At 38.3% G+C, this 72,089-nt stretch overlaps 2 protein-coding genes across 4 annotated transcripts in view; one reads left to right on the top strand and one right to left on the bottom strand.

The window, feature by feature from the left end:
- Positions 1-4,720, bottom strand: part of Coa7 (Cytochrome c oxidase assembly factor 7) — a 12,560-nt gene extending 7,840 nt beyond the window's left edge. The window contains exon 1 of the mRNA XM_083132081.1: positions 4,446-4,720. Within this exon, the coding sequence (XP_082988207.1) occupies positions 4,446-4,548 (103 nt within the window). The 5' untranslated portion in view covers positions 4,549-4,720. The remainder of the gene's footprint in view (positions 1-4,445) is intronic.
- A 7,921-nt stretch (positions 4,721-12,641) lies between these two features.
- Positions 12,642-71,800, top strand: mus304 (mutagen-sensitive 304). 3 transcript variants are annotated; one of them, XM_083132078.1, is made up of 12 exons: positions 12,642-12,791; positions 33,488-34,241; positions 36,173-36,318; positions 38,529-38,641; positions 41,007-41,526; positions 54,523-55,198; positions 57,895-57,983; positions 59,146-59,282; positions 62,291-62,341; positions 66,487-66,744; positions 67,945-68,139; positions 71,614-71,800. In XM_083132078.1, the coding sequence occupies exons 2-12, from the start codon at positions 33,507-33,509 to the stop codon at positions 71,724-71,726; spliced, it is 3,033 nt and encodes a 1,010-aa protein (XP_082988204.1). In that variant the 5' UTR covers positions 12,642-12,791; positions 33,488-33,506; the 3' UTR covers positions 71,727-71,800. The 3 variants fall into 3 exon arrangements, with proteins under 3 accessions (XP_082988204.1, XP_082988205.1, XP_082988206.1); XM_083132079.1 differs by lacking the exon at positions 12,642-12,791 and adding an exon at positions 28,204-28,267; XM_083132080.1 differs by lacking the exon at positions 12,642-12,791 and adding an exon at positions 28,751-28,833.
- Positions 71,801-72,089: the final 289 nt, after the last annotated feature.

The raw sequence follows: 72,089 nt of genomic DNA, 5'->3' as shown, positions 1-72,089 counted from the left end.
ACAGCAGCTATAATTCTTTGTAGCTAGGTTAGGATTGTTAGATTTGGTAGGGCCTACTGATAGTGATTTTCGACGTGTTCTTTTGCTATTTTGGAGCAATTGCAGAATACCGGAAGTATCTCAGATTACTTTCAAATTCGGCATCCTAATCACAAATCTGCAGTTAAAAATTGGCGGTCACGTCTAGAAAATACGAAATAAGTAGAAATAAGGGTGTCCGTGAATGAAGTGAACATCGGTGATTTATGAAGATAACAACAATTTTTTGCAATGATTAGCGTTCAAAAACTATGTTTATGAATACCCTCAATTTTAACTATGCTTACCTAACCTAACCTAACATGTATGGTTCGTGGGGCAAGTATGTTTTCGACATTTACTTAAGATGCCATATTGTCACATGTAAAACAATGCTCCATGGAATGGACAGCAGGTAATGTATGCACGGTATTTCACATTTTGTAGACGTGAACGCCAATTTTTAACTGCAGATTCGTAATTTTGAGGTCAAAATTAGTGAGTATACCAAATTTGAAAGCAATGAGAGATACTCCCGGTATTCTGTAATTATACCGCTACTATTTTAGTGTACATACAAACAGTTTTTACTAACAAAAAAGTGGCGAAAGTACTCAGAAATTGTAGGTTTCAACTTACGTGGGCTATTCTTTGGGATCAAATATCTCAGTTATATGTGCCTTCCTAACGCTGGAATCACTTTTACATTACGTAAGACAATGAAATCTGGTGATTAAAAAAAAAATCGATGTAATTCTCGAGAGGGTACAGTAGGTAAACGGCACCTCTGTGTGTGCATACAAACTGTTTTTGGTAACAGTTGTTGATCGGAATAACGGATTTCTTCATTTTTACACAAGAAAGTACTTACTGGAATGAGTTCTTTTAGCATTTGGATACTTCCTAGAGGTATTTTCTGTCATCGTAGAATCTACTGGAGCCGAAAATCTTGTGTTTTTCACGAAAAATATTTCTCCGACGCACAAATGCAGTTCCTGTTCCTCGCTTGCTAAACGTAAACCGGATGTTGATGACGTAACGTCCTCTCAGTGTTTTCAACAACACACTTGTTTTCCAAGATGATGATAAAATGAAATATACATTCCCGATATTACTACGACCCCAAATTTTAACTATGTTTGCCTAATCTAACCAAACCTAACATTACCGTGAATAGTTTGTGGAGCTATCAGGGAATGGTTTTTGGGGCTATCCGTGAATGGTTCGTGGGGCATTTTTCGGTTAAGAAGGTTTACAACCTTCTGTATACACACTAATCATCGATGGTACTGTAGCTGTACCCACATATTGTGTCTTAAGCAAGCGAAAGAAGGACGATCGGTAAATGTTTACTATCCTTCGGACACCTATAACTTCTGAGTTTCGTCAATTATTGACATTTCTACTTACCTGTCTGCTTCGCGGATCATTTTTTAACGTGTATTCTAGTTTTTTTTTATCATTTTTATTTTTTTTAAAGTGTTTTTGTAACTGAAGGATGTAAGTTTCCGCAAATGGTTTGTGGGGCTATGAGAGTATGGTGTGTGGGGCTACGCATATTTTTTTCGAAACCAATTTTTAACTATTGTAACCTATTGTGACCCTACCTAACCTAACCTTACTGGAAATGGTTCGTGGGGCTATGCGTCAATGGTTGAATTTCCACTATGAAACATTCCCACATCACACAAAACACCTTCCAGATGTTAGACATTACTACAGGAACTTATTATGGTAAGTAGTTTCTTCTGTAGAAATGAAGAAATCTGTCCGAAGGATAGTAAACTAGTACCATATGTTCCTGTAGTATTGTCTAATATCTGGAAGGTGTTTTGTGTGATGTGGGAATCTTTCATAGCGGAAATTCAACCATTGACGCATTGCCCCACGAACCATTCATACATAGCTCCACGAACCATTTCCAGTAAGGTTAGGTTAGGTAGGGTCACAATAGGTTACAATAGTTAAAAATTGGTTTCGAAAAAAATATGCGTAGCCCCACACACCATACTCTCATAGCCCCACAAACCATTTGCGGAAACTTACATCCTTCAGTTACAAAAACACTTTAAAAAAAATAAAAATGATAAAAAAAAACTAGAATACACGTTAAAAAATGATCCGCGAAGCAGACAGGTAAGTAGAAATGTCAATAATTGACGAAACTCAGAAGTTATAGGTGTCCGAAGGATAGTAAACATTTACCCTTTGCGAATTGTAACGCTTCTTTTGTTTTCGAATATCAATGTTTCCAACTCTATTGTGCATGAAAGTTGTAAAAAACCGGGGATCAAAAACCATGCACGGGTAGCCCCACAAACCATTGACGCTAGCCCCAAAAACCATTGACGTTAGCCCCAAAAACCATCCACGGATAGCCCCACAAACCATTCACGTTAGCCCCAAAAACCATTGACGTTAGCCCCAAAAACCATCCACGGGTAGCCCCACGAACCATTCACACAAGGTTAGGTTAGGCCTGTTAGGTTAGGTTCCATTAGCACCCATTTCACCCCTAAATTCATCGAAAAACCATTTTCCTTTCTCGACAAAAAACCGCGCGTTTCTCGAAGAAAAAAAATCGCGTTTCTCGAAAAAAATCACGTGTTTGGAAACCCTGATTCCACTAGCGAGATCGCGTGACTTCCGACGCTAGAGCCATCTGCAGGTACATCTTGGAAACAACGGCATGATGATGTCGATTTTCACAAAATGCGCAATATTATTACATGAAAAGTGATTATTTATTGTTCTGCTGCATTGTAGGATGAAGTTTTAGGAAGAATATATATCGACGGAGGTTGTAAACCTTGGAGAAACTCATTTCCGTAAGTAGTTTCTTGTGTAAAATTGAAGAAATGTGTCTCCGATGCATGAAACTGTTACCCGAATCTGTTGAAAAAAACCGGGGGTTACGTATGAAAATTTGAAAAAAAGCCGATTGAATTTTTTATATATATAGGTGTATATGCGTAGTTTTACGAACAAAAATGTAATCTCCTGTCATTGTGTCCAACCACGCCGTTGTTTTACAAGAAAATGATTTATGATCAATTCTAGTACGATCCCTATATTTTCGATGAATTTAGGGGTGAAATGAGTGCTAATGGAACCTAACCTAATAGGCCTAACCTAACCTCGTGTGAATGGTTTGTGGGGCTACCCGTGGATGGTTTTTGGGGCTAACGTCAGTGGTTTGTGGGGCTACCCGTGGATGTTTTTTGGCGCTAACAAACAATTTTTCATCAAAAGGTACAATTTCCAGACGTGACCCCCGGTTTTTTACAACAGATTCGTGATTAGGAGGCCAAAATTAGTTAATATACCGAAAATAGTATACCGAAAATTAACGAAATTGGAGACTTTCTCTATTGTAAATTCTTACCGTTTACTATCCTTCGAACACCTATAACTTCTGAGTTTCGTCAATTTTTGACATTTGTTCTTACCTATCTGCTTCGCGGATCATTTTTAACATGTATTCAAGTTTTTTTGATCATTTTTTTTTTTTTTTAAAAAGTGTTTTTGTAACTGAAGAACGTACGTTTCCGCAAATGGTTTGTGAGGCTATGTGTCAATGGTTCGTGGGGCTATGCGAGAATGGTGTGTGGGGCTATGCATATTTTTTTCGAAACCAATTTTTAACTATTGTATCCTATTGTGACCCTACCTAACCTAACCTTACCGGAAATGGTTCGTGGGGCTATGCGTCAATGGTTGAATTTCCACTATGAAACATTCCCACATCACACAAAACACCTTCCAGATGTTAGACATTACTACAGGAACTTATTATGGTAAGTAGTTTCTTCTGTAGAAATGAAGAAATCTGTCCGAAGGATAGTAAACTAGTACCTCGCAAAGCAAGCGATATCGCACCGTGACGTGCTTTCCGTAGCATTAAGGAAAATGGTTTATTTTAGCAGAAAAAGTGTTTGTTTTCGTGCAAAAAGCATATTGACACCTTCCACTATGTTCCGCAATACATAATTGGTAAGTACAAACCACGAGAAAGACAAAATATCAGATTTAAATGTGTCTCCGATGCATGAAACTGTTACCCAGATTCGTGATTAGGAGGTCAAAATTAGTTAGTATACCGAAAATTAACAAAATTGGAGACTTTCTCTATATTGTAAATTCGCTCCTAGTAAACATTTACCCATGTAAACATCGAAATCTGTCGATTAATAAAAAAAATCAATTTTCGAGGGGTACAGTGGGGCAACGGCCCTTAAATTAATTGTTTATGATTTGTATTGGTAACCTTTACTACAGACTAAGGAACAAAAATCTCAATATTTTCAGACCTCTCAAAAACTTCTGTTATAGGTCCCGCACCTACCTAGGGCTCGCCCTGTCCTTGGGCAGGGTCTATAACCAAACAAGATACATTTCAAGTAATATATAGACATTAAAATACTGACCTTCTGCTTTCTTTTCACTGTAACATCCAAATCTATATTCGATTGCTAGATTTTCTAAGAACTGTTTGACTTCTTCCTCGTTCTTCAAATCATACCCAGCCATTTTTACGATAAGTTCACTAAAATTTAATATCACGATTCATAACATTAATTCATACGGACTTGAAATTCAAATCTAACCCTAATCCTCAATCAAAGTCTTGCGCCATTGACAAACATCATTATTTGCACGTAGGCCAGACGACACAATCGATGTACGACCATTATGTGGAATGAAATACGATTTCTCGAACCTTCAAAATCTTATCGATTGTTATCGGTACGCGACATGGTAAAACCATGGTGGACTTTGTTAAGTTCGGTATTGGTGGTAAAAAGAGTTGCAGCAGCAATCACTAATCACTAATCATCAAAAATTCATGATACAGAACCTTTTTGGTATGATTTTACAACACCGGCCCCTTCTCCAATTTCGTCCATATTTCGCATACTCACTAACTTAGGGCTCCTAATCACGAATGAAGTTAAAATTTGGCGCTCACGTGTGGAATTTCCAAAAAAAAAGCGGGTCCGTGACAATTCACGATTGCTCATTATTTACTGACATTTTTTTACGGTGCCCCACAAACCATTCACGCATAGCCCCACAAACCATTCACGGTGAGGTTAGGTTAGTTTAGGTCAGATTAGGTAAACAGTTAAAATAAGGTGCGTTGCAAAATGATAAGAACGGTAGGGAATTTGAACATATCGTGGGAACGAAAAGGAAACAGGAAACGAAAGTGATGCAAACCGACAGAGAGAGGAATGCATGTTATGGTTGGTTGGTTGGTTGATTTAGTGTTTTGAGTCCACTTTATGCACAGTAAGGCTAATCGGGACTGGACCTACAGTGTAAAGTGAGATCCGAACCACTATATGCCTCCACCGGGTATCGAACCTGGGACCCCTTGATTACAAGGCGAGAAAAAAAGCATGTTATGAGAAAGAGGTACTGTTCAGGGAGACGTGTATGTGTAACAGCAGGCAAGGTCGAAGTCAAAAGAGCGTTGCAAAATGATAAGAACGGAGTGCGGTTACCTGAGTAGATGTCGCTGCCAGTGGCTACAGATGGATGGCGTTGTTGCAGCTAGCGTGCAGATCGCGAGGTATTCATGCCCTGTTGAGGAGTACGACAGCATTGATGAAGGTGCAGAATGGGCCATCGAGCAGGATTGTCGGAAATTGAAAAGGGGCAGATTTTGGCATATAAGGAAGAGTGAGTGTCTTCGAACGAGATTGCACGCCGAATTTGTCGCAGCGCCTGTGTGGTGAACAATTTCCTAAAACTTGGAGACAGGCATGGAATGAAAGCGCCGGGAAGGCCGCGGAAATTGACTCCCCGACAGGAACGTGACGTCCTGAGGAAGCTGGCTGCTGGTGAAACATCCCTCAGACAGTTGGCTCGTGATCCTCATATGTATGTGCATCAATCAACGCTATCACGGGCTGTGAAACGCAGCAATCGTATCCGATATCGCAAGGCCAAACGACAGCCACAACTCACAGTACAACACAAGGAGCGTCGCGTGTGCTGGGTCAAGATGCACATGGCGTGGAAGGAGGAATGGCGGCGGGTAATTTTCAGTGATGAAAAGAAATTCAATTTGGATGGTCCCGATGGCTGGAGATACCATTGGCATGATCTCCGCAAAGAGGAAAAGGCCATCTCCAAGAGACAACAAGGAGGACAGTCTGTAATGGTGTGGGGTGGGTTTGGTTATCATGGGAAAACAAATCTCGCGTTTCCCACAGGCCGTATGAATGCGCTCGGATACCAAAATGTCCTAACGGACAATCTATTGCCATTTGCCAATAGCATTGGTGGCGATCAGTGGCGTTTTCAGCAAGACAACGCCACTATACACACTGCTGAGTCCAGTATGTTCTGGTTTCTGGACATGAATGTGCATGTCATTGATTGGTCTGCGATTTCCCCTGACATTAACCCCATGGAAAACCTGTGGAGACTTCTGTGCCGTTCAGTGTACGCCAATGGAACCCAGTACAACAACGTTCATGACCTGAGGAATGCTATCGTTGCTGCATGGGATGCCCTGATGCTAATCTATTGAAAACGCTGGTGGACAGCATGTGTGATCTGGTCTTCAAAATGGTGTACTGCCATGGTTTGTGTATTGGCTATTAAAGCAGGTCTGGGATGCCGTTCTTATCATATTGCAACAGTAAACATGGTCACTTTTAAGGTTCGTTGTTTTTTATCTTCTCCTTGCCTGCACATGACTTCTGGTCAACACGTTTTCTCTTTCTGTACATTAGATGAGCATTGTAATGAGCTGTGTACCTGTACCTATAACTTAGTAAACGTGTCACACCAGCGGCGTATACTCTGGGTCACCTAGGTAATCGGAGATGACCCGACTATAATTTTAAAAAAAGTTTTTTTTTATTTCTTCGCAATATTCTTCCGAACCAATCTTTGATTCGCATATTTCTTTACTTCCAGCGCGCGAATGTTTTTTCAAACGTTTGCCGCTGAATGTCCGAGAGGCTTTCAGCCACTTTCTCTATCTGGTGGAATCTGGTGACTTCAGGCTGAGATTCCACCGGCTCCCTTTAAATCCCTTGACGGGAGGGGAAGGAATCACTGCTTCTCAGGCGCGGTTATTCCGTGGCAAGGGTAAGCTCCTTCTAGAGAGAGTCCATCGGTCGCACTCTCCACCCCAGAGCCTTTGCCGTGGACTGTGTGCAAGCCATAATTTAAGATCAATAAATTACACCGACCTCTGTGGCGGAGTAGTTGCCACAGCTCCCTACGACGTCAGAGCTCCAGGGTTCGAATACCGGGCTGGGCATGGGTGCTCTTTGTAAATGTCCCTTCATCAATTTCATATCATCACTCGCAGTGATTAGCCAAAAGTGGCAGAAAAGCGACGTCAAATAACAATTTAATTAATCGATTAATGAAGTAATTAAACTATTTATATGCTTACTTTTATTCATTTTTGTATTTTAAAATGCGTGATTACTTTCTATGTAGCCCAGAGGCGTGGCGTGCATGTAGCCGCTGTTACCGCAGGTAACACCAAAATATAAAGAATTGAAGAACCTGTCTTAAAATATTATTACGTACATAAACTGGTAATATTGTCGTAAAGTAAACATTGCAGACTGACATTTTTTCTGACACCGGCAAAAGCGAAGAGGACGACTGATCCGGTACGCTCCACAGGCAACATGAGGAAAGGCCCCTGAGCCCACGCAAGGAAGACTTCGCGTAGCGGTAAAGACTGTTATGGCGGGAGGAGGAGGCGGGCTGTTTAGCCGGCGCAGTTGCCGGTGATCCTTACAGGAAAAATACCAGTGTTGCCATATTCAATTGACAGAAAAGAGCTAAGTCGCCTAATCGGGTCTATCTTACTCTGAAGGTGTCCAGTCACACTGGGGAACGATGGCGCAGTGTTAGTAGCGTCGCCGCCGTATAATCAAGGGATTCCGGGTTCGATACCCGGTGGAGGCACAAGTGGTTCGGATCCAACTTTAAACTGTCCCGATTAGCATTACTGTTCATGAAGTGGACTTAAATCGCCAAATCAAAATTTTAAAAAATCAAATCACACTGGGGCAAAAGAAAACTACCAAGTGATATTTTGTATTTACACTAAATATCAGCGATTATGAAAGTCCTCTTTGTCCTTCTTCGACATCATAGGCGAGAAGGAGAGGAGAGGGATGGGTATGGTCAAGGCGTCCGCTGTCCTTCTAAAAATGTCAACCTAAAATTCTATATTTCACAGATATAATATTATTTCGGTTACAGGAATTTGTGATAATTGTTGATAATACAGATTGACATTGACATACGTTGTCGCAGGAATGCAATAATTTCGGATTGAAGCAATGTTTTTGAGGTGGTAGAACTGTTTTTGAGTGAAAACAATACTTACAAGCATAATTTCCCGATTGTTATCTTAGCACGCTCTGAAGTGTCAGGTGTCGCAGGTTCGAATCCTCAGCAAGAAAAAGTTATTTCAATGTTAGTTGTTATTATTTTACTTACATAATTATAAAAATTAATAATTACATACACAAAGAAATAATAATGTTATTTCAATAATTCACCACGCATCGTCATCGTCACGATTAGACTATAAAGCGAAAGCCTTAAAGGTAGCAAAGGACGTAAAATATACGAAATAGTAGTGGTGTCAGAAATGAGATTTCAGTGGATTTAGCGAAACATGGGAGTGGGAGTAGTTAGGAAACAGATGAAGACTACATCTATTCTACATACGTCTTATTTGAAACGAAAATGTTTCGCGATTTGGACAAATCTGGTTTCAAAAGAACCAAGATGGCAACATTAGTAGAACTGGACTTCTTGCAGGTTCCGAAGGAAATATTGGGGAAGGGCCGATGCTGAGAGGGGAGGGGGCAAGGAGGGTGCTTCACGTGTCACAAAAGTAAACAACGGTTTGTGGGAGGGACTGTGCAGTGGGAGTTTTGTGAGTGATGTCTTTCGTCTTTATGTTGTTTTCGGGCATTGTCAATTAATTTATGAAGCTTGCTCCGAGTTCCGAGGTGGCGGGTTCATCCTATCTGGACAGTGTGTGTAATCGTGCGATAGAAGATATTTTGAAGCAATCTTTCGGTTCGTTATTTTGCAGAAAAAATCGAAATTGTGGCGAAAGGGAGGCCAAAGCCTATTTTGAACGATTTAAAAACCAAGTCGTCTGCTGGATATGACCGACATTTCAATGTTTCATGGTATAACGACTATCCGTGGTTATGTTGATGTGTGCAGTTGTCGAAACTCTTTTGTTGGCCATGTACTCTATTTTCGGGTGAAAAAAAAAAGGTGTCGAATTCAGATGTGGATAACATGGACCATGACCATGACGCACCCAAAAATTCAAATTGAAATGAAAAACTTCTCTTTATGACAGCATCATAGAAGTTTTTTGATTTGATTTGATTGATTTTGCTTCGCTTGTGCCACTTTTGGCTAATTTGCGAAGATGGGGATGAGTGATGATATGATTAAATTGATGAATAGACATCACAAACGCCCATGCCCAAGCTAGGTTTCGAACCCGGGATCCCAGCATCATATAACTATTTTCAAACTCGGATTGATCTGCTCCATAAGTAGCCTTCGATGTTTCTGTAAGTATCAAATTACGTATTATTGTGTCAACAACCAATGTTTGCGATTTCACTTTAGTCCTTATGTCAACATTTTTTTTCTGATTAATAACTTTACCAAAATCTAGTATTGAATTGCATACGTACCAGATTAATATTATATGAACTACTTGGAAGACATTGGGGGGGGGGGGCATGAGGTGGGGAGGCGCCCAAGTCTCCCTTAAATGTCCTACTGATAACCGGTAACACTTTTAAAAATCCACGCCACGCCACTGATGTAGCCTTCAAAACAAGTGAGAGTATTTCTTTCACAGAAATGAATAATTTTTAAAAGGTTGGTTGGTTGGTTGATTTGGTGTTTTAAGTCCACTTTATGCACAGTAAGGCTAATCGGGACTGGACCTACAGTTTAAAGTGGGATCCGAACCACTTGTGCCTCCGCCGGGTATCGAACCCGGGACCCCTTGATTAATTTTTAAAAGGGAAAGCTATCAGAAATAAATTATATATATTCGTACACATATATTAGGTAATTTTATTTGCTTCTACCCCCTCTCTATATTAATTATGATCATAATAATAAAAGATGTTTGAATGTAAAATATATAAACAGAAAACGCAATGATTCCAACTTATAGAACCTCGGGCATCGCAGGGAATATGAAGTCTGTGTCAAGCAGTAAGGAACCACAATAGAAGATTGGCGCAGGGAATTGAATGCGTGTTGTAGCGATTCGAGAATTTAATATTTGTTTAGCTGTTAGTGGTTTAGTATTCGTGCTAGTGCTGTCATAGTGCTGTGTTTAAAGTTAAAGGCAATGGATATAATATAATATTTTCGTGTGAAAATATTTGGAACGGGATCTTTTCCGGAGAAATTGCAAATAGTTAATGTAGGTAGGCCAGTAGAATCTCTTGTACAGTGGGATCCATGAGTATTATCGTGCAAATTGTCCATCACCATGTTTGTGCACTTTATTTGACCCAATAAGAGCTTCAAGAATTAAAAGAAAACTCAAAACAAGCTGTTGACAACTTCTGCACCAACATAAATAAAAATCCATCGCTTAAAAACACACAGGATGTAAGAAAAAAATTAATGAAAATAGTCATGGACAATTTGCACGATAATACTCATGGATCCCACTGTACCACAGGCAGTGATGTGCCGTAGACTCAGTGATGTGCGTCTACGTGTAAACAACGATAGTCTACATTCCAGATGTAGACTATTTTATACACGTAGTTTACGTAATCTGTGTAAACAACATGGCGAAAGTTGACAACTTAGCAAAGGGCGCCGTGGAATTAGAATAAAATTATACTGCGTATCAGTTGCTGATGTTTGAAAAGAACTTTTCATACTCTTTCTTCCAAATTCGAACAATTTCTCACCTAGGAAGAGACCTAATATAGGCAATATTCTAGTGTTTTATGGGGAAAATACCACTCTTGCCTCACGACTGCCATCTGTTGTTGTTTTTTGCATACTATTTATCTACTTCCATAGTTGATGATAGAAGAGAAGAGAAATTTTGTTGTAAATAGGTTTCTTTTCATTTCGTTAGGAACCAATATACTTGAAAATGTCACTTTCCTTTCATGAAACCCTTGAAAATTAATTTTAATGCACTTTTGATTGTCTACATAGTCTATGTAAACTACAACCCAATGTAATCTACGCGTAGATTACGTGTAGACAACGCATGTAGACGTAAACTTATAGTCTACGGCACATCACTGCGTAGACTATAAGTTTACGTCTACATGCGTTGTCTACACGTAATCTACGCGTAGATTACATAGGGTTGTAGTTTACATAGACTACGTATACAATCCAAAGTGCACTAAAATTAATTTTCAAGGCTTTCTAGAAAGGAAAGTGACAATGTCAACTATATTGGTTCCTAACGAAATGAAAATAACTCTATTTAAAGCAAAATTTCTCTTCTCTTCTATTACCAACTTTGGAAGAAGATAAATAGTATGCAAAAAACAACAACAGATGGCAGTCGTGAGGCAAGAGTGATTTGTTCCCCATAAAACACTAGAATATTTCCTATATTACGTTTCTTTTTAGGTGAGAAATTGTTCGAATTTGGAAGAAATAGTATAAAAAGTTCACCTTACACATATGCAACTGATACGCAGTATAATATTTTTTTAATTCCACTGCGCCCTTTACTAAGTTATCAACTTTCGCCATGTTGTTGACATAGATTACGTAATCTACGTGTATAAAATAGTCTACGTGTAGAATGTAGACTATCGTTGGTTACGCGTAGACGCACATCACTGACCACAGGTCTTGAACTCAAACTTCCGTGTATAAAAACAAAAATCAGGAATGCACGAGTAACTGGGTACTGGGGTAACTTGAATTTTACACTTCAATTAATATTGAGGGTTTTTATTTCACTACCGAATTCCTTTCATATTCTTTGTTACAGGTTTTTTCTTATAGAGTTATTATATTATCTTGTTTTATTGTTTGAAATTCTAAACGTAGATGAACTGCAAGTGCAATCACAACAATTATTCGACAGTGGTCGCAACAATAAGGTAACATTTTTCACACATACATTCGTACATCCTGTATGAAGGTTGAGGTAAATTTGCAGGGAGACTTCAGGAGTGGGTGGATGAATCAAGTGTCTGAGATTACCCACTAGTTAAAACCAGCATACGCCACTGTGTCACACTTACTTTTGCGATCACGGACCCCCTTTTTTTGAAAATTCAACACGTGAGCGCCAAATTTTAACTTCAGATTTGTGATTAGGAGCCCTAAATTAGTGAGCATGCGAAATATGAACGAAATTAGAGAAGGATTGTTTTGTATACGTTATGATCGTTAGGACTTCTTCATTGATATAAAATTAGATATAATTCATCAAATTGAGTTAGTCTTATCCATGCGCTTGATAACTGTGAAGATAACCTCTAATTGATTTCTTTATTGGTAAATGATTTCACTGCATGTTCTATTTTTAAGAGATGTGTGTTTTTGACAGTCGTGCTGTATAAAAACAATGAGAACACTAACAATAATCTGCGGGAGAATAAGAAGCAAGCAAGGAAGAACAGAAAACGAATAAATAATAATATGGAGTTTTTTTCTCAATTAGACATTATATCAACATTGTACTCAAGCTGAGAGTATTCGTCTATCTTTCGGATAAACATATTCTTGTTCAGGTAAATGTATTAGTTAGTTGTGGTTGTTAAAAGTCTGTCAGGAAGTAGCTGTTCGAATTCAATATCAAATCTGTCGTGGTGTCTAGTAATATTGTTTGTTTTTACGTCCACTGTATGCTCACATACGCTAATCAGTTTAAAGTGGAATCCAAAGCACTGTGCAAGGTGTCTCCACCGGGCTTGAATCCAGGACCTCTTGATTACAAGGCGAAAGCACTGATTATCATTACGCCATCGGTGCTGCGTGTCCCATATTTGGTTAATTCGCGAAGTTGATGAGCAGTTACGTTATCTTCTCTCTGAACGTTAATATTTCCAATTTCGCCGTGCCGACCTCCGTACTGGAATGGTTAACGTCTGTGAAGTTCCCCACATTTTCTTCAGCCACAAATACAAGCCACGCCCACAATACCACAAGCCACATCCACAAGAGCAGGGTTGCAAGCCGCGAATATCACGAATTTCAGTGTATGGTATAACGCACGTTTTCACGCAAAATAAGCTAAGTAAACTATGATTATACACATACGTAATGCTTAAATACATCATTCTATTAAAAATATGGTATATGAAATAAAGAAATTACTGTCACACCCCAAAAATAATACATATACATGCCCTAGAAGAAAGACGTGTTTCTCGCATAATGATACCGGCCGCGATCCAGCCACGAATTTTAACACGAGCCACAAATGATAATTCTAAAGCAGAGACCTAATAGAAATTGGATATTATGAATTTAAAATAAAGAAAAAACATTAACGAACAGTATGAAATAAAAAAATTACTGTCACACCCCACAAATAATAAAGATACATGCCCTAGAAGATAGACGTGTTTCTCGCATAATGATACCAGCCGCGATCCAGCCACGAATTTCAACCCGAGCCACAAATGACAATTCCAAAGGAGAGATCTAATAGAAATTGGATTTTATGAATTCAAAATAAAGAAAAAACATCAGCGAACAATATGAAATAAAAAAATTACTGTCACACCCCGCAAATAAAACATATACATGCCCTAGAAGATAGCCGTGTTTCTCGCATAATGGTACCGGCCGCGATCCAGCCACGAATTTTAACACTAGCCACAAATGATAATTCTGAAGCAGAGACCTAATAGAAATGGGATATTATGAATTTAAAATAAAGAAAAAACATTAACGAACAGTATGAAATAAAAAAATTACTGTCACACCCCACAAATAATAAAGATACATGCCCTAGAAGATAGACGTGTTTCTCGCATAATGATACCAGCCGCGATCCAGCCACGAATTTCAATCCGAGCCACAAATGACAATTCCAAAGGAGAGATCTAATAGAAATTGGATTTTATGAATTCAAAATAAAGAAAAAACATCAGCGAACAATATGAAATAAAAAAATTACTGTCACACCCCGCAAATAATACATATACATGCCCTAGAAGATAGCCGTGTTTCTCGCATAATGGTACCGGCCGCGATCCAGCCACGAATTTTAACACGAGCCACAAATGATAATTCTAAAGCAGAGACCTAATAGAAATGGGATATTATGAATTTAAAATAAAGAAAAAACATTAACGAACAATATGAAATAAAAAAATTACTGTCACACCCCGCAAATAATACATATACATGCCCTAGAAGATAGCCGTGTTTCTCGCATAATGGTACCGGCCGCGATCCAGCCACGAATTTTAACACGAGCCACAAATGATAATTCTAAAGCAGAGACCTAATAGAAATGGGATATTAGGAATTTAAAATAAAGAAAAAACATTAACGAACAGTATGAAATAAAAAAAATACTGTCACACCCCACAAATAATAAAGATACATGCCCTAGAAGATAGACGTGTTTCTCGCATAATGATATCGGCCGCGATCCAGCCACGAATTTTAACAAGAGCCACAAATGGCAATTATAGGAAAGAGACCTAATAGAAATTGGATTTTATGACTTCAAAATAAAGAAAAAACATTAACGTACCATACATAATAAGAAAAATTACATTCACATGCCCTTGAGGAAATACTTTATTTACGTTTTATCGTACCGCCCGCGATCTAACGTTTGCTACCTTTTACTTCGCTTTTCGATTGTGCCATGTCTGACTAATTTGCGAATATGTGGATGAGTGAAGACATGATGAACTTGATGAATGCACACTCACATACATCCATGTTCAGCCGCGATTCGAACCCCGGCTTCGGGGCGCGATATGCTAACCACTCCGCCATGGGGGGCGGCTACGTGCCACGACTGACAATACTAGCAAAGCGACTTAATATAAATTGGATTTAATGACTTTAATATGAAGAAAAAACATACATGAATTATGCAAAATTGGATTCAAATAAGTTGTTAATGTGTTCCCTTTCAGTGTTTTAGCAGCCACCTTTGATATAGGGCGGAGGATGAGCAACTTCCGTGCTCTCTTATCTGGAGGCCACCTGCAGGTGGAATTCCCTAAGGCTGGTTTCTTGCCATGCAGGTGTTTGTCTCCAATACCAGAAAGTGTTTATAGACTGGAGTTTCTTGATGTAACAGCCAACAAATATCAAAGATACATGCCCTCAAAGAAATAAATGTTTCTCGCTTTATATTACCGGCCACGATCCAGCCACAAATGTGAACACGGGCCAGGAATGAAAATATTAGCAAACCGTCTTAACATAAACTGGATTTCATTTTATTTCTTATTTTGATTTGATTTATGTGACTTCGCTTCTTGTGCCACTTTTGGCTAATTTGCGAAGATGGGGATGAATGATGAAATTGATGAATAGACATCACAAACGTCCAAGCCCAAGCCAGGATTTGAACCCGGGACTCAGGGCGTCGCAGCGCGATGTGCTAACCACTCCACGACGGGTGCCGGCTAACTTGGATTTTATGACTTTAAAATAAAGAAAACACATTAAAGAACTATACAAAATAAAAAAATAATAAAATTACTGTCACACCCCACCAATAATAAAGATACATGCCCTAGAAGATAGACGTGTTTCTCGCATAATTATACCAGCCGCGATCCAGCCACGAATTTCAACCCGAGCCACAAATGACAATTCCAAAGGAGAGATCTTATATAAATTGGATTTTATGAATTCAAAATAAAGAAAAAACATTACCGAACAATATGAAATAAAAAAAATACTGTCACACCCCACAAATAATAAAGATACATGCCCTAGAAGATAGACGTGTTTCTCGCATAATGATATCGGCCGCGATCCAGCCACGAATTTTAACAAGAGCCACAAATGGCAATTATAGGAAAGAGACCTAATAGAAATTGGATTTTATGACTTCAAAATAAAGAAAAAACATTAACGTACCATACATAATAAGAAAAATTACATTCACATGCCCTTGAGGAAATACTTTATTTACGTTTTATCGTACCGCCCGCGATCTAACGTTTGCTACCTTTTACTTCGCTTTTCGATTGTGCCATGTCTGACTAATTTGCGAATATGTGGATGAGTGAAGACATGATGAACTTGATGAATGCACACTCACATACATCCATGTTCAGCCGCGATTCGAACCCCGGCTTCGGGGCGCGATATGCTAACCACTCCGCCATGGGGGGCGGCTACGTGCCACGACTGACAATACTAGCAAAGCGACTTAATATAAATTGGATTTAATGACTTTAATATGAAGAAAAAACATACATGAATTATGCAAAATTGGATTCAAATAAGTTGTTAATGTGTTCCCTTTCAGTGTTTTAGCAGCCACCTTTGATATAGGGCGGAGGATGAGCAACTTCCGTGCTCTCTTATCTGGAGGCCACCTGCAGGTGGATTGACCTTGTGGAATTCCCTAAGGCTGGTTTCTTGCCATGCAGGTGTTTGTCTCCAATACCAGAAGATAGACGTGTTTCTCGCATCAAGATACCGGCCGCGATCCAGCCACGAATTTTAACATGAGCCAGAAATGACAATATTATCAAACGGTCCTAACATAATGTGGATTTTATGACTTGAAAATAAAGAAAATACATTAACGAACAATATTAAATAAAAAAATTACTGTCACACCCCACAAATAATAAAGATACATGCCCTAGAAGAAAGACGTGTTTCTTGCATTATGATACCGGCCGCGATTCAGCCACGAATTTTTACACGAACCACAAACTAATAAGATGAACTAAAATTGCTTTCGTCTATAATAAAACAATTACACCAAAGGAGATTTTAAACTGATAAAGGGTCGAAATCATTAAGATTGTCGGTAACTTGGCGGGGGGTAAGGGGGCACTTGCCCTCTCCCAGCAAAAATTCTCGTTATTTAAGTCACGAGTTTAGTCACATGAAAATCGAGTTCCTCCATGCCATGTTCGTATATATCCGAAGAACTAAGTACATAAACAAGATTTTGTTGTACCTGAAAAGAAACAATTATTCACATTGTTAAAATAGTTTGTTGTCAGTTCACTCCACGGCCGATAAAGGTCCGGATCACCGGGATTCGAATCCCGAACCTCCAAATTACAAGGAAGTCACGTTACCAGCTACGGCAAGAAGGAGATTGATGTGGACGAATTGAGTGTCACTCTCACGTAAATATTTCGGCTTCGAAATGTTTACACACCAGTCCGGCAACAATCAAGGAGTCCCGAATTCGTACCCCGCTGAGGTCTACGTCTCAAAAAACATCCACAGAGTCATGTCCTGGCAGCCCAACACAAGAAGATTTTGTTCAAGGCTAACAAAGAAAGGTAAGAACCGGGTCTAGTTACTAAAAAAACGCCAGTCATTCCCTTTCTCAGGTAGCGGTTCCTTAAAAGGAACCTTGTCATCTCGTTTTCTCTCCTGGGTGGACGGCAAACCTAGCCTGGGAAATAAAAATAATAACAAAAAAAAAAAAAAAACTAGGAGAGACACGTGTAAACATTATACATTATATACAAGACGATATAAATTGTGATATGCAGGTTAGTATTATTCTTCACAGTCATGTTTTCATGTTTTAGGTATTTATTGTTTTTTTTAATAATGCCCAGTGAACCTGGAAAATAATAATCAAAGAAACAAGGAAATATCATAAAATGTCATACTGAGTTGATTATAGAGAATTTTCTGTTATATTCAATAATAGCTTACTTTCTTCAGAGAAAATTTCTCTGCATCGTCAGAATTCCAAAATACCACTTACCTGCTTATTCCTGGTTTTCGAGATTTGATTCCAGGAAGGTCTTCACGGCCATCATCCCCTCTTCGTTCCAGTGTACCAAGTCTGTCCTGGAGCCTTTTGAATATCTTCTGTTAAAATAAAATAAAAATATCTTTCAACGTGTATACAGATGAAATGTAAGATAAAAAGTAACTAGAAATAGTAATAATAACAATAAAGTAATTAATATTATTGGTTTTCTGTACCCACATTATATTGTAATATCTTTCCTTTACATTACATTTTACACGTACTAACTGTTTTCCTAGGCCAAAAAATAATTTTTGAAGCAATACAATTTTGGCAATTTATAATATATATATATATATATATAAAATAGATAAACCGTAATACCAACCTCTCAAACAAGGAATACACCACATGCTCATTTCTCCTCGTAAATAATCGCCCCACATTCAAACAATTCCGGTTATCTGAAACGAGAAGGTATAGAATGAATTCAAACTGCATATAAATTTTTGACATTTTCAATCGTTCAATAAAGTAAGCCAATTGCTAAACCTTGACGTATCTAGTGTAACTCAAAAACGGAGGCAAAATATTAGAAGATGTCATGTTAGAAGGTTATGAATTAAAACTGCATATAAATTTTCTGACATTTCCAACCGTTCAATAAAGTAAGCCAATTGCCAAACCTTGACGTATGTAGTGTAACTCAAAATCGGAGGCAAAATATTACATTTTATAAACTTTCTTTATATGTCAAATCCAACATTGAGTAAACCAAGATGTCACGTTAGAAGAAAGGTACTTACCAGCCCTCAGAGCCTCCAAGCCATCTTTAAATAATTTGTAATTTTGACGGCATTCTTTCCTCTTTGTCATGAACGGTACAACGGGTGGGATAAGGATGGTAACAGAGTTCCCCATCCTCTCCAACAGTTCACTAATACAACGTATCCTGTACGTTATATGATTCGCCTCGAGTCCCTAAAAATAAACAACCATTAGCTCATGATACAGGACCATAAGGCATATACTTAAAGGAAATTCTAACTGAAGAAATATGGAAGCGGTGAGGTGATAGGCGACATAATCATTATCATCTTGAAACCTCACATAATGTGCATATCATGGACTTAAAACACCAAGTCAAGTAACAATGTGTATTGCTACTAATTACATGAACATCTTCTGAATAGAGGTAACGAAAAGACAGTACTTGCCTTCAATATATCATTTGTCCCGATCATTAGAAGTATTTTTTTGTTGCTAATCGCATTCTCCCCCGAACGAAGTCTCCGAAGAAGATCCGTAGATGTCTGCCCGCTGATGCACAAGCCGCATTTTCTCTCTTGCTTGCCTGGTGTATGGAAAAGGATTACAATTATTACACGAGCAGTCGGAAATTGTGTTATATTTCGCATTCACAGGCATGTTTCTTTCAAATAATAACTTTTCGTGGATAATTGCTGTATTAGTTAATGTATGCAGTACACGGCCAGTGCAGGGGCCAAAAGGGGGGGGGGTGGCAAAGACATTACATTTCCCTTTGTAGATAAGATTTAGCATAGTGCGGGGGCAAAAGTGGTGAAAAGTGGGGGAAGGCAACTGCCCCCCTCGCCCCCCCTAATCGCCGCCACCCTGTAGGTGTATCAATATACGCTCTATAAAACATATCTCATTACTAAATTAGTTGTCCGTACACTGGAATCCGACACATTCCTTGGTAGTTGGTGCCCCTCATTGACATTTTGGAGTTCACAGCGGGATCGAACACGGGACAGTATGCACCAAAGGCAAGAGTGATAATCATTTGCATACGTGGGAGCCCTTTACTTACATATGCATCACAGAGTGTATGGTCTCGGGTTCGATACTCCGGCAGGCACATAATGGTTCGGATTCTATTTTGAACTGTAGGTCCAATCACGACTTCTCTGATGAGCAACTTAACACAGAAACACAACTCAACATAAGCAAATAAAAAAACATTCATTACGTAGGCCGGAAGGAGAAAAAAAAATAGTCATACTTACGGTTTTTATAGATGGTCACTCCGCTGGTGTGCTCCCAGAATCGTAATAGGAGACTGTCTCCTACCAAAGTGTATTCTCCAAACCGTGCTTCCATTTCGTGCAAGTTACCAAAGGAAAAAGAGGATTTCAACTCAAAAAAAGTAATGATAGTGATTCAAAAGCAACCTCAGTGTTCCCAATGAAAGATCAAAACAAGCAGGTTTATTTCAACATATCTATATTTTTATACTCCTATGCTTGTGGGTGTGAGGCAATCTCGTAATGTCATTGGCTCTTCTGAAAATAAACATGCCCTGCAAGAAAATGGTATAAATACGAGGTGCCCAACACGTGCAGCTGCCCGTGGCATGAAAGTTTTATCGCACACCTGGTCGTGAGAGTTCGTGAGTGTTGACAGATCGGTACTGAGTCTTCAGTAATCTTCAGCCGACCGTCGAAGTCGTGTGTCCGGGTGAGTTGTTAAAAGAACTGCATTTTCAGTTCCGGGTGCTAGCGCGTGTTTTCCAGTGTTATTCAGAGTTCCAGATAGATCGCTGTCGCCGGTTGAAGTTTAATCGAGATGACGTTTGAAAGCAGTTTAGATAAGCACGAATTGGCAGCTTATATAAGCACTAAGGTAAGCAATGTTTCCCATGTGAAGGGATTTGGTGTGAAATCTGTTATTGCATCGGCCGCGCGGCATTTCTTTGGTGACGATGATCGCGTGTTTACACATAGATTGTGGAAGGTTTGGAATCGTGGGGATGTGAAGGCTGAATGCAGGAGGCTTATTGCCTCCCGCCGGGGTTATAATACAATTCGCAAAACTCCTTCTCCTAATAATACAATTCGGAAAACTCCTTCTCCTAAGAAAGTAATCTGTAAATCCGTTCCGGAGTTAAAGAATGAGGGTCGTGATGAATCTTTTTGTGGTTCGAAGGATTGTGTAAATGATTGTGTCATTTCTATGAATGAAGGTGAATCTCACAACATCCGTATTATTCAGACCAAAGAATGTCAAATTCCGGTTGTTGATTCCTTGTGCTTTGAACGTTCTCAGGCACAAGGTATTGATAACTTTTCTAACGTTATTTCTCAAGTTTGTGAAATTTATACTTCTGATAGAATTGGCACAATCAGTAGGCCACATGAGGCAACTGACAATAGTGTTTCTAAAATACATAAATCTGTTGATTATAATGCTATTGACCTTGCTGAAGGTGATGAAGCCTTTACAAACTATGTTTTGCCCGACTCGCATACGTCTTTGCTTGCTGCTTCAGAGAAACCCCCCAATGTTAAATCGGTCGGTAGGACAAAACATAAAGATATGAAATACTGTGGATCGTTTTTTCTTAGTGCTGAAGAATGGCGTTTAGTGTATGAAGGCGATCACATGAACAAATCCGTTTGGCCATCTCTTGCTAGAAAGAAATTTTTTGACATAAATAACGGTTGTATACTTGCAATCAAAGAGAGTAGGATTAATGATAAAAAACGAAAGTCTTGCCCCTTGGTAAAGGTTTATGGAAAGTGTTCATTTGAAGGGTGCATGAAATTTGTGATGACAGCTGACCCGAACCCGAACACCACAGAATCAGTTTGTTTTCAAGTGTGGTCTCAGGGATCGGTAAATCATGATGGAAAGAAGAAAACTAGCCAGTTGAGGGGATTGGATAGGGAAGTAGCCCAAAATCGTCTGCTTCACATGAAGCCTGCTGCCTACATCCAAAACGAAATATCTGCAGCTGATATTGAGGCTATTAAGGCTGGCAACTGCCAGGGTATTAAGTCCGAGGCAGTAATTCGTAAAGTAAGATCTGAAGCTCTTTCGCAGGGTGATAAATCACGAGATGATTTTCTCGACTTGTGTTTGGAATATGCTGAAACTGTTCAATCGCCCAACAGATATATTCAATTTGTGAGTTTGCCATTCTGCACGTACATGTATAGTAAACCGCAGCTTGAGGTATGGAAGTTGTATTCATCTGCGAAACAACCGGAAACCTGCATTTTGCATTTTGATGCTACAGGTTCAGTAATACGTTCTGTAGACATCATGGAGAAAAGACCTCTTTATTATGCGGGAGTTATAAGTTTCAAAGGCAAATCGTTCCCCATAATGGAAATGATCTCTACAGTGCACAACACCGCTCAGATAGCAGGTTTTCTTCTTTCCTTCAGAGCTTTTTTTTATAACGAGTTCAGACGGTGGCCAGCGTTTTTTCATGTTGTGACAGACTTCAGTTATGCCATAATGAATGCAGTCCTTCAAGCGTGGAATAAGATGTCTATGTTGAGTTACTTGAAATTAACGTACACCATGTTGACCAATAATAACATGGGAGGGACATTTCAAGTGGTTCAACTACATGTGTGTGTTGCGCATTTTATGCACATTGTTGCACAGGATGCGAAAAAGGCAACAAATGACAAACAGTGTAAACGTTTTGTACTGGAAGGTATTGGAATGCTAGCAAATTCAACAACGCTATCTCAACAAGAGGTGATATTTTCCAACGTTTTGATAATATTGTACAGCAAATACAAAAATGATAAGGTTAGGGAATCCTTTTCTCTTCTGCAAACATTTGGTGTTCCACACTTCGTGGATGAAGTTGTACAGTCTGAAGTTCAGGTCTCTGATACGCCAGACATTAAAACAATATATAAAGCAAGTCCCTATTTCAAGCACTTTAACAGCCTTGTTCCTCAAGATATTTCGAATGAAGCTGAAAGCGAAAAAAATGAGTACTACTGTCCCAAAATGGCGGATGTAATAATTAAAAAGTACATGCCGTACATTGTTTTGTGGTCTCGGCTACTGCTTCCTGGTGGAAATAAGCTGCCCATGGACAGGCTTAGTAACGCAGCAGTAGAGTCTTGGTTTAATCATGTTAAACACAACGTCTTGAATAGTGAACTTCATCAGAAGTGTGGAAGGTTTGTGAGGGCACTCAAAGGGAAAATAGATGCGTTGTGTAAACAATTTCTCTTGGATATCCCAAGCACTTTCCAATGTACGCAGAAGAGGAAAAGATGCGATCAGGATGCTGAGGAAATGTCAGTGGAGACATGGCAAAAGCGTGTTAAGAGGAAACGCACTTACTTCACGCGGCACATTCTGAAAGGTGAGAATTTGTTCCCAGGTATTCATGAAACCCCATCAGAAAACTGTGTGTTACCTGCTTCGGTCCAAGGGTTGCAACATGGCGATGAGAGTCCCGAAAGCTCGGCACCACTCGTGTCTTCAACACAATCAGATGTTGCAATCAGTAACCAGCTATCCTTCCTCCCAAATGGGCTAGTTTCGAGTCCTGTCTATTACTCAGTGCAAGTAAGAGATAAAAACTGTGTAATTGGTAATTTTGATACCCAAGGGCTATATCATTCCGATTTTCTTACTCTCAGTTGCAACAAGTTCTTAACTAATTTTATCATTGACTTATGTGCAGAGCTAATCATAATCCAAAGTAAGAAATCCCACATCCTTTACATTCCGTGTGAACTAGCAACCAATTTGATTGAGTGTAATTTCGTTAGGGAATGTAGTGTGAACTCCATGACAATCTCCCATTACTCTTTGCTTGTTATGCCAATCTTAATTAATCATAATCACTGGTGTCTAATTTTTGCTGATATTGTTAAAGGTGCAGTATCCATATTAGATTCTGTATATACGTCCATTGCCCACAAAGAGAAGTATTTCCAATTGTTTGAAAGGTTCGTAGAAAAAAGGAACACTTTTTCTACAGACAAGCTGGATACCAAAAGGTGGCACTTGCTGAATTTGAACACCGTGCACCAAACGGACGGTTACAACTGTGGTGTTTTCGTTCTACATTTCATAAAACAACTACTTGTAGAGGGAAATCTAGTAGAGAATTTTGATCCTAATGAGTACAGGAAGGTGTTACAAATGAGTTTGCTGAAAGCCTCAAGGGCAGTTGACGATTTTTGCATGTATTGTGGGAGAGGTAGTTTAACACAAGATGTAGATTGGGTTGGATGCGATGTTTGTAAAAGGTGGCTGCACATCCCTTGTGTGAGCAAAACTGCGAGTCGCGATTACTTTGAGTCAAGTAACTTTAAGTGCGTACTTTGCCATGCAAATGGTTTGTAGGATAGGTGCCCATGCTATGTAACAATAACATTGCTGGTTTAGTCTGAAACTTGCAACTATGTCCACGCCATTATGGTGATGTGAGATGCAAGTTAACCAGGCGAAACCTGCATATTTTGAATAATGACCATTTAATGTGAACATTAAGCATTTGTTGTTGAGTATTGGAGGACTGCATTTATTATATTTCATACACTTGCAAGTTAGTTTTTGTGGGTTACAAATTGCTGCTGCTGGAAGTTTAATGTTCAGCAACTATGTCCACACCTCTGAAGGGGTGATGTGAGCTGCTGTACTTCAACTTCAGCAGCACAGTAAAAGTGTTTTGGTTGGGGTTTCCATTTACAAGATACCAGACATTTTTTTTCAGTTCTTGCTTTCTTAATCCCTGGAACTCTGGAGGTGTCGAAAACATGCAACAGGACAGTAAATAGTAACAGTAACATTGTATAAAATTGTACATATACATATATAGTATATATATATTTATATATATATATAAAATTACTTATTTATTTACTTAAACTTATTTATATAAAATATAATTCTACAGAGTGCACATACTGTAAATATTTATTTGTCTGACTGTGAATGAATGTCGTGTTTCTGTTAATATATTATTCTTCTCTGTCCTTTCTATTTCTGAGGGAATTAATCTTCTCCTTCATCTCATCTTCTTCACAATGTACATAATTACATTTTCCTTTTTTTTTTCAGGTTCACCAGCTATTTTTATAACAGAAAATTCTCTATAATCAACTCAGTATGACATTTTATGATATTTCCTTGTTTCTTTGATTATTATTTTCCAGGTTCACTGGGCATTATTAAAAAAAACAATAAATACCTAAAACATGAAAACATGACTGTGAAGAATAATACTAACCTGCATATCACAATTTATATCGTCTTGTATATAATGTATAATGTTTACACGTGTCTCTCCTAGTTTTTTTTTTTTTTTTGTTATTATTTTTATTTCCCAGGCTAGGTTTGCCGTCCACCCAGGAGAGAAAACGAGATGACAAGGTTCCTTTTAAGGAACCGCTACCTGAGAAAGGGAATGACTGGCGTTTTTTTAGTAACTAGACCCGGTTCTTACCTTTCTTTGTTAGCCTTGAACAAAATCTTCTTGTGTTGGGCTGCCAGGACATGACTCTGTGGATGTTTTTTGAGACGTAGACCTCAGCGGGGTACGAATTCGGGACTCCTTGATTGTTGCCGGACTGGTGTGTAAACATTTCGAAGCCGAAATATTTACGTGAGAGTGACACTCAATTCGTCCACATCAATCTCCTTCTTGCCGTAGCTGGTAACGTGACTTCCTTGTAATTTGGAGGTTCGGGATTCGAATCCCGGTGATCCGGACCTTTATCGGCCGTGGAGTGAACTGACAACAAACTATTTTAACAATGTGAATAATTGTTTCTTTTCAGGTACAACAAAATCTTGTTTATGTACTTAGTTCTTCGGATATATACGAACATGGCATGGAGGAACTCGATTTTCATGTGACTAAACTCGTGACTTAAATAACGAGAATTTTTGCTGGGAGAGGGCAAGTGCCCCCTTACCCCCCGCCAAGTTACCGACAATCTTAATGATTTCGACCCTTTATCAGTTTAAAATCTCCTTTGGTGTAATTGTTTTATTATAGACGAAAGCAATTTTAGTTCATCTTATTAGTTTGTGGTTCGTGTAAAAATTCGTGGCTGAATCGCGGCCGGTATCATAATGCAAGAAACACGTCTTTCTTCTAGGGCATGTATCTTTATTATTTGTGGGGTGTGACAGTAATTTTTTTATTTAATATTGTTCGTTAATGTATTTTCTTTATTTTCAAGTCATAAAATCCACATTATGTTAGGACCGTTTGATAATATTGTCATTTGTGGCTCATGTTAAAATTCGTGGCTGGATCGCGGCCGGTATCTTGATGCGAGAAACACGTCTATCTTCTGGTATTGGAGACAAACACCTGCATGGCAAGAAACCAGCCTTAGGGAATTCCACAAGGTCAATCCACCTGCAGGTGGCCTCCAGATAAGAGAGCACGGAAGTTGCTCATCCTCCGCCCTATATCAAAGGTGGCTGCTAAAACACTGAAAGGGAACACATTAACAACTTATTTGAATCCAATTTTGCATAATTCATGTATGTTTTTTCTTCATATTAAAGTCATTAAATCCAATTTATATTAAGTCGCTTTGCTAGTATTGTCAGTCGTGGCACGTAGCCGCCCCCCATGGCGGAGTGGTTAGCATATCGCGCCCCGAAGCCGGGGTTCGAATCGCGGCTGAACATGGATGTATGTGAGTGTGCATTCATCAAGTTCATCATGTCTTCACTCATCCACATATTCGCAAATTAGTCAGACATGGCACAATCGAAAAGCGAAGTAAAAGGTAGCAAACGTTAGATCGCGGGCGGTACGATAAAACGTAAATAAAGTATTTCCTCAAGGGCATGTGAATGTAATTTTTCTTATTATGTATGGTACGTTAATGTTTTTTCTTTATTTTGAAGTCATAAAATCCAATTTCTATTAGGTCTCTTTCCTATAATTGCCATTTGTGGCTCTTGTTAAAATTCGTGGCTGGATCGCGGCCGATATCATTATGCGAGAAACACGTCTATCTTCTAGGGCATGTATCTTTATTATTTGTGGGGTGTGACAGTATTTTTTTTATTTCATACTGTTCGTTAATGTTTTTTCTTTATTTTAAATTCCTAATATCCCATTTCTATTAGGTCTCTGCTTTAGAATTATCATTTGTGGCTCGTGTTAAAATTCGTGGCTGGATCGCGGCCGGTACCATTATGCGAGAAACACGGCTATCTTCTAGGGCATGTATATGTATTATTTGCGGGGTGTGACAGTAATTTTTTTATTTCATATTGTTCGTTAATGTTTTTTCTTTATTTTAAATTCATAATATCCCATTTCTATTAGGTCTCTGCTTTAGAATTATCATTTGTGGCTCGTGTTAAAATTCGTGGCTGGATCGCGGCCGGTACCATTATGCGAGAAACACGGCTATCTTCTAGGGCATGTATATGTATTATTTGCGGGGTGTGACAGTAATTTTTTTATTTCATATTGTTCGCTGATGTTTTTTCTTTATTTTGAATTCATAAAATCCAATTTCTATTAGATCTCTCCTTTGGAATTGTCATTTGTGGCTCGGGTTGAAATTCGTGGCTGGATCGCGGCTGGTATCATTATGCGAGAAACACGTCTATCTTCTAGGGCATGTATCTTTATTATTTGTGGGGTGTGACAGTAATTTTTTTATTTCATACTGTTCGTTAATGTTTTTTCTTTATTTTAAATTCATAATATCCCATTTCTATTAGGTCTCTGCTTCAGAATTATCATTTGTGGCTCGTGTTAAAATTCGTGGCTGGATCGCGGCCGGTACCATTATGCGAGAAACACGGCTATCTTCTAGGGCATGTATATGTTTTATTTGCGGGGTGTGACAGTAATTTTTTTATTTCATATTGTTCGCTGATGTTTTTTCTTTATTTTGAATTCATAAAATCCAATTTCTATTAGATCTCTCCTTTGGAATTGTCATTTGTGGCTCGGGTTGAAATTCGTGGCTGGATCGCGGCTGGTATCATTATGCGAGAAACACGTCTATCTTCTAGGGCATGTATCTTTATTATTTGTGGGGTGTGACAGTAATTTTTTTATTTCATACTGTTCGTTAATGTTTTTTCTTTATTTTAAATTCATAATATCCAATTTCTATTAGGTCTCTGCTTTAGAATTATCATTTGTGGCTCGTGTTAAAATTCGTGGCTGGATCGCGGCCGGTATCATTATGCGAGAAACACGTCTTTCTTCTAGGGCATGTATATGTATTATTTTTGGGGTGTGACAGTAATTTCTTTATTTCATATACCATATTATATTCGCGGCTTGCAACCCTGCTCTTGTGGATGTGGCTTGTGGTATTGTGGGCGTGGCTTGTATTTGTGGCTGAAGAAAATGTGGGGAACTTCACAGACGTGAATGGTTACCACAACACCAGGGGTTCCGAATGTCCCTTCATCAAATCTTCGCGATTAGTCAAAAGTGACAGAAAAAAATCGAAGAAAATAAAACAAATCAATCAACCAATTTCCTATTTGTTTCCATCTCTCCATGTGCAATATTAAATAGTGGCTCCAATGTGTGAGATAAAAGTTTGTATTTTGTCCACCCCCTCGACGTGCCCTTCATTTGTAAATGACACTAAAATGTAGACAAATCTTTACTTCCAATTTAGGATGATAAATGTTCAATGCCACATACGTACATGATGTACAGTACATACATTTATTGGAGTGGTGTAGCTAGTTTTTGAGCTATTTTCACCAGGTTTTAAACTGCCCATGTGCATGATCTACATCCTGGCCTGTTACATGGATGCATGCATTCTTTGGTCTCACTGCAGAACATGGGCTGCTTTTTCCCTCTAAATAGACGAACGAAATTTATATCAACTGAAAGTGCGTACCTTCTACTTCCATTTTCTGGTGTTCCTTTTACGATTACTATTATATTATTGCCCGTAAAAAATGTTTTTCCTGCTACTAAAAGCAATGCATTTCCCCATTTGTTCGCATCCATATTGTTTACGCACTCAAGTGTTGTGCGATAAGTGAGACCCTTCGTTTTGCGGAATTCAAGTTGATTTGTCGCTCCGGATTCCACCCACAAACGCTTAGTTTCTTTCATTATTTCAGACGAGGAATGCTTACAAGGATAGGTCTGTTAGGTTGGGTTCCAATAGCATAAATACAATGAAAATTGTTTTTCCTGCTACTAAAAGCAATGCCTTTCTCCATTCGTTCGTGTTCCTATTGTTTACGCACAGTTTCTTTCATTATTTCTTCGAGGAATGCCTACAAGGTTAGGTTAGGCCTGTTAGGTTAGGTTTCATTAGCATAAATACAATGAATAATTATTATTTAGGCTAAGTAAACTAAACCTAGCTACCTAACAACACAGGCATTTTTTGCTTTCACTAGATTTGTGCAGGAATATGCCTTTTCCTTCGCTGCTACGATTTTAAAACCGCCCAACCTGGACACGTTTTTCTGTTTTTTTTTAAAGAAAAATTTTTTCCGCACTTTAAAACTTATAACACCATTAAGCCTTGTTTCCATTATTATGAAAAAATATAAATATGCTGACCAAGGCAGTAATTTATTTTATTAAAAACATAAACTAAACGTAACGTTTCAACCTTCTAGCAAGGTCTTCATCAGACTCTGTATCAAGTACAAGGTTAGGCCTGTGCATTTATGACTTTTGTACTTGATACAGAGTCTGATGAAGACCTTGCTAGAAGGTTGAAACGTTACGTTTAGTTTATGTTTTTAATAAAATAAATTACTGCCTTGGTCAGCATATTTATATTTTTTTTAAAACTTACTTTTCCCGATTACTAACTACAAAACGTTACCAAAAAATTATGAACCGCGTTCCTCCTAAGCAGCCCATATTCTGCAGTCTTACCCATAGCTGAAATTCATGTTGTTCGTTGAAAATTAATTTGGCGACGGAGAATAGCGTTTGGCGCATACACCTTCGTACACCATCACGCATTGTGACTGTAACATGATGCGTTGTGATTGTGTTTTGTTCATGGTCATTGGGTATCCAGTGTTTCAAACTGTCTGCATTTGCAACGAGAGTTAGAAGGATGGCATGTCGCTAGCCCCACGAACCATTGGCGCGTGGTTAGGTTAGTTCGGTTAGGTTAGGCAAACATAGTTAAAATTTGGTGTTGTGTTAGTATCAGGATCTAGAAATTGGAAATAATTGCTAACCATTGACGCTAGCCCCACGAACCATTGATGCTAGCCCCACGAACCATTGACGCTAGCCCCACGAACCATTGGTGCTAGCCCCACGAACCATTGGCACGTGGTTAGGTTAGTTTGGTTAGGTTAGGCAAACATAGTTAAAATTTGGTGTTGTGTTAGTATCAGGATCTAGAAATTGGAAATAATTGCGAACCATTGACGCTAGCCCCACGAACCGTTGGCGCTAGCCCCAGGAACCATTGGCGCTAGCCTCACAAACCATTGGCACCAGCCCCATGAACCACTGACGCTAGCCCCACGAACCATTGATGCTAGCCCCACGAGCCATTGATGCTAGCCCCACGAACCATTGGTGCTAGCCCCATGAACCATTGGCACGTGGTTAGGTTAGTTTGGTTAGGTTAGGCAAACATAGTTAAAATTTGGTGTTGTGTTAGTATCAGGATCTAGAAATTGGAAATAATTGCGAACCATTGACGCTAGCCCCACGAACCGTTGGCGCTAGCCCCACGAACCGTTGGCGCTAGCCCCAGGAACCATTGGCGCTAGCCTCACAAACCATTGGCACCAGCCCCATGAACCACTGACGCTAGCCCCACGAACCATTGATGCTAGCCCCACGAACCATTGATGCTAGCCCCACGAGCCATTGACGCTAGCCCCACGAACCATTGGTGCTAGCCCCACGAACCATTGGCACGTGGTTAGGTTAGTTTGGTTAGGTTAGGCAAACATAGTTAAAATTTGGTGTCGTGGTAGTATCAGGAATATATATATTTGGTTGTGAAACAAAAAAAATCGCGAAAATCGACAGTTTCCATTCCGAAAACTAACGCCTTAATTTTGCTTATTTTGCAATTTCTAGATGTTCTACACCTTCAGGAATGTTCCGCGAAGCAGATACGTAAGTACGAATGTCAAAAATTGACGAAACGAAAAAATTAGAGGTGTCCAAAGGATAGTAAATTTTTACCGAAACTACTTACGGAAATGAGTTTCTCCAATTTACAACGTTCGTCAAGGTATTTTCTTTCACCGTGGAATATATTTGACCAGGAAATCATGTATTTTTCAAGAGAAATATCTCACCGACGCACATTTGCCATTGCTTTCATTTGCTTGCCCTACAACAACCGGATGCTGCGTATGTTTGACGATGTAAGCCCCTGTCAAGTGTTTCAAACCCGCTTTTTTTTACTATCCTTGCCTAACGTAACCAAACCTAATCTAACCTTATCGGAAATGGTTTGTGGGGCTATCTGTGAATGGTCTGTTGGGTTATCTGTGAATGGTTCGTGGGGCTATCGGTGAATTACCGTGCATAATGGTTCGTGGGGCTATCCGTGAATGATTCATGGGGCTATCCGTGTATGGTTCGTGGGGCTATCCTTCAGCTACCTGTGCATAATGTATAATTTGCACAAGTGACGAACACGATAGTAGTTATTTTTCGGTGAAGGATGTTGGAAACACTGCATGCCCACTACAGTAGTCAAGATTTGTTCACCATATTCTGTGTTATGGAAGCGAAAAAAGGAGTCAAAGAAATTACTCTCTATGTGAAAAATTGTTTTTCTTTTTCGTGAAAAAAGCATAATAGCACCTTGAACTATGTTCCGCAATACACAATTGGTAAGTACGAACCATGCGAAACACAAAATATCCGATTTTAATGTGTCTCCGATCTATGAAACTGGTACCAAGTTCTTTTATTTCTGCACACCATGGAGTGCCTATAAGTGTAAGGAAAAATGCCTATAAGTGTTCCAATATGGACTGCTGCTTCTATTATGACTTTCTTGTTTTAAGTTCACTTTATTTTTACAGTTCACAGATATGCTCATCCGGGCCCAAGTTCCTTTTGTTTTATTGCGATTTCATCATGCTACGAATGAAATTCGATTTCAATGTACGTCTGTTAACACATACTGCAGAGTTTTAGTGATTACTTAAGGTTTTGTTCAATATATGCTTCCGTGGTTAGGTTAGGTTTGGTTCCCTTAGCATTAAAATAAAGTCCCTAAATGCATTCTACTAAGGTTCCGATTTACTTCTACATTCATTCCCATGCTTCTACGATATTTACTGTCACTTGTCAACGGAGAATAACTTGTCCATGAGAAGTGCGTAAGATAATTTTCAACATAAATAACTTTTTTTGAGTCCAAACAGTGCTCATTACTTTAAGGAATGTTCAAATTTTGTGTGACAATGATTTCCAAAATTCTACAATAATTAGTCTTTGTGTTAGGAGAAATCATAAAACAATCGGAACCGTTACCCTTAATTTAATGCAGTTACATGAACACAATTCTAACATTAGTTCTGCACTAATGTTCACTCATGACTAAATTTATCCTTGGTAATGGAACTACAGTGCAGAGTAATCAACAAGCTAGGACTACCAGTATCAGCTGGCTGGATATTACATTTCTTACTACATGTCTATTTTGATTAAATAAATATTATTTTGCAAAATAATTGAGACTTTATATTTTGTTTCTGATCAGTTAGACAGCAAGGCTTGTTCTACCTCTCAAAAATATTTACTTCCTCCTAAGTGGTCACATTTGATGCTCTGAATGTTGTAACACTTTTCAATACTTAACTAATTATAACAGGTCAGCTGCATTTGTGATGTAACTATTTGTATGTTATGTTTATTAAGTTTGACTACATTGGAATAGTGTGCATGTGTGTAGAACTTTTTCCCATTTGGAAAAAAATATTCCAAGAGTGTACTTGGATTTTCAACCTACTTTTAACAGCAATATTTCCCATGAACTGATACTTTCACATTCATCCTCTCTTCGCTATGTGGCCTTCCTAGGTAACAGTTCTGAATGTTTAATGATTTTTTACAAGTTTTATAGGACTATTAAGAAGTGCTTTAGAATACTGGAAATGATTGTGGAGTTAATTTTGAAACTTGAAGAAACTAATTAGCACAGTTAAAAGCTTTACTAAGTATTTGTTACCAGAGAAATTATGATTTGAAATGAATGTAGTTACATGAGCAGGCATTCTTAGTTTCCATTCAAGTCTGGTACAAGGTTATTTTTTTTTTATAAGTGGCTTGAAATTGGTTTCATGATCGAGACCAAATATTACATGATCAGGTGTTTAAAGCAATTAGTGACATTATTATAATGCTAAGACCCCTAAACCGGCCTATCTAACCTAACAACAAAGGAATTTAAGGATATTTTATTAATGCTTGAGTCCTGAACCTGGCCCGCCTGACCTAACAACGAAAGCATTTAGAGACAAAATGCTTCCTCACACATATAAAGTAAATGGCAACAGTAGTTCGTATCAACAGTAAATGAATGGCTGCTCACAAACAATCATATGGGAATATATGAAAGGGAAAAATTGTTCTCCAGAAAACACATGGAAAGTAATCACTAAGACTCCGAAGTATGTGTTAACTGACAAAAGAAATAAAACCAATACCTGTGCACCATAATAAATTCAGAACTTGGGCCCCTTCTTATCCTTATCTTCAGTAGCAAACTCATTGCACAATCAGAAGTCAGTGCATGAAACATCTCAGCTCCAACTGATGTTATTATTCATGTTTTATTGCAGAGTATGGGACAGTCAAGGAATGGACAGCAGAAAACGGTCAGAATTCTCCAACAGTATTCCTCCAGAATTCCAGCAAAGCTTCGGTGCTCCAACAAAGAAGCCTCGCCTGGATATAGCAGTTTGCAGCAAAGCTAATCAACCAAGTACTTCAAAGCAAGACGGTAACGCCAGTGGGAGGGCAGACGATGAAGAGGACCTTTGGGGTGAGGATTTACCGGATGAGACTGTCGAAGAGATTGTGTCGATCGCGACGCAGGTATGTCTCGACAAACCGAAGCCTAGCAGTTCAAAGACTGACACATTCAGTCCCACCGTTACGCATCTCAATATGACCTTCAAAAATAAGGTTAGACTCCAACCGGGATCTTCACTGCTGCCCTACTCCGAGAGAAGCAAGGTATCACGCTTCACGTTTAAAACTCCCGTGGTAGTTCCGCAATGTCCTGTTAGGCAATCACAGCAAAATGGCTTGTGTTCGACACCGGCAGCCTCAAATGCAAACGCAGCAAGTCAGGCTTTATTGGACGAGGTGCAAAGGCTGCGGAGGGAGAACTCAGCTTTGAAGAGCGATTTCTATACGAAAGTTGGCGAGGTGTCCATTTTGAGGTCCAAACTGGACAAGGCAGAGCTTCTGATCAACCAGGAAAAGAGAGAGAAGATCCGTCTGGTCGAGGAGAAGTCGTTCAAGTATTCACAGGAGCTCGAAACTATGCAGTCTCTTCTTGATCGTACAAAGACGGAACTTCACTTTAAGGTATGCTGGAAATATAATTTGTTTTTAAGAAAGTTACTGATTGTATTGTCATCTGTGTCAAACCCACGCAGCTATCAACAGAGGAGATACCTTGACAGTGCTGCCCGGAATCTGGCAAAGCACAAATTCTTTAATGTTGGTTCTTTTAAAGACCTGGCACCAACTTTTTTAGCAGAGTGATTAACACAGTGTGCTATGATGCCAGGGCCGCAGGTTTGATCTCAGCGTGGGGGTGGGTGATATTTGTGATTATACCCTCCATCAGCATCATCTAATCGTCACTCGTCATCGCCATTAGCCACGTGGGGCAGAAAAGCAATGCTAAATAACAATAATTATTTGAAAAATATCTAATGACCTCGTAACAACATTTCAATTGAAAGTAAAAATGTACACAATTATATGTTAAATAATTTTACAGTTGTCTGTAAAGTTATTTAAAAGTACCTTGATAAGTGAGGGAATTTGATTTTGTAATAGTGAATAGTAGTGACAATTCTTCTATAAATATTTGGATGTAATGTGAATTTGTCTTCACCCATAGCCTGGTGTATTTATTCAAACACTACATTTTCACAGCCATGCAGCAAGATACGAAGACGCAGTATTCATTTATCTACACCTCCACCCCTCCAAATTTCCTTAACATCGCCCTAAAATCCTTAACAAAGTTCCAATTCATGGCCATTTTGTCTCTAAATATACACTTTCACCCCCTATATTTGAACTTATACTCCCCACCACAGATAGAAAATTCTGGATAAATCTGCTTACCATACCTCCATGGGTTTTCGCAAAAGATAAGAATAATTGGTTCAAAATTTGAACATCATTCACCAGCAAGAAGATGCTAAAAAGGATAATACCGAACACCAAACTAGAAAAATGTATACAGAATTAGCAAAATTTAATACAGAATTATTATTATTTTTTAGCATATCGGATTTGCAGTAAAACCACAGTTTTTTGGAGGTTTGATCCCTGCCACCAGCAAAAGGAAGGAAATTTGTTCACCTGAAGATGAGAGAAAGTGTACTCTTTCAAAATGTACTAGACAACGTGTAATGTCCAATTAACATTGAATGCTAATTTGATTTTGCACAATAAGTGGAAACCCAGCGATAAATGCAGAAGTTATTGTAAGTCGCATATTTCCTGATCATCAATAAGATTTCTTTGAACTGTAATATCAAGGTACAAGGACATTTGGTAACAGTTCCGAATGTTTAATGATTTTTCGCAAGTCTTATTCGAGAATTAGGAAGTGCGTTATAATACTGGAAATTATTGTGGGAGTAAGTTCGAAGCTTGGAAAACTAATTAGCATAGTTATGAATTTTGCTAATTATTAGTTACCAGAAAAATTATGATTTTTTGCAGGTTCTTATGCAAGACTCGAAGAGGGTTTTGAGTTTGAGACCAGATATTACGTGATGAAGTGTTTAAAACATTTAGGAGTATTATTTTAATACTAAGAGCTCTTGTCTTGACCTACTTAACCTAACAATGAAAGCACTTAGTGATGAGATATCCCTTCGCACCCCATGTACATGAAGTAGATGGCAATAGCTGTCTGTATCCAAGACGAAAGTAAGCAAATGGCTGTTCGTAAACAAATAATCATATGGGAATATCGGAAGGGAAATATCGTTCTCCTGAAAATGTACATGAAGTAATCACTAAAACTAAAGTTTGTGTTGCCAGGCATAATTATAAATCGAACCATGTACAAAATGCCTGTAGGCCATGATGAATTCAAAATTAAACAATCAGAACCTGGGCCAGACTTTTTTTGTCTTCCATATTTCATGCAGCAACACAGGCAAATAATTGATCTCGTAAGTGTGGTTCCCCATTTCACTTGATGCTGTGTTCAGACTTAGTCATCTTGCCCTTGTAAGTAATAGCATTTCATCTTTCACATTCCACAGAATCTGGAAGTAAAATCTGCTCAAGACAAATGTAAACAGTTGGAATCTGGAGTCATCAGGACCAAGTATGATTCCCCTGCGCTTCAGGAAGCTCATAGCTCAGCACATCCAGCGAATTCCAAACTGGAGTCTGGTTTTCCAAATGTGTAAGTTGGGTTATTTTATTTATGTACTTTCCACATCCTAATCAGTCTTTTCCGTAAGGGATACTCATGCTCATTTAATCAAAGAACATTATTTAAATGAAACCCAAGAAAGTGTTCACATGAGAACTTGCAGCATTCCCTTGATGCTAAGGGTATGGGTAATTCTTTCTCGTTCATTGTTTAAAAATCAAATTCAAGTTTTTGCTCACGGAAAGAAGTATATTTTACTTCTTACAAAGAAAAATACTTATGTGCGTAATTCCATTGTAATTTGAAAGAAATAGCAGTGTCTTATAATTCAGCTTGACAACACTTTAACACACCAACAAGCCGACCCCCGTGCTGTAGTGGTTAGCACATCGCGTTACGATGCCAGTATTCCCAGCTTCGAATCCTGGCCTGGGCATTGATTTTTGTGAGTGCCCATTCATCAACTTCATAATATCATCACTCATCCCCATCTTTGAAAAATTAACCAAATAAAAGTGGCACAAAAAGCAAAGTAAAATAGAGCAAATCAATAAATCAACTGCACCAACAAAAAACTCAAAAGCCAAAACTAAAAACAAAACACAGTCCATAATTATCATGGCAACAGGTCTTGCAAGAGATATACATACAGGTTAGTCACTATTCTGTGACATCATCAGTAACAGGTCTAAATATTAAATAAACACATAAATTAAGTTACAAAGATTAAAAATAACAATAGTACAACTGGAAAGAACAATAAATATTTGTACAATTGAAAAGGACATGTCAAAGGTTTGAAAATCAGAGCATATGCTAAGAATATACTGTATTGGCTGATAACCTATTGGTATCAGTCGATATAGGCATATGAGTTTGCTGGGAAACTAACGATAATCTTACTAATCCAGTACATCTATAAATAACCTTTTATTTAGTGAAAATTTTTTCGTATAATATTTGTATGTTAACTTTTATTTATTTCTCTTATTGCATTGTAATATTGCTTGGTTTTATAACTTGTGCATACTTCCTCGTGGTGCACACCCCTCTACATAACAAACACATTCACCAGTTTTCAATTAGCATTTTTCAATCATAGTAATCATAACTCATATTTGAAACAGTTCATATTGTCCATGAACATAATCTCAATTGTTTTGTATTTGTGTATTTCTTATTTTTACGTTGCTTTTGGGATACTGTTGGATAGTTGTGGTGATGAAGATGAAAACTAATTAGATGAAATGATGAATAGGGCCTCCGTGATGGTATAGTATTCTTCTCAGGGCTCGAAATGGACTGGAGTGGAACCTTCATGTTCAGTCTCGTCAGAAGTGGCAATGGACCATTCTGGTTCATTTAATTTTTTTTACATATTTCACAACATTTTGTTTTTCAGTGAATACTAAATTTTTAATACTCTTTAATAGTACATCTTATAGCATTTATATGAGCTTCCTCTCTACTTGGGGATTCTTTGTTGCTCTGTGGGGAGCTTGGCATAGAATATTGCCTTCATTTTTTGGGCCTTATGGTTCTCTCTTTACCTTTTATTTATTAATTATTATTATTTGTTGTGTCTTGTGACAGAGATATCTTCTTGCACAGTACACTATGAAATATTTTGTAATTCCCATTTTAACCTTGTTTGAAAAGTTGCTCAAGGTTGAAAATTGTAATCGGAGGTCATTTTAAAAGAATTTGCATTCACTACTTGCGGGTTTTGAGTCCTGTACTGCTTTCATTTTTGAGTTTATCAAAATTTCGGGAGGGGCTATAGCCCCATCAGCTTCCTTTCTGCGTGCGCGCACCCTGGTTCAGTTCAAACTGTAGGTGTAATCATGATTAAGCCCTGCGACAGGTTAAGTTTGCAGCAGGTTTCATGTATTAATCCGCGTGAAATCTGCACTCAAGCATCTCCCGTGCCAGTCTTGCCTCAACCGCCGAGCTGTTCATGTCACAGACAGTGAGAAAATCCACAGTATTGCAGCGGAACTATATTCTGCGTGCAAGTTTGTGTCTAATTATGTGAAAAGTTGCTGCAAACTTAACCTGTCGCGGAGCTTAGTGAGCACAACAAGGACTTAAAGCAAATTCACAAAGGAACACCTGTCGCTAGGCCATGACTAAACAGCTCAACACGCTCATCCACCTGAGTGAATCATCCTCATTACTAATTGCGTACACTTAACAAAATGCAAACCCCTTTATTAACTTTCTTGCACATCTTGTTACAGAAACAGCTTCAAGTCTGCAGCAGTCCCAATTAAGAAGCAGTGTGTCACAGCTGAGGTCCAAACAGAGAAGTTGCCAGACGTGGTTTTCTCACCTGTAAAGTTAGATGTGAAAGGTGCGTGGTATGGTAGCTAAAATATTAGAACTCATATCTTTAATCTTGAAAAAATAATCCTAATGTGATCAGCAGGGAACAGATTTATATGTACTAAATAACTGGTGTTATTTTAACAAAATATGGAATTAAATATAGACTCACAATTGTAAATATCAAATTTTCTTTAGTGCTGAAACATGAATCTCCTTCTGTTGTCCCCCTAGAGACAGATTTATGTTGATTGAAGCAGTTTTATTAACAAAAAGTAAAGCACATTTTGAATTTCACATTACAGTTAATGCCATGTAAACCTAATGCAAATAATGTTGGTTACAATTGCATTCTACAGTGTCCGGCAATATATATCTAATACATTCAAAGGTTGGTATTCTCTACAGCCCCACAATACAGATGAGTGATTGATTGATTGATTTGGTGTTTTAAGTGTACTTTATGCACAGTAAGGCTAATCGTGACTGGACCTACAGTTTAAATTGGGATCCAACCACTATGTGCGTTAACCGGGTATCGAACCCGGAATCCCATGATTGCATGGTGATGCTATCACTGCGCCATCGGGAAGGTTGCAGTAGGGATGAATGAAACCCAGCATGCTGGGTAGGAACACGAGAGATGCCATTTTTGTAGCAGTGGAGCGTTGGACCCCTGAACAACCTGCTTTTGTGGTAGAGGCATATTTTTTTAAAAATGTATGGTGCATTGTATGATAGCTGCACAGCACACATTGACTGCCTGCGATTTCTTTCTCTGGGGGTACCTCAAGAGCAGAGTTTTTGAATATGTATCCTAACGTAGAGACCCTGAAAAGAACAGTTAAGGAAGAGGTCCAGCCAATTTCACCTGTAATGCTGGTGTCTGTAATGGATAACTTTGTTCGTCGACTGTGTGTACAACACAGAATGGTGGCTATTTGCCTCATGTGGTTTTCAAAAAATAAGACTAAGTGAACAGTATTGTATTATTGTCTTACAAATTATGTTAGCTATCAAGCTAGCATTATGTTAGCTATCAATTATCACTGTCTTGCTTTACATTAGCTGTATTGTGTTACTATAGGATATATATTAAAATGGTAGATATATATTGCTGGTCTCTCTATATTGTATACTCTTGCAATGTTGATTTCTCAGTGACATATCTTTCATGTCTTCCAAATCCTTGTCAGTATTACTTTTTATCCTATGTTTTACCAGGACCATGCATCAATTTCTTAATTAATTAACCCTTAAAGCCGGAATTTTAATACCCAGAAGTCTAGGGCCTGAGCGGTAATTTTAAACTCGGAAACACTGTAGATTCACAGCATTGTTTAAAATGCTGACTCTTCGGAACCACTAATGCAATTCAATTGAAACTTTCGACATAAGTAAAGTACATATCCATGGGTTTATTATACCTGCAAACATTATTCAGAAAGTATTAATACAATACAATAATTTAGTAATGTATAATATTGAATAGTCAGCACTCACATTATGTTGTTACTTTGCCTGAGCATCAGTCCCTGTTTCTTTCTTCTTTTGCCCTTAGAAGTCCAATTTTGTGTGAAACACCTTGAAGCATGTATCAAGGCACAAACCAACATTACAGTCAACACACCAGTAAACCATCTCTCTCCGTTTTCCATGTTTGCTGCACACAACACGTCGTCTTTGGATTTTGTCATTTACAAGACCCTTCAATCTGCTGTTCCCCACCATCCTTTTTTATGAAAAACTACCGCAAACAAGGGACAAACAAAAGTAACTTCGAAATATTTTTGCAAAATGACACTAGGTGGCAGTAAAATACAGTCTCACTAGCAAGCAGAAGAAAATTTGTTTCTTTCCGTGCCAATAGACGGCACGGAACAGGCATTCATTTAGAGCCATGATGCGGACGTATGGTGTACGTCAAACTGCCTGTGGTAGAACGTGTAGGTCAGTACGCTGTACGTCAAACTGGCCTTAGGGGTTAATGTTCCAAATATCTCTTCTGCAATTCTTTGAACATATTTGGTAGATTGGTGTGGTGTTGTTGCAACAAAACCTTTGCATGTTCGTTTTTTATTTGTATGTTGGAAATAGCTACATAAAACTGTTTTCCAAAAAATCCAAATTATTTTGTGAATATTGCTCTTTTTATGTGGCAGCATAATGTTATGCAATTTTTAGTTTAGAAATGTCGAGCTTTGTAGGCTATTCTAGAATGGAATATCTCTCTCCCTCTCATAGTCTATCTCCTGGGCATATTTTTAAAAGTGTGTTTTATCATGATGTTCAAGTGTTTCGTGTAGTGGACTGGTACATATATTATTGTCACAATAATTACATTATACATTACCTGTTCATGGTTTGAAAGCATACCAATTTCTCTCTTGCAGCACACATATTCAGAACACACATAGTTCCATATTTGTTGGGAGGAAACTTCGTGTCATCAGCACCAGAGAAATTTCCTCGGGAACAAAACGAACTTGTGCACATCGGTGGATTTTGGAGATTAGTTGATCCACGGAAGAAGAAATTGTACATGAAGTTGATCACCAAACCTGTCGTTGAAAGCACACAGCCACCTTTTTCAATCTCGTATGCTGGGTTCACGTCCCACCAGCACATCTTAAAGTCAGTCGAACCGGAACCCGAATGCTCCCTAAGTGATTCTGAAATCATCGGTCCTTTGTCGCATCTTGTGGAGGCGATGTCCATAGAGTCAAACGACGTGGAGCGCAACTGCACGTCACTTATTTTAGGTTGTCGCAGGATACTCAGGATAGAGATCAGTGAGTTAGAAAAAACAGACGAGGACATTGGACAGTTTGAGTTGGAACGGAAACCGAAACAAGCAAAGGATGATGCTGATGATTGTCCATATTCTGTCGAGGAGTTGTTGCTAAGTCCAAGGTTAGTGCATTTGATGTTAGCGTGGAAGTAGAGGGGAACCTCAGTCTTACATACAGTGGTGGGTCCAGAAATTACTGTTGGGAGGAGCAAATTTTGGAGTCTGGTACCTAACCGAACCCGTACAATTACACTGTTTTATATGAACAATAACTATATGGTTCTTTTAGCACGAGATGACTATGCTCTATGGATTAACTCTTTTAAGGGGTCCAGAACGGAAGAGATGGTTATTATTGTTATCCATTAGGGTAGCAACATATTGCAGGGCCTGGGTGAGATCACAATGCAAAGCCCCGATCCATTCTTTAAAATTTACATCTCAAAGTGCATAGATACAAAATCTTCAGGCATACATCAGCAAAGATATTATGAAATGTATATACCGTATTTCTTCGAATTTATTTTATTTTATATGAAAATTTTAATTACCTTTGTATAAAAGAAATAATGAGCACAGTATGTGATTTTCAATGTTTCTGTGTTTTCTGTATCACATGTAACATTACATAATAATAATAAGCTCTCCATTATATATTATTTTACTGTCGCTAGCTGAATTTTAAAATCTGTGGTGATATGGTAGAGTCTGCCATATACATATTAGAATTATTGCATAGTTTTTCATTTTGTTATCACTTGAGCCTTCTTGAGGAACGCCGCTCTCGTGCAAGAATTAATTAATTTTAATCCAATCCAATTAATAAGTTCAATGTTTTAAGATCATATTTAAATATGGGTAGGTTTATCTTAGTTGGATTCGTGGCTTTTTTAGACCATAGTTGCAAATAAAAAAATAGAGCTGGCAGAGGGGGGGGTGGTTTAAGAGGCTACAGCCCCCTCCGAAATTTTGAGAAAATCAACATTTTCAAATAAAAGCAGTGAAGAACTCAGGGGAGAACCAGTGGCAAATGCAAAGCCTCCTTAAAATACCCCCGTTGCCATTTTGAGAGAGGAAAGCACCCCCCCACGTTACAATTCTAGCCCCTCTTCAAAAGAAATCTGACCCACCTGGGTGGACAGGAACTCTCTCTCTCTCTCTGAGAAAGAGATACTTTTCTCTTCGAGGGGAGGGTAGAGTCTCTCTCTCTGAGAGAGAGAGAGAGAAAGATGCTATAAAGAGAAAGAGGGAGGGGGCATGTCTCTCTTTCCTTCTCTTTTCTCTTCCCTCTCTTTATCGAGAGAGAGAGAGCCTTTAGCCCCCCCCCCTTTCCAGGAGAGAGGTAAGAGTGTTTTCTTTCTTCTTCTAGCCAGGGGTGTTTATCTCTTTCTCTCAGGGGATCAGAGGGGGGAAGTTACTTTCTCTCTCCATTCGGGGGGGAGGGGGGTAAAGGCCAAAAGAGAGAAACAGTCACTTTCTTTCTTCATAGAGAAAGAAATCTTTCTCTTTACTCTCTCTTTCTCGGGTGAAAGGGGAAGGACTTCTTTCTTCCCTTCCCCTCCCCTAGTCTCTCTCCCTGTGAGGAGATAAGAAGAAGTAGAAAGAGCCAGAGAGAGAGAAATAAGCTCTGTCTCTGTAAAAGAGAGACAAGTTGGGAGTGGAGGGTGGTTTCTCCCCTGGTGGGAAGGGGGTGGCAAAGGGGGAGGGCACAAGAGAAAGAGAGAGGTTTCCTTTCTCTCCCCTGGTGGTGGTGAGAGAAAACCCTCCTTTCCTCCCCCTCCTCTCCTCCTCTCTCTTTCCTTCCTCTGTCTTCTGAGAGAGAGAGAGAGACACCTCTCTCTCTCTCTCTCTCTCTCTCTCTCTCTCTCACTCTCTCTCTCCCTCCCCCTCTCTCTCTCTCTCTCTCTCTCTCTCCTCCCTGGGAAAGAAAGAGGGATATGCAGAAGAGGGCAGAGAAGAAGAGGGTGAAGAAGAAGAAGAGGAGGAGGAAGGAAGGGGCCTCTTCTTTCTCAGGAGAGAGAGAGAGATAAGAAGAAGAAGAAAAGGGTGAGCAATCCTCCACCCACCTTCAAAGAAAGAAAGTGAACTCTCTCTCTCTTTCTCTCCTCTCTTTTTTTCCTTTTTAGGTTCCTCTCTCTCTCTCTCTCTCTCTTTATCGAAAGATAGAAAGAAGGAGTAGAACAAAAGAGACTAGAAAAGGAGAGAGAGCAGGAAAGAGAGAGAGAGAGATCTTCTTTTCTTCTCTCTCTTTTTCTCTCTCTCACTGGCCCAGGTAGGGAATACCTTCTTCCTCCCTCTATTCTCTCTCTCTCTCTCTCTCTCTCTCTCTCTCTCTCTCTCTCTCTCGCGTGTTTGTGTGTGTGTGTCTCCCTCCTTTTCCAAAAGGAAGAGAGACTCTCTCTCTCTCTCTGTCTCTCCGGAGAAGATGAAGAGCTGAAGATAGAGAGACTGCACACTCCAGTGCTCCTGAGGAAAAGGACTGGCACATGAATTCTAACCCTGTGGGTAAATATACCATGGTCTTAGTGTAATATAGAATGAAGTATTGGCAAATTTCAGTAATGAAGTTTTCTCCTCGATGTTTTACCGAAGTACAAGTATTGGTTAAAAAAATCACCCTTAACGAAATGTTCGTGATTACGTAAGTCTATTAAACTATTGATAATATCTAGACAACAGTAAAAGAAAAGTACACGGAAATTTGCGTCAATGCTCTAGTAGGAATTCTATGCGTATGTAATTTTTCATATTTTGAAATATGCAAGAGGTTTTTCGAATAGAGAGGAGAATTTGAAAAAAATCGCCCATTCGAATGCCAAAGGTCCAGCCGAGCCTTAATGCCAGATGATGGCAGCAATTAACATGCAATTTCTCAAAATCTCCACAAGATATATTTCATGTCTTGATCTTCAGTATAGATACGAAGGTATGACATCCTCGAATTACAAAACAATATATCCATTGTTACTATTATTAAGAAGCAAGTTTGAAAAAGTCCTTTGTTTCCCTTCGTTTCGCTTTGTTACCGCCATATTTTTATGGAATAGATTTCTAGAAGAGGCTATAACTTGTAAACTACTTCATCTTTTTTAGAGAAATTAATTCTACAAGCAAGAATAAGTAAAAAGCAACATCTGACACTTAAGGATTCAGGGGGGACGCAGGGGCAAAGGCCCCATTATTGGAATTTGCCCCGACCACGTGTAGCACATGGCAGCAATTAACTCGTTATTTCTTGGAAATTATACACTGTATTTCAGTTCTGTCTTTTTGTTCATTAGTTTATGTATAAAGGTATTATATACTGTAATTACAAAACAATACATCCATTGTTACTATTATTAAGAAGCACCATCTGAAAAAGCCCATTGTATCTCTTTTGTTTCTACACAGTGTGGTCCATACGTTCTCGGATTGATTTTTTTGCAGCCTTCCTATTAACTCCATCTAGTGGACGACTGTTGTACTATGTAGTTTGAACCCTTTTGAACAGGCATGCTGAGAGGCATCAGTTTAGCCGTTGTTGTTGAAAAGTGCGGATGTCTGATATAACCTGGTGTTGTGTGTGTGTGTGTCAGACAACCATTTTTGAGTGGCGCAAACGTTTTCGTGAGGGCTGGGAGACAGTGAAGGACAATGAACGCAGTGGTCGGCTGACCAACGAGAACATCGCAGCTGTCACTCAATTGATTAAAGAGGATTAGAAAGTGACGTCCTGGATGATAGAAGAAACACTAAACATCCCCAAAACAGTGGTTTTGTGGATCTCTTCACCTCTCGTGATTTTTTCCCGCTGCACGACAACGCCCTGGCTCATTCGGCAGCAATAAATTGCCAGTTCCTTGCTGAAAAGCAAGTCTCAACATTGCACCGTCCACGTTATTCACCAGATTTTTCACCTCTGGACTATTTCCTCTTACCAAATCTGAAAATGCACCTGAAGGGTTCAAGATTCGACTCGATTGAGGAGATCCAGAAGGCTGTGACCGGCAAACTCAAGACAATTCTGAAAGAAGACTTTTCTGAGGCCATGAAGAGATTGAAAACTCATGTTGAGCAATGTATTTCATCAAATGGATCTTATTTTTAGTAAATAAACAGTCAAAACTCATATGCCTTTGACTTCGAATTTGTTATTGCCTTAGTCCGGGAACTTATGGACCGCACTGTGTATGCGATAAATTGAAGATAAGAGGCTATAACTGCTGAACTACTCCATCTTTTTGAACAATTGAAAATTCTAAATGTAAGAACGAGTAAAAAGCAACATTTTAAGTAACATCCGAAAATTAAGGGTCCGGGGGGAAGCGGGGGCAAAGGCTCATAGTTTGAAATGTTCCGTAATTACGCAAAATTTCTGAACCCCGTAATTTCCGTTCATTTATCAAAGTTGCGGCATGTACATTACATATCCTGATAGAGTGATCTTTTGTCGTGCTTCCCTCCAAATTTGGTCCATCCAGCATCAATAGGGCTGATTCTAGAAGCGAAATTCCAGATCTATTGAGAGGGGTACATGCCAACTTTTTTAAAAATTCTTCTTCTTCGTTTAACACTAATTATTGGGAGGCACAACGTATAAATTTTATCTTCGCTAAAAGTCCTGTCTTTAGGAAACAAAACAAAACTAATTTCATCTGTCTACGACAATTAGTTCTTGAGTGACAATTTTTTTTGCACTTTGCGGCAAGTGTGAAAAGTGCATGCTTGAAAATGCACCGGCGTGAACGAGAATACAGGCAGAAGATAGATCCGGCGGCTAAAGGTCAAATTTGTTTTATTAGAACTATCAACATTTCACAACAAAGAGAGAGTCTATTTTTATTAGTGAGCTCTGTGATTTGTTCTTATGCTGGTGTTCCTGTAAATAGGTGGTCAGTGAGCCAGCTTTTGCAAAGTGCACATCGAATGGGCATTAAAAATGGAGAGACAGAAGCAGCACTTTAACATAGAGTTATTTTGTGTACTGAGGAATTTGGAAACTATGAATCTGGTCAACTATATACCGAAAGTGAAGTGTCCGTTCGTCATTGGAGACGTCAACGACAGTAATCTGCCGTTATCAGCCTCTCTCTTATGCATGGGAAGAAGTGGTACAGTCTCCTGCCGTGGAGGCTGTTAGTCCATTCTTCCTTCCACTCCTGGATGATATGGGAGTTAATTCTGCAATGGTAGGGGCATATCTGCCAATTACTTCGTAACTTCTCTCTTCTTGGCCTTCCTTGCACCAGTATATGGCTGTTCTGTGTTTGATTATTTGGGCTTCATTTGTGATGATGTTATTTTGGTTACATATGTTGTATATTTTAGGTAGTCTTCTCAGATTGGTCCGTCGAAAGAAACTGTCGCGTTGTAGATTATGAATATGTATGGGTTTATAAGCGACATTGGGGACCTGAATGTGTTCGAATCTATTGCTACCAATTTATTTATTACAGGCTCAGCATTTGAAGTTACATAATCAAAGTCGTCATTGCATTTCTTGTAATTCCACACCTAGATATTTAGCTTCCTTTACTCTTCTGAGATTTTTCTGAGTTTTTATCATTTAGCATTCAGCTTACCCATTAGGATTATGAAGTGGGTCTTCTGGGTGACAATCGTCAATTTTGCCGTATCCCACAAGTCTCCGATAGAGTTTATCGCAATACTGGTCTATCTTTCCACCTCTGTTCTTGAATTACCTTCCATAACAATTATTACGTGATCTGCAAAGTCAATTGTGCTTTTGATCTGCGAAATATATTTCCTTTTTTTTTTTTTTTTTTTTAGAGAGAGAGATGGCTCCAAGTTTAGATTCCACATTTCGGAACCTAGAATGGATCCTTGCGTTGTTGATTTTGAGGCCGTGATGTTAGACATCTGATGTGCTTTCCATCTGATATGGTTCGTGGGCAATCTATGTTTCGCAAGGTCCTGAAAAGATGGCCCCAAATAGCGTTGGTACAGGTAGATGTCAGTTCAAAGTCTCACAACGCCATCAACGTCTCTACCATCTGTGAGGGCCTCTTTCTTTCAGTTGGAAGAGGGACGCAAGGCCATTTGTACCTTACAGCCTTGCGCCGGAGAACCAACTGCAATCGACTTGATATATCGCTTGCAAATACACCCGATATAAATGTCGATTTGCATCTGTATATAACAAGATCTCGCTTTCATGTCCACAGCAATCTCTTGTAATACACCATTCTTCCTTTTGAGTCTGCAGATACTGACATACACAAATCTAAGGTAATGAAAATTGCACAGAATACTTGAAATTCCTATCACTCAACCTAACCTACGAGCTTAAGGAATTACTTCGCAGACCCAAAAGGAAGAACCGCTAGTAGTCTTACATTATATACCTACTTTCTACATACCTACATACACACTGGCTATGAAGACTTACTTCATTACACACCTACATTTGCCTGAAGTGAGATGGGAAAATCTCAAGGATTATGGTTATTACTGTAATTAAAATGTGGCAAACTGGCCATGTTTACCCCAGCATAACAACAGTGGATGCTGACCAAACGTAGGATGTTCCCGACCCAGCAATATTCCAGAACTGACTAACTCGTACAGCTCGGAAAACATCATGTACTATCACACTTAGTATAGGGGTACCAACGCAGAGGCAGGCCCATTGTCCTAGGTGGAACTTCCATGACGTCTCCTACCAAACGGTAGGAAAAAACGTTATCGGGATAGATTACAGTTTTTCTTGCTATCAGAATAACTAGAATCCATGAATCCATGAGATATAGGGTGGAAACGTAATGTGAAAAAAAAAAAAAAAAGCCTTGGTTAGCAACTATAGTGCATTTCATATGGAAACAAGGGATAATCATGTTACAGCAAGAATCCAAGTTACTTCAGGAAAATCCTGTGTGTTATATTTTGTTAGCACAAAATATAACACACAGGATATAGTTAGTAGATAAAATAGCAGATAAAGAGAATAACTAGCATTCATTCTGGAATGTAATCTATCAAGCTGTATACAGCAGCGGTGATGGGGTTCTATGAGTTCACTAGGCGCCATCTAACAGAAATCTGGTTGGCAGGCTTTGGCACTCTAAGACCTGTTGGCCACAGGGTTTATCTATTTTACAGACAAACACCGTTTGAACATGTATAGCATTAATAAGGGTCCCTGGTTCGAATGGGTGTTCTTTGTGACTGTCCCATCATCTTCATCTTCGCGAGTAGCCAAAAGTGGCAGAAAAGAGAAGTAAAATAAGCCAAATCAATGTAGCATTAATAACATAAACATGCCGGTTTGGTGACCGAGTATGTTAAGTGGCCGTCTTTCGATCTTGCCACGAGAGTTCTAATCTCGATCTGGGCATGGCTGTCCTTGTAAGTGTCCTTTCTTTAACCCATATATGCCCAACTTCTTTTCTTAGTTCAAAATTTGTTTATATTGACAACACTCACAATTTGTGTTCAGTTGATGATGCAAAATGTGAGAATTTATTTTTTTGACATTTCATTTTTGAAATGCACACTGCCCCAAAAATGGAGCACTGGAGGCTGCATGTTATTGAAACCAATTTTATTTTTGTTTCATAGTTATATTTATTTATTTTACTACTCTAACAGGAGTTTTACAAATGATATGTTCAGGTAATGTTAAACAATTACTAATGATACATAATCAAAGCAAAAAGCATTATAATTTTTACATTTGTGTTTCAGTAAGTATCCATAGATGGATAATGTGCATACACTTATGTAAGGAAGTTTTCAAAGCAAGGACGAGTGCTGTATCTTTGAGGGGCCTCCCCGATGGCGCAGTGGTAGCGTCGTCGCCTTGTAATCAAGGGGTTCCGGGTTCGATACCCGGTGGAGGCACAAGTGGTTCGGATCCCAGTTTAAACTGTAGGTCCAGTCCCGATTAGCTTTACTGTGCATAAAGTGGACTTAAAACACCAAATCAATCCAATCCAATGTATCTTTGAAGGTAACACTGCACATGTTCAATATGAAACATAAAAGTCGAAACCTTCCTTCCCTCTTCCTGCTGGAGTGATTATGTATAACTAGCAAGCATTGTCCACACTGCAACTTATTGGAAATACAAGAAGCTGCCAGTACGATTCCTTCATACAAACAGCAATCAAAAGCCTATTGTATTTGCAACATCCACATTATGATTACCGTTAAGCATGGCATACTTTTCGACCCTGTGACAATCACATTAATTAATTTATCATCTCAAGACATCTTAAAAAATCAACAGAAGACCTGTTTGTGTTTGTAAAATCTGTTCGTTTATTCTCGTCCTGGAGATATTGGTAAATCATCATTTGTCCGCTTATGGCCTGGTGAACCTTCACTTTTTTGGCAGAGGAGAATTTGTTTTTCTCGCTTGCTTAGTTTCATTCACTTCTATTCTTCGCTCCTTTTGATTATGATAAACTGACGGATCTTCGTCTGAAATTGCTGGCGATTGCACAGGCTTATCTGGGAGAGGTGTTCCCGAAGTTGCTGAAATGCCAGTTTGGCTGGAAATACTAGGACCATCAAAATGATCAGATTTGCCTGTTGTAAGAGAAACACACTGATTATTCACGAGATCAGCAACACCAATAGTTACTTCTTCAACACCATTTTCTGTTTTGCCTGTAGCCTAAAGTCCTCCCTCTGCTTGAAGTTGATTCCCTGATATATGATTCATATCTCCATAGTCATCACCACTTTCCTCGTCACTCAGCATATGATTTTGTGAAGGGCAGGTGTAGATAGCAGTATTTGTTAGCTGTTTGTCGCACCTTTCCAGAATCTGCAAAGCAAAAGAAAAATGTACAAATAAGCTAACAAAACACACACACACACAGTGTATGTATTATACATGCACACAGATTAATTTGTTCTTGTAAATCGTAGAAGTTGAAAAGTGAGAAAAATAACAAACAGAAGTGTGTTATAGGATTACACACGAGAGTCAATATTAGCAGATAATGTCGGTTCTAATATTCACATTTAAACAGTGTAAGAAATAAATGGAAATGGATGTAAAATATAATGATAAAAGAAACGACGTAGACTACCATTGCAAGAAAACACGTAGCCGGCCAATGCCCAATTTTTGGGGCATATGATTAGAAATAACCATGTGTAGCACATAAATCAAGTTTTCAACAGAATTAATTAATGAAAAATTAAGTAAATTGCATATGGTGCTTCCTGACTGTACTCCAGTTAGAAAAAAATGACAAGACGTGCAAATAAATTAATTAATTACTGTTATACTTACGTGTTTCAAGACAACAATACCTGCCATACTCACACTGCTGCTGCAAAGGGTGCAATGTCAAGGTTATGTACAGGAGTGCTAACCACATTCAAACACAACAACCAAAATCCGTTGTGAGTAAGGAGTAACTTTTGAAAAATTTTAAACCATAGCGCCCCAAAAATGGGGCAGTGGGCATATATGGGTTAATTTAATCACATCATCGCTGTTAGTCAGAAATTACAGAAAAACGACTGAATAATCATAAAATTCAAAATTACGTACTATCCTGCAACTGCCAGCATCTCTCCACTTTTGAATGGATATCCGGATTGAAGCTTTAGTACAATATAATTCTTATGCATGCCTGGTCGTCAGTTGTTGGATGTAGTTTCATAGCTACCGTAACAAGCTTCAACAATGAACAATAACTGTTGCATGTTAAACATTGTTGTGCTGTTTTGTGTTAGGTCACGTTCACTTACAAAATAATCTAGAATGTAAAAGAAGAAGTTTCGAACTTAAGGAAAGTAAATATTGAAACTAACGTGGAGTTAGTAAATCTCTGGCCTTAGCTCATTTTCCTTTTTTTTTTTTTGTAATATTGCAATTTTGTCATTGTTGCTCTTTACCTGTATTAGTTCATTTTGAATTTCAGAATGTGGATAATTATTGTGAATCTCATTTAATTGTGTACGTCTGAAATGTTCTTGTGGTAATTGGTCATATTTCAAAAGAAATTTCACCAAATACGTGAAGTTTCCTGAATTTTTTGTTCTTTCTTCTGTGTATAATGTTTCTCGATCGAACCGCTAAATTATGAGAAGTCAAAAATTGTGTTTACGCTTATCAACCTTTGTAAGAGATCGTTTCATTGTTGTTGTGTGGCTTCCTGAATATTCTAAAATCAGACGGCTACCACCCAGTTTATTTAAAATACTAAATGCGAGGTATTCATTCAAATTGTAATGTTTCACTAGAATTTATAACTGGTTAAAAACATAATGTTGAAGTTTTATCGCCCACAAAAATTAGCCCTTTCCATCTGTTTTTCTCACCTCTATTTATTACACTTTTTTTTTAAAAAAAAAATAATAAGCCCATGGCATGTGAGGCCCTGTGCACTCGCCCACCCTTTGCTATGCCTTTGTTGTTATCATAATTCCTCCCATTGTCACGGTAAACTGAAGGTCAGATATGAGGAGTAAAATGATTAATAAAGAAGCCTTCTCTGCAGTTGTCCCAGGTCCGATTCCCTTTTAAGGCACCTTTTAAACTCTTTCTGATCCAAATGTAAACTTTAGGTCCAGTTCCGATTAGCCTATCATGAGCATACAGTGGACTTCTCGAGCCTGTTAAACGTGGTGATAAAAATACAGAACGAATGAGTCTTGAATATTATTTGAAATAATAATATATCCATAAACATTCCCTTTCACCCTCCCCTTGGATTCGTGCCTGCTTACATGGTAATAAGAAGTTACAGTGCAGGAAATTTTAACAGCACTTTGCTCTGTTAGATTTCAAACAGTTTTGATTTTGTTTGACGTTTTGCTAAAAACTGTGCCACGGAGTCCAACTTCAATGTTGTATTGTCTGCTGCTATCTGCAGTGATGTGAATGCTCTTGTATTTGCATTTGTATGGGAATCAAAACTAGGAGCCTGGATTTGATACGTTGTAGGTCTTTGTAAATTGTAAAGAAACTAAGAAGTTCAAAGTAAATCCAAAATCAAGCACTAATATGTATGGGAAGACTGTTAAAGTTGACCTGATACTCTTACGATACAGATTCTTAAAGTTTGTAACAATTCAAAGTTGTTTAAAATATTTTTTATATTATTGGGTATGTCACTCCAATTTTACGCTACAATTTACTGGAGTTGTGCTTTAAAGTTTTATGGAATTAAATCGCAGTCTTAATATACCTGTTAGTAATCAATCCTTTTTTCCCAACAATGTTAGTGCAGAATAAGTGGAAACTTCAAATTTTACATAATTTTCAGGATACAAGGGTTGTTCAAGCTTGGCTGAGACTTTTATTTCCATGAAGAAAAAGGGGAGGCCTACAAGCACCAAAACATGACACTTTCTCGAAGCATTCCCTCTGAGTGGCCAGGCACTGCTCCCATCATCCAGGCTATTCCCACATACTTTTGTCGTAGCCACTGCAGGACATCTTTTGTCAGTGCTTCTTTGGTCTTCAATTTCTTCCCACTCAGATGCTCTTTAAGGAGCTCAAACAAATCTTATAATCATTGAGGGCTAAGTCCCTCCGTATTGTAAGGGCATGGAGAAAAACCTCCCAGTACATTTCAGCGGGAGTTGTTGTTGTCAGGTTGATTGTGTGGGGACGGGCATTGTCATGGTGAAGAATGGCAATTTCAGACAATGGCATTACATGTGCCACCCTTCATCCATGTGCACCAATTATGGGCATTTCTTTTGACCCTTTCTAAAAGAAAAACACTCTTTACATGTCCCAGTCGGATGACTTTGTCCATGTGGTTTATTCATCAGCAACTATTGTTATTTACTAAACTGTTGACATGATTTGTACACTCTTGCCTGTGACATCGTTTTTTCTCCATATTGTGCTTACAGTCTTTTCAAAATTTCAGCTGCCTACACGTTCTCCTTCCCAAGGAATTTGATTACTAAACATCATTGAACCAGAGCTACAGGCCATTCGCATGTGCCACCTATATTGGGGCAAATGCAATACTCATGAAGGATGAAGGTACATCCTCCGGCAATTTTATAATTCTAAAGGTATTCACCACTTTTTTATGCACAAATGTCTCTGTCAACTTTGAACAATTCTTGTAATTGGAGTACAAAAGTGCTGGATGGCATTTATGTAGACTCTTGAAACACCAAAATACTGTGAAAACATTGGTAAATAAATTCTGACCAATTCAGGGTTTTCCAAAAGTCCTTCCCACATTTAAATTCACTATAACTTTGTAATGAACAGAGATATTTCAGTGAAATAAACTTTGTACTGCACACTAGTCTTTAAAGTTTTACCTGGCGACACTGCACGTTGAGAGGATCACATGACTGCGAGTGATCAGGTAATTGCAAGATGGCGATATACTGGCACAACTACGTAGTCTGGGGCAGTCTTCCAACCCACGAGAGTGTTAGACCAAACGTGAATGTGTGGAGCGCTGTGTCGATGGATCTCCTAATTTGGCCTTTCTTCTTCAAGGAGGATACCGTGACGGGTGCTACCTACCTCAACATCCTGCAGACATTCCTCCTTCCCCAGCTGGTTGCACTTGGTATCAAGAATGACATGCACTTCTAGCAAGATGGAGCCCTCCCCTCCCCACCCCCTCCCCATTTTGCTCTTGCAGTCAGAAAGTTCCTGGATCAGGAATTCGGAGGCAGATGGAGTGGCCGCAGAGTACCCAGACCTGGCTCCATGTAACTTTTGACTGTGGTGTTATGTCAAGGCGGAAGTGTACGCGGAAAAGCCGAAAGATTCTGGATGACCTCAAAGCAAGTGTATATGTAGGCATTTCCTATGGTTTTCAGGACGAAATTGCAGGAATGTATCGATGTAAGTGGTGCCCAGTTGAAGGTGTGGTGATGAGGATGACAGACATCCAGTGTTGCCAGGTAAAACTTTAGAGACTGCTGTGCAGTACAAACTTTATTTCACTGAAATACCTCTGTTTGATACAAAGTTTCAGTAAATTTAAATGTGGGAAGGACTTTTAGAAAACCTGCTACTTTCTGATACCACTATTTGTGGCCAATAGTGATACATCTATGTAAGTACAATAAGGTCAGCCCTGGAAATAATTGAGTCCTATTGGATAATTTCTTTAATTTTATTCCATTTATGATGTACAAATTAAGTTGTTTTTTCTTCTTTCCTACAGTCCCTGGTGTAAGGATGAGAAGCTGGCGGATGTGAGACGCAGCTTAGCACTGATCTCACAGATGATATATCTAATGCCTTGCACTGCAGAAGCTTTGACTGCAGGTATTAGGTTCTCAAAAGTCAGGGTGATTCCTCCAAAGAGGATAGTGCGAGAGGGCGTTGCTGGAAAATCTTCTCAAGATGAAGGCGAAATTGGAAATAAGTGCTTGGAAAAGAAAGGAAGTCCTTTCTCCCTGCAGAGAGCAAAACGATTGCATCTTTTGAGCTCTGGTTCAAAATCCATGCGTGGAGAAGCAGTGTGCAACAATCCAAAACCTGGCGCATCAACTGATGCAGTTCCCTGGATAGAAAGTTTAGGCAATCAAGGAAAAGAGGATGATTCGGATTCAGACATAGAAATTGTGGAGGAAAACTTAGTCAACCAGTCAGAATACGCAAAGCAAGCGCAGGATAAACGTCCAGGTGATAAGGTTGAATCAAGTGAGCAGAGAAAGGTCTGCGAAGATAGTTCGCTGCATTTGACAAAGAATAAGTACTGTCAGACCAAACCAGGTGATATCAAAAAGTGTTCTGTGTGTGAGAGTATTGTTTCGAACACGAAACTTGAAACCAGTGAAGAGGCTGAGTTTATTTGGGAAGAGATGGAGAAGTTGGCTTCCCTAATCAGCAGAAAGGTAAGAGTATTTTAGGATTATTGCAGCGGTGTGGTCAGAAATCTTAGACATCCCTGATGCCTCTTTGCACTGACATCAATTTAATTGTGAGTAAAAGTAAACTCAGAGTTAACCCAATAATTGGCTGAATATCTGTTGCACCAACAGAAACGTTAGATAAGCTGGGAGTAAAAGGAGGGTCAACTTTACCCTCCGAGATCGGCAAGTAAAAGCGGAGTTAACCCACGTGCAGCAGAATAATGGCTGCCATCTGCAACCGGTAATGTATCACTTCAGAATTTCAAAACTAAATAAATGTAAAACAGGAAGTAATGGACTCAAACTATGTACTTAAAAAGCAAGAAATACAGTGGAACCCCGATTTTAAGTTCCGGGATTTTACATTTTCCTGCATTAAATCTTGATGGTCCCAACATTACAAAATGTTGAGTTTCCTCGATTTTAAAATTTTCCTACATTTTAAGTTTTTCCAGCTTGTTCCCCCGAAAAACGTAAAATCAAGTTTCCACTGTACTTTGGTAGATGTTTACTGCACACATTCCGCAGTACAGAGTTCATAAAGTTGCAGGTGCAACATAAACATACACCCAGTAGCCAGAGAAACCATAACCATAAAACGATCGTGAATGGTCATGGAGGTAGACGTATATATCGAAATCTACTACAAACACCGTAAAACTACTTACTATGATTGGAAGATGTAATAACATCAAAATTTATTCATGTAAATGTTTTTTCCCATTTTTATCACATGCTTGAATCTTTTTTTGCCAGTTGCTTTTCACTGTTTACAGATAGCAATGATCTGCGACCTCCATCCTTTCTCTTTTCTTTCTGTATTTCAGCCATGCCACACTTTCTCAAAAGAGGTAACCAATCATGTGCTTCCATCTGTATGGCACTTGCTTTGATTTGTTGTTGATTTGGTGTTTTAAGTCCACTTTATGCACAGTAAGGCTAATTGGGACTGGACCTACAGTTTAAAGTGGGATCCGAACCACTATGTACCTCCACTGGGTATCGAACCCGGGACCCCTTGATTACAAGGCGACGACGCAACCACTGCGCCATCGAGGAGGCTGGCACTTGCTTTCAGGCTACCTACTATCCTAGAGTAAAGCTGGGGTTTCATGACTTGCCCGGTCGTTTCAGATAGGTGCAATGGAAAATGATCCTAACTCAAGGATTACCCTGATGCATGGATTTTCCAACTCACGGGTTTGTACAATGTTGATGCAAACGGCCGTGAGAGCATCATGGTTAACATAAACTCCATAGTGCAACAGCCCTGTGAGGACCAGGAGCTGACAAGCAGGTTTTAATTGGCTGATGCATGGTAAGCGCATCGAGTCCCATCACCGTTGTTTTCTTGCTTCTTTTCAAGGTGCTCCCCAATTGTCTTCACAGCACTAGGTCAGCACCACAATTTGGGGTACTCCCACCAGGATTTGACCCTGGAACCACTCACACCAAACACGAGAGCACTAGCCATTTGGTTATGCCATAGCGTGAACAGTGCTTGTGTATGAAAATTGCCACTCTTCAGGGAAGGAATGCAAGAAAATACCAAAGGAAGCTGGTGGAAACTGTGGGGAATAGTGTCCTGCCATGCCTCTTTTGTTCCTGTAATGCTCCTATGCTTTCAGACTTGTATACACACATGGCACGATGCTATTTTTAAGGATTATTTTTGCTTACTTCCTCATGCTATAGCTGGTACACGTGATCTGCATTGTTCATACATTCGACATTACAACACACTGCCCTCTTTCATTTGTATATTTCGGATTTTTGTGCCGTTCCCACATTCTTGCGATAGTAATAGTTGCCATTACTTATACCCAACCTTTGTACATAAATTGTCTTTTTTGTGACTAATATGTTTGAGTTTTTAAACGTGCTTTATGCACGGAAATGTTAATCGGGACTATATCTATATACTCTGTCCTGGCAGAGAAGGGGGAGAAATAGTCTTCAGAGCAAGGCAGAACACACTGCTGTGAAGGTTGGTAACTGTGGTCGCTCCCCCTCCTCCATGTCCATGCAATCCCATTCCTCTCACTTGTTAATTGGTGGAGACATCTTGTGTCACTACTTGCGCAGACACTTGTTTTCGTTTACTTGCTCCAGAGATAGGCGGGACAGAGTATAGTTGAAAGTGGGATCCGAACCACTGTGCGCCTTCACAGAGTATCTAACCCAGGCCTCCTTGATTAGAAGGCAGCGATGGACATTGATTTGTGTATATAAACAATTTCCTTTCTGTATTTTTTTTATTCTCACCATTATGTTACTTACACCTATATTTTGTATTATTATTTGTAGTGTCACTATGTCGAGACTACAGAAGGAACATTGTTGTTTTTTTCTGCCTCTTTTGGCTAATTATGATAATGAAGATGGGTGATCATGAGATGAAAGTAATGAATAGATACTCACAAAGAAACAAATATGCCCAGGCCATGATTTGAAGGTGGAACCTCCTGTGATGATTTGACTGCTTAGAGATAGCAACATTGCTTCATCTTCCTTGTCAGCTTACATTTTGATTGTCATCCTATATATCTTGTGAAGCAGTGACCCAAGTGCTGAAACATAAAATATATTTAAAAAATAGTGAAAATAGGGTTCAAGATTTTGAAATTTGTGATGCTGCTGTGCCTGGTCCAAGCTAAACATACCTTAATTCTTTCCAGAGCAATTCTCATCAGTACATGGGTGTGGTTGGTGCATTAGCATGCTTAATCAAGAATTTGCGGTGGATTGTAGGCATTCCCACCGAGAGGTAAGGAAAGTGCAATACATGTTTTGTGAACATTGTTGCTTTGTTTCTTTGGCAATAAACAAACACACGTGCACACATCTCCCCCTTTTTTTTCTATCCACCCTCCCTTTCTCCTCTTTCTACCTTTCTTTTTGACATACTCTGAACTTATTGTACTTAAAGAGTCATGGAATTTTGAAAATGCACCCAAAAACCTACAGTAGTAAGGAAAATCAAATGTTTTGTGATACTTTTCAAGATTTGAAAATGAAGTTCATCTTTTTCTTGAAACATTTCCTTGACAGGAGATGTTCTACATATATTTTTTTTCCTTTTATGTTAATGTAAAAGCCAGTATTATAAAATTAAGAGTTTCTGGATGTAGAGAACATTCGGCTATAATGAACCTATAGTCCTGATTCATATACAGTAGAACGTCATTTATCCGTCGTCAATTATCCGCAACTTCAGTTATCCACACACCCAAAAAAAGCAAGATTCTGTTTTATACAAATGTAAGCAATTTCTTAAATTGTACATTGGATCTAGATGTGTTTTAGTTTTTTAACACAGTTTTCTCATTTTCTCATGTCTTTTGTTTTCTTGTACTGTACGTGCTTTTCTTTGTTAAATAAACTCATGTTTGATTATCCGCATAACCTTCGATCCCAATTAAGGCAGATAAATGATGTTCTACTGTACATAACAAATTTCATTGAAATAAACATCCAACTTTGGTTTGTAGTTTAACCTTAACATGAAATGTGTATGAAAAATTATCATTGTTAGCATCATATAGAAGCACAATGGAACTTGTAGCTTTCTGAATAGAAATATCCAATATTGTATGTAATTATAAATCTTTCGAGGTTTTACACTGACCAGTATGGAATCAGTTATTTTGTATCTATGAGTTAGTAATTAGGTGTGTGGTTTGAAAGTATTATAAAAGACAGAGCTTAGATTTTACACTGGTATAAAGTTGTTATATACCCATAATTCTTAGGTTTTCATTCAAAGAATTCTGGGTCAGCCTTGTATTAAATATGATAATATGAATGATATGAGATGCAAGCTTTTATTGAGATGTGAAAGAAGTGAGTATCGTAGACAACGTCATCACTTTCCTGAAACTTTCAGAGTACCTTATCTGTAATAGTTTACAGTGATGTGTATTTTACAGGAGAACCAGAGTGATCAAGATCATACAGGACCTCCTGCTCAGCAGACCGACATACAAGACCATGCTGCTGATCTTCGATTGTCTCCTCTACTTTGCACCTGACACCGATGTTATGGATGCTCTGTGTGGCAAATCAGGTATGATTTGTTGTAATCTGAGTAAAACCATATTTGGAAAGTTCCTGGAGGCATTTTGGCAGCCAGAGATGGACATTGTATTTAGTAAAGGGCTGTTCAGGGATTAACCTGTCCGGGCACTTACACCTACATACCTAGCTGTATGAGAAATTCCAGAAAAATGTCAACTTTGATGGTCAAAATTAGATCAATATGCTGTGTGTTGTTTTAAACTGGCAGATGCACACTCTCCACTAGGATGTAAGCAGTGGTGATGATTGGGTTCCAAAACTAGGGGGGGGGGGAGGCCAGTTTGCTTTCCCTTGCTACATAGGGTTTTGCATAGTGTGGGTGGCAACTGCCACCTCATGCCCCATGCCTCATGCCCCCCCCCCCCTGTGCTGTGTAAAAATGCCCAGAAGCAAAAGTACTTCTTAAGTAAATTTTAATTGTTTTAAATATGTAAATAATAATACATTTCTTTGATTAATCTAATTTTTTTTAAGATTGAACATTTTTATTTCATTATGCAAAGATAAAGTGTAAAAAACATAAAGTGCTCCCCTGTGCTTTGCACCATGCATGAAGGCATATAGGGGGTGTGGAGTTAAGGCCCCACACTTTCTTGATCACAGACAAATGTGCGGGTGATGTGATCATCACCATGCCCCTGGCTGCCTTTACCCCCCAGAGTTACCTCCAGGTACCCACTTTATAAGATGCTGGCTGGGTGCTGGAGCTGCTTGAACAGGTGGAGAATATCCCGATCTAACTGGGGGTCTCTCGCATGGTAGCTACCATGGCTCATGCAAAGATAAAGTCGAGAAAAATTAAAAAGAAAAGATAGTAACGGTAAAACTAGTGTTTTCTGCCATAAGATAAGGACCTGCACTAGGCAAAAATTACTGCTTAAGTACTAATTTTAATAGTTTTAAAACATGTAAATAGTAATACCTTTATTGATCAATCTAATTCTATGAATTTTGAATATTTGCATTGAATGACAAAATTGATAAAAATGGGGAAAAAATAACATGTTGAAATACAAACTGAAACGAATGAGCGCACATTAGATGAAATTTACCCAGGCAGTGCTTCTACGGCCCTGCAAGCAGAACTAACAAACTGACAAACATCCAATTCAGGGTCCTGACACTCGGGAAGGTTCACTTGAAAGGTACTGAGAAGAGTAGCCTCAGACACTTGTCGGATGTGATCATAAAATGTATTTCAAAACTGACTTGGTATCTTTTACACACACAAAGGAGAACATCTTTGCATTGCGAATATACAATACATGTGTTTCTAAGTTCTAAAGCTTAGTACTATTCCATTAACTTTGATTCAGAAAATCCAGATTCATCGGTTGCCAATCGTATCAGTCTGTTACCTTCAAATTTATTTTTCTACTGCTGGCAAAATACACTGGAAGAAATTTTGCTATGCAAGAAGAAAGACTACTACTTGTAAATTTCTTGGGTTATATTTTTTCATTATATGTTTCATGAATCATATATAAAGAAATAAATATAAATAAAACTGCTTCTAAAGTGGCAGTGTGTTGCATCTGGAGTTGCTCATGGGTATTTCTATTGTATTAGAGAATATTTTCACCTATTAGGGATGGTACAATGAAGTGTGTGTACAAAGTGAGTCGGTAAATGCTAATGCTAGATTAATAATGTATTTTGCAAATGATGTGTGTACTTGTTTATTTATAACACCATTAAGCCTTGTTTCTACGAAGTGAAATGTAAAGAATGTCAGAGTGTGTACATAGGAGAAACGAAAAAAAGGCTGAAAAATAGGTTGAAACAACATAGGGATGATGTACGAATTAAGAGAGAGAGAAATGCGATATTTAAACACACGAGAGAAACTGGACATGACATAGAGTGGGATGAGGCTAAGCAGATAGGAAGGGAGAAGAGAATGCTAGTGAGAAAATGGAAGGAAGCCAAGGAAATAGAGAAGAAAGGTGAAGAAGACATAATGAACTGGAATGGGGGACTGAAGTTAAACAAAGAATGGAAGAAGGTGTTAGAAAGAGTGGAAAGGACAAGAGAGAAAGAGGAGAGGAGAAGGGAGAAAAATGAAGGAAAAAGAGCATGAGATATTCTATTTGAATATCTCTTCACATTCTATATGAAAGTAATTATGTTTAGCCTTTTAGGTGAAAGTACAGTGAAAGCCACCTGCTAGAAAGTTCCTAACAACTTTCTAATAGTCTGGAGGGAGTAATGTTTGTGTATATATAATGCCCTTTTCGTGTATCTTGTTACTTTTGTACTTGATACAGAGTCTGATGAAGACCTTGCTAGAAGGTTGAAACGTTACATTTTAGTTTATGTTTTTAATAACATATTTGGTCAGCATATTTAGTTTTTCATTGTTTATTTATTGGAGTTTTTGTTTTGAGTCTCCTTTATGCACAGAAGGCTAATCGCAACTGGGCCCACAGTTTAAAGTGGGATCTGAACCACTATGTTCCTCCACCAGGTATCAAACATGGGACTCCTTTATTAAAAGGTGATGGCATTACCACAACTTGTACAGTATATATGTTTGTAGTATCACTGTGTTTTCCATTCTTTGATTGATTTGGTTCATTTTACTTCACTTTTCTGCCACTTTTGGCTAATCTCAAAGTTGAGGATGACTGATGAATTTGATGAAGGGACACTCACAAAGAACACTCATGCCCAGGCTGGGATTTTAACCTGGACCCCCTTCATCATAGTCCATTCTTTAAAACAAACAATTTGTATGTTCTGATAAGAACAGAAAGTTACTATTTCCTATGACATATTTTCCCACAAATCCAACTAAAATACCCAGAATCATACTGGAACATTTTCTTGATGCTGGAATAACTACACTCAGAATATACCATGAAAAAAAATATTCACAATTTACATGAGAGCTTTTAAGTAGAAACTGTTGTATTAATATTTTCAGTATATTTATTGTAATTATTCTCCGACATTCATTGCTGGTACTTTGTGCATTAAAGTTCTATTTTATTGCAGAAGATGTTTTCTCTTTGAATGACGATAAGGACAAGTACATTATCAAGAGAGGTAGGTAGGGTTGCCACTAGAAATTTGTTTACTTTATGCAGTTCATAAAAATAAACCTGTCTGTTTTATGTAATTACCCATGACGTAACAGCTAATGAGAGCCAGTGCCTACCTACCGACTGCTGTCGGTCCCACCGCCAGAGGTAGAAGATCAACCAACCAGTTATGGGCTGACATGTGATCAGCACGAGGAACCCCCAGTCATTGTTGCAGGTTGTCTCTGACCAGGTTATGCTACTCATTCATAGCTCCCCAATTTACTCACGATTGTGGGCGGCCACCAGTCACATACACAAGCTGAAATCTCAGGAAAAGTTGTTACGCTTCCCCCAGAAGACTCGAACCTTGAACATGTCCTGTAGTCAGAGCCCAAGGCTTGCATCTCAGGCCATGGTGTGGAACTTTTTTTCATGATAACATTGAAAAATTAATATCATTTCAGCCATTCCTCTGTGCCGTGATTTATCCAACCACCCCTCTTCAGCACCCCTCTCCTCCTGAAGTTTTCACAAAGGCCCAATTCATGGTCATTTTGGCTCTAAATTTACCCTTGCAGCCCCTAAATGCAAACTACTCCCAACCAAATGTAAATTTTTTGATAGATCCCTGCCTCTGTGTTTGGAGAAGGGTGCTTGTCATTTCTAGTCTGATTGTTTGGCCTGAGAGAATTTTCTAAAAGTCCTTCTTGAACCGACCTTCACAGATTGTTGAAAACAGTAATTAGTGATGGCCAAATCTGGATAAAATTTTATCCGGATATTGGATAATTTTCTAACCGAATATTGAAATTGTCCAGATATCCAAAATCTGGATATTCATTCGGAATATCCAAAATGTCTGGATATCCAAATGTGTGCTGTATCCAGCCACTTTTATTGTTTATTCATTTTACAAGCTATCCACATCTTTTATTCGTCATGTTCGTATTTCACTGTACGGATTTTCTACAAATTCTTCATCATATCTGTACTATTCAGATTATCCAGATATCCAAATTATCCTGATTTTCAGATATCTGAATTATCTGGATTATCTCTTGCATCCGAAACTGATATCAGACAATTAGAAATCTGGATATCCATTATCTGGAATTTGTGGCTATCCCTAGTATCTACTGATGAATTTTGACATTGCTTCAGGAATGAAGTGTGAATTGAATTCATATTCTTTTCTATTTTCCTTGTTGGGGACATTCCATGTCAAATCAACCAATAAAAAATATTTTTGAACCTTTAGGATTCAGATTTTGTATAATTTTTATTTATACGTTGTACCTACCAAGAGGTCAAAAACTGCCAAATTTCAGAATTTTTTGAGTCTTAGTTTTTGAGTTATCGACTTACAAAAAAATAAAAAATCCCAAAATTTGACGACATTTTGAAATCTTGAGACAGCTGTAGATCAAAAACTATTTGAGCTCAAATTGGTGTCATTCTCTTCTGATTTTAATGAGCTTTAATTTGAAATGCAACGTGATTGTGGTATTTAAATTTTAATATAATATTAATTAATATATAATATTATTTTTTAAATATTTAAATTTTAAGACTCGAAAAAAGTTGTTTTTTTTTAAATCTCAAAAATGCTATTTTTTAAAAAAAAATATATATATATATGGTTCGAAGACATCAATTGACTGTGTGCAAAATTTCATAATGGGTCAGCAATGGGATCTACAGCTGTTCAAAATGTCATCAAATTTTGGATTTTTTTTTTTTTTTTTTTTTTTAGAGAAACTAAGAATTGGAAAAATTCTGAAATTTGGTAGTTTTCGTCAACTTTACTGGTACTACCACTGCACCAAAAATTATCAAGGTTCATGCCTTGGTTGATTTGACATGGAATAATCCATTGTGGGTCACTTTTTTGCCAGCTTTAGCTAATGAAGATAATGAGAATGAATGATGAAAGATTTACAGTATTGGAAGAAGCAAACCACATCATCTGAAAATTAATATATTTAACAGCGGAAGGAGATTGTGAAAGAATAAAATGGTGGCTTGACTTCCAATTGGTTAGTGCCTTGCTTTGTTGGGGAATCCCAAGGATTGGCTGTGAGGAAATTGGAGTTGTGTAAGAAATTGGTTTTGGTTTGTGGCAAAGCGAATGTGTGTAAATGAACAAATGGACAACGAAGAAGGTATTTTGCTGTCCATGGTGACAGGTTCATCCAGTGGCGTCGCTAAGCCATCTGCTTTGGGGGGGGGGGGGGGCTGCAACCAGATACAAGACTTACTACTATTGTAAGTATTTTTAATGTTTGAAAATAGCAAAGTGATTAATAAGACAATAATATATAACAAGCATATGGAATTAAAACTAACATAGACTTACTGCATTAATTTTTATGAAAACAGATGGATATTCTTGTCCTGTTTTTCTAATGCTGGTGAACTACGTCTTTATGTATCAGCTGTGCTCTGCGGTTTGAATTTCTTGCAAAATTATCAATAACACAATCCACACACAATTCATGACACTCTTCCTTTTCTATGGCCAGTATTGCAAGTGAGGAAAGTCTGTCTTGGCCCATACTATTATGCAAAAATGTCTTGATTCTCTTCAAACAGCTAAAACTCCTCTCACACGATGCTGATGTCAGGAATTGTCACTGCAATTTGCAACATTCTGCATAAGTTCAGAAACATGTCTTTTGGAATGGCGTTCATTAAATGTAATTTTTTTTCTTTGGCATAACGTTTTGAAATGTTACACTAAAATCAGTATCAAACTTTCCTAATGTCTTCAGAATTTCACGCACATCTCCTTGATTGAAACTTTCTTCACTTTCATCATGGCCTCTTTGTGCTATGCACGGAACGTCAGCCATTTTTCAGTTGCTATTACATGAGAAGCACATTTCTCGTGATCTTTAAATTTGTCTATAGCCTTTTTCCAGTTACGAACACCAATACTGGTAAATGCAGGATCTGCCTTACCTGTCTGGCCTACGAAATGTCTACAGGGAAAACAAAAGGCTGCATCGTGATTAATGCTGTACTCAATCCACCGGAAACTTTTGCACCATACTTCATTAAAACGCCAATTCTGATTACCGAAAACACTACCTGGAAAGAAACGGTTGTTTAGGCCCTTCGCTTTTACTGCCTAGACTTCTTTTGTAGATGAACTTGGAGTGGGAGGACATGTTTTCGATTCCTCTGGTGCAGTTGAAGCAGGTACCTTATCTTCATCAAGACAATCTGTGGCTGTGCTGCATTCGCTTAAAGCTTCCGATTTCAGGCACTTACTTTGAATAATAAATTTGTCCATTGTTGTACGAACAAAAGTAAATGTCACAAAAAGCTTTGATAACAAACACAATATCACAAACTCCGTAACACAAAATGCACCACTACAATTTCCTCGCGTAGCAACCGTTGTGAAAATAGATCAAATGACGGCGATCGTTTGCACTGTTGCCAGACATGATGTGTCAGATGTAAGATCGTGGTTTTAAAAAACTATGTCACAACGAAACAATTCTTTCCCAGAATATGTATTTAAAGGTATGTTCCTGCATTAATAATTGTTCAAATATGTTTTCTTGAAATACTGTATGTAATAATAGCTAAAAATTGGGGGCTTATCGAGGGATTGGTGGGGCTGAAGCTCCCCCCCCCAAAAAAAAAGGCCTAGCGACGCCACTGGGTTCATCACCAGGAAAGGTCATTCAGATTGAGTACAGGAAAAAGTTATCATTTTAGTTACATCCGACAGAATACTAAAATTGTATACATTGTGAGGTAGATGACCATTCTGCTAGAAATGTGTTGATACTAGGGCTGAACTCACACCCATACTCTTACCGAGTCTCACTGATAGTTGTTATTGTAAAATAACAATATAATCATGATAATAATAATAATTATTGTTGTTGTTATTTCTACTAATCAAATTTTATCAGCAGCCTGATCCCCCCTACAAAAATTTCTGGCAACGCCCATAGAAATGAACAATTTTATGTACATTTCAAAAGCAATTTTCCTTCTCTATTTTGGTCCCTCGCCTTCAGGCTTTGTAGGTAGTCTAACTAGCTAGCCTAAAATATATGCTCCTGATATCATCTTTTTCAGTAACTTGCAGTATATCTGTACCGATATTGATAGATCTGTATCAATTCAAAAAATTGTATCTTTTTGTAGGTGCCTGCCCCCTTGAAGTCCTGTTCGCTTCGTTGGAGAGGAACATGGCAGGCAGATCATGGATCGGAAATGCAGTCGTGGCGAGCAGACTTGTCCAGTGGCTTCTGAAGTGCTTCAGTCTGACGAATGCTGGGACAACATGGAGGGTTCCGTTCAGCAACAGGATCGTGGACGAGACTTGCATGTGTCGGCTGTTTGTTGCCGAAAAGCTAATTAAGCTCCTTCTTGCAGACTACTTGCAGTTGCAAGCTTGTAAAGGTGAGCTTCAGTGGAAAAAAACAAGAGTGTCAGTGTATGTACCATTCTAGAAAACCTGGAAAAGTCGGGATATATTTTTTTTTCTGGAAAACGTCATGGTAATGTCAGAAATTGACTGTAGAAGTGCACTAAAAGTAGGTTTTTGAACTAAGAGAAACAGGACAAGCAAGAAATTTAAAATTTCAAACTCTACGTCAATTCATATACCGAGGATCATCTTCAAGACTTGGCACATTTAACATCAGCAGTCCATTTTTAATTATTTTCCTGTAGTTTATGGTTATTACAAGCAGTTTTTCATTGTGACGTTTCAGGAGAACACACGCTCCCTTCATCAGACATTTATTTTCATTTTGACTAAAGATACAGTTATAACAATGGTTAGCAATTTTTTAAACAAAAAGAATCCGTTATATAATGAATGTTGTCAATGTTACATTATTGTAATATAGCAACTTAACTGTGAAAACAAGCAGTATGTTTTATTTTCATTTCAGATAAAAAAAATTGATCACATTATTTTTTTTATTTAAAATTATGAATCCCAAATATCATCAGGTAATTCAATTGTTTTCACAAAGTCTCTTGATGTTTTCTGTTACGTTAAATTTTAAAAATGGTGGCTTACTCCATTCGTGAAATAGTAAACTCCATACTGGATCTATGTTACCATTTTCATTATTTAATTTATTCCATTGTTATTCTGCAATGAACGAAGCTTCCCAGACATTCAACTCGATGTTTCCCATCAATCTTTTTAAACCCTTCTCTTTTAAATCAAATCCTCCTCTTCGATGATGTGAGCTGACAAACCTGTTCTTGGGTTTAGATTTATAATGTCCAAATCGTGGCAATAAGATGGCAGGAACATTATTTGTGTTCCCCATATTCCCCATTAAACCCTCTTTCACAAAGAATTTTATCACTGCACAATATTGAATTTTATCCATTTTGAAGAATACACAGAACACATCTGCTTCAGTATAAAATAAACTGTTTGATAGAATGACTTGCAATTGTACGTATATGCTTATCCCAGATGTGCAAACTTAGAAGAAGGAAATCTTGCTGATAGCATCGCCATCTATGATCAATGCCGAGAACTTTTCAGATCACCCTCGTATTTCAATGTATATTTAAAAACCTGAACATGTAGTAAACTTGATTACTGCCTCTGCATATTTTCTATTCTTCTTTCAGAAATGTACCTCTGGCAGGCAAAGTGGACACAGAAGCTGCAGAAAGAAACCCTAGTCTTTGCAGTAGAGTTGCTTTATCAAATGATGCATAAGTATTCAGAGTTCACATCTCAGCTGGAAGTTGATGGGGATTATTTATTGTATATCAGATATTTGGGACAAATAAGGAGCTCGCTGGGCCTTTCAGAAACGAATGGTAAGTACCATGGTTGTATCATATTTGTTGTTGTTTGTTTTTATTATTGTGTATGTAATGTTACTAATTTGTGATGGTGTAAAATAGCTTCTATGCATGTGCTCATCCTGAGTTCTGGTGGAGAATAATTCACGATTGATTTTGCTTATTTTACTTCACTTTTCTGCCACTTTTGACTAATCGCAAAGATGAGAATGAATGATGATATGATGAAATTGATGAAGGGACACTTATAAAGAACACCCATGCCCAGACTGAGATTTGAACCTGGGACCCCCTGGTGTTGTAGCATGCTGTGTGCCACTTAAGTTTGAAATAATTCATAACACGAATAATAATAGCAAACAATAATTATTGAGAAAATCTATATATATATCACAATTTATGCAGTGAGAACTTAATGTTCTTTAGGGAACTATGACTGAAGAACTCGTATTGTGAGGATATGTGCAATGTACAAAAATTTTATTCTTTGCTTTATTGGAACCAGATAACCAAGATATATGTAATCCAGGAAAACTATAACTTGCTTTATTTGAGTCAATTCTATGCTGATATGACTTTGAACACTGCTAATACTCTTAGGAAGATTTCAGACCGAAGTGACAAATGGCATGTGTCGCTTGGAAACGAACCACCACTAATCAATGCAAGCTTTTGAACCAGAGAGGCATGACAAGCTGCATGGGTCACTTGCATGTTGCTCGTACTGGGTCCTTTTCTGAATACCGTACATTGTGTCACCATGGTCTGTTGTTTGTGCATGTGGAGTAAATGTTTTGCTTTAAACTGAATGGGCTTGTCACTCTGGTATGAATTCTATGTGTCACTTGTCATGTGTTGCTTCGGTCTGAAAGCTCCCTCACAGATCCCCAATGATAGCAATACCTTTACTTGAAAATTGTAAGAATTCAAAGTAGTTCAGAATGTTTATAAATTTAATACATAATTGTCTCCATTGAAACTATTTCATGGCAATCTACCAAGGTTTTGCTTTAAAATATTCATAATATCATGTGAGATAATCACCTGTTTGCAAAATTAATTTCTCCCCTCAATATTGCAAAAATAATGAAATTATGAATTTTTGGAGACTCCAGAAAAGTAACAGCCAGCATCAGGGGCTGGTGCAGGCCACATCCAGCTGCTAACATTCACTAAAACTAATTGCTAAGATCTCTAAACCTGGCCCTTCTAACCTGACAATTCTGCTTAGTTCTAATAATGCATAGTCAAAGGCACTCCCAAAAAGGCAAAGGCGTGGCTAAGTTTAACAGTCGCTGCCGGTTAACAAAGGAATGGGTCTCTGATTCTCTGCCTCTACCGGAACTGCAAACAAGGTGCATGTTGACAGGAGAAGGTGTTTACTGGACACGGGTGTTCTTTGTGAGTGTCCCTTCATTGATTTCATCATATCATCTCTCCTCATGTTTGCGATTAGCCAAAAGTGGCAGAAATGTGAAGTAAAATAAACCAAATTGATCAATGGCCGAGCGAAAATCAGGCAAGATCACTTTTTGCAGATCGAAACTCCCACATTTGGAGATGAAAGGTCTTGGGTTTGGATCTTTGGTCGCTCGGGCTTTGAAACATTTGCACATAGTTTCAAAAGATTTGAAGGGAAGGAGAGGATATCACAGATGTGCATAAAAATGGCTGTGATTACATGGACCAATGCGAAGATATATTTAAAAATATCCTCATCGTTGTTAGTAGGGCTCGAAAATTGATGAAAAATCATCCTTTTTTTTCTGGGCCTTGAAAACAATGCAAAACCTGATATCAGTTAGAACCAGAAAACACTGTTTTTTATTTTGCTTTTGTCACCCTTTTTGGCATTTAGGTTATTGCATTTTTCTTCAGTTTTGAGGTTCATTTTTCTTCTCCCCTGTTATTTCGTGAAATTCAAATGCATTTGCGAGCATAATTTATGTATTTAAATTTCCTGACATGGGATTTTTATTTAGCAAGTTCACCAATGGAAATGCTGAAAGTTTGGCAATGGCTTATATAATTAATTGTGGTAATTTATTTTTCCTCCAGCACTTAAAATATTTTGTGTGAAGCCTACTTTGAGTTTCCCTTGCTGGCCACTATAATCACTTTAATCTTGGGTATTAGGCACAATACAGCGTAAGACAAAATGATGTTCCCGATTTCAGTGTCTATTTATATCATTGTAATGATATGTAAATGACTGAGATTACACACACAGATAGAAAAACTCTAAAAGTTTTTCCTGTCATATTATAAATATTCTATGTGCTATCCACGTGTTACACGACACACATCTAGTCTATAATCAAGTTCCTGCCACACTCTTCCTAGCAAGTCAGGGTCCATAAACCTTCCTGTTCAAAATGGCACAAAAGACATTCAATTTTGGAGAATCACGTTCATATTGCAAAACAGCATGTGACTTTTCTGTTGCATGCACTGTTGTAACTTTTCACAGAAAGATGCCCTCAATCCCAAGTCTTTTGGTTTCAGAGCTTGCACCAGCTGTAGACGATACGGCTTCATGTCAAGATGTTTCCATGAGACTCGTCAGAGTGTTTTCTGTTAAATATAGTTTTCTAGATTTGCCAGAAGGTGGTGGTTCAACCCCAAATCTTGTTTGGAAATGCCACGGAACAAGCATGACAGACTTATTGGTATGAAAATCAAGAATACAGAACGCTTTCTGCTGTCCAGTGGTAGCCATTTTCCTCACTGTGACTAAACTTCCTCCTGGTGGCCGACAGCGCAACTACTAGTTTGCAATAGAAAGAACTTTTTGATATTATATTCCATAAAAAAATTACGTATGCAAGAAAAGCTCATTACCTTTTGTATAAGAAATGAACGAAATCAGGAACATCATTTTGACTTATGCTGTATAAGCCAGCCTCCATGGAGTGGTTAGCACATTGTGCTACGATGCCAGGGGTCCCGGGTTCTAATCATGGCCTGGGCATTGATGTTTGTGAGTGTGTATTCATCAATTTCGTCATATCATCACTCATCACCATCTTCGCAAATTAGCCAAAAGTGGCACAAGAAGCATAGTAAAGTAAAGCAAATCACTCAATCAAATCAATAGTCACAATATAGAAAAAATATAATCCGATGTACGCGAAACACAACTGTATTTTCAGACGGTGACCGACTGCTGTATTGTGCAAGGACTGAAAGGAAAACAGAAAAACCTTGAAGTAAAAATAAAAGAAAACTACATTAGCACTTAATAGCTGCCCCCCCCCCCCTTTTTGCTTTAGTAGTTTAAAACCCAAAACAATGGGTTTTGTCTGATTATTCAAGGACTCTGTTGTAATTTATGAAAAAAATATCAAGCTTTCATTTTAAGAGCAAAAGTAATTTTTAGGTCATCAACTTCTGAGCGCTAGTTGTTAAGTGATGTATGTACACTATAACAAGTCTGCTGCATGTGTACTTAATTGTAAACAACAGATAAAGAAATAAATCTCTTTGCAGAGTCTCGACTGAACGAGTTGCTGGAGGTTGAAGCTCACCAGCCACGCCCTTCAGTCTCACAACTCATGAAGGAGGAGATGCAAGAAATATGGGAAAAAATATTTGATGTATGATTTTGTTGTGTATATATGTGAACCACTTTGTATTATAAATTATATTTTGATAATGAAATTATATACTTTTAACAGATTTTTTTACGTATTACCTTTTATTTATTAGATATATTCAGAATTTGCCAATACAGTGAAACCTCGATTTTACAAATTTCAAAAGACGAAAGTGAAAAAATTTAATATCTGTAAATATAAAGCCTGGGAAAATGTTATAATTTTGTGCTCTACTAGGACCATGAGGATTGAATGTATAATACAGGAATGTAAAATCGGGTTCCATTGTACTAATAGTATACAAGATGAAGTGCACTAAAACCAGTTAGTATTAATACTCATACCATTTTCATTAGCGTCTTTATTGTT

Source organism: Lepisma saccharinum, chromosome 12, assembly GCF_977018435.1.
Source record: "Lepisma saccharinum chromosome 12, izLepSacc3.1, whole genome shotgun sequence".
NCBI classification, from domain to species: domain Eukaryota; kingdom Metazoa; phylum Arthropoda; class Insecta; order Zygentoma; family Lepismatidae; genus Lepisma; species Lepisma saccharinum.
Note: the sequence above shows the minus strand (reverse complement) of the source record. Positions and strands in the feature narration are given on the sequence as shown.

Bases quoted from the DNA above. Each gene is read 5' to 3' on its own strand.
- mus304 (XM_083132078.1), top strand. From the start codon at position 33,507: ATGGACAGCAGAAAACGGTCAGAATTCTCCAACAGTATTCCTCCAGAA. The intron at 38,642-41,006 runs GTGCGTGGTATG...TCTCTCTTGCAG, and splicing joins TGTAAAGTTAGATGTGAAAG to CACACATATTCAGAACACAC. The intron at 68,140-71,613 runs GTAAGTACCATG...ATCTCTTTGCAG, and splicing joins GGGCCTTTCAGAAACGAATG to AGTCTCGACTGAACGAGTTG.